This window comes from Nicotiana tabacum, chromosome 14 (genome assembly GCF_000715075.1).
Source record: "Nicotiana tabacum cultivar K326 chromosome 14, ASM71507v2, whole genome shotgun sequence".
NCBI lineage: Eukaryota > Viridiplantae > Streptophyta > Magnoliopsida > Solanales > Solanaceae > Nicotiana > Nicotiana tabacum.
The window spans coordinates 105,174,091-105,246,179 of record NC_134093.1 but is presented as its reverse complement, the minus strand read 5'-3'; the positions used below and the strand labels follow the sequence as shown (position 1 = coordinate 105,246,179).

General features: G+C 36.3%; 3 protein-coding genes and 1 non-coding gene across 5 annotated transcripts; all 4 read right to left on the bottom strand.

Annotated features, from left to right (window-relative positions):
• Positions 1-17,482: 17,482 nt before the first annotated feature.
• On the bottom strand, positions 17,483-22,787 carry LOC107797033 (peroxisomal membrane protein PMP22). The gene is made up of 7 exons (XM_016619868.2): positions 22,618-22,787; positions 21,555-21,653; positions 19,611-19,712; positions 19,251-19,326; positions 18,119-18,189; positions 17,943-18,028; positions 17,483-17,834 (listed from the first exon to the last, which is right to left on the bottom strand). The coding sequence occupies exons 1-7, from the start codon at positions 22,687-22,689 to the stop codon at positions 17,783-17,785; spliced, it is 558 nt and encodes a 185-aa protein (XP_016475354.1). The 5' UTR covers positions 22,690-22,787; the 3' UTR covers positions 17,483-17,782.
• Positions 22,788-51,380: 28,593 nt separating this feature from the next.
• LOC107811452 (5'-adenylylsulfate reductase 1, chloroplastic-like) lies at positions 51,381-55,309 on the bottom strand. The gene is made up of 5 exons (XM_016636379.2): positions 55,005-55,309; positions 54,836-54,889; positions 54,164-54,293; positions 52,238-52,631; positions 51,381-52,026 (listed from the first exon to the last, which is right to left on the bottom strand). The coding sequence occupies exons 1-5, from the start codon at positions 55,087-55,089 to the stop codon at positions 51,796-51,798; spliced, it is 894 nt and encodes a 297-aa protein (XP_016491865.1). The 5' UTR covers positions 55,090-55,309; the 3' UTR covers positions 51,381-51,795.
• A 3,570-nt stretch (positions 55,310-58,879) lies between these two features.
• On the bottom strand, positions 58,880-58,951 carry TRNAG-UCC (transfer RNA glycine (anticodon UCC)). Its single transcript has one exon. It is a non-coding gene; the product is annotated as a tRNA-Gly (tRNA).
• A 725-nt stretch (positions 58,952-59,676) lies between these two features.
• LOC107779211 (autophagy-related protein 8C-like) lies at positions 59,677-64,879 on the bottom strand. 2 transcript variants are annotated; one of them, XM_016599585.2, is made up of 6 exons: positions 64,728-64,879; positions 64,488-64,550; positions 62,633-62,688; positions 62,499-62,551; positions 60,057-60,175; positions 59,677-59,978 (listed from the first exon to the last, which is right to left on the bottom strand). In XM_016599585.2, exons 2-6 carry the CDS (start codon positions 64,522-64,524, stop codon positions 59,872-59,874), a joined length of 372 nt encoding a protein of 123 aa, XP_016455071.1. In that variant the 5' UTR covers positions 64,525-64,550; positions 64,728-64,879; the 3' UTR covers positions 59,677-59,871. The 2 variants fall into 2 exon arrangements, with proteins under 2 accessions (XP_016455071.1, XP_016455070.1); XM_016599584.1 differs by lacking the exon at positions 64,728-64,879 and having other exon boundaries at positions 64,488-64,593.
• Positions 64,880-72,089: the final 7,210 nt, after the last annotated feature.

Sequence of the window (72,089 nt, the reverse complement as noted above, 5' to 3'; positions counted from 1 at the left end):
ATATCTACATTATTGGCTAAAAACATAAGGGGCAAATGTAGAGTTTGTCCTCTCGGTTCATCTGCACCTGGTACTTTCGATGTGAAGCATAAATTTATGTGTAAATATTTATTAAAATTACAACAAATAATAGGTTTAAGCCCATTACTTTAAAAATACAATTGGCTCAATGCTAAAAACATTTAAAAGTTGAACCCATAAAATCTAAATCCATCTTGGACTCGCCTATGCGATAAGAGCAGGCCGACAGGTGTAAGCCTTTCAATATTATATACCAAACTCGATAATTATGCGTGCACATAGTTTATATTTTGATTACCAAAAAAAACAACAGACACACAGTATGAAAAAATATATATAGGGTAGGAGTTAATTAGCATAATAGGAAAGAAAACAATAGGTTTGACACAAAGGAAGTAAACTCAACATCATGACCACGCTTTAATCGCCCTTTTTCTTTTGGCCAAAATACAAAATTAGTCGGTCGGTCGAAACTAATTAGATTCATTAGCTAAAAAGTATATAACATATGTATATTATTATTTATCCGTAAAATGATACAGTTGAATTTATACGTGGTTTATAGACAAGTGAATCAACTTGATCCCAAAATGATAAATAAATTAGACAAGAATATAAGACTTAGCGTTGAAGTCAAGATAAGACAGTAACAATCTTGATTCCAGAAGCGGTAACAACAATATTAATAAGCAAGAAGATAAAATATTATTGAGCTTTTGAACAGAGTATAGTATTAGTTTGTTAGCAAATTCGTATCATTTACAATGACTATAGAGCTCACTATTTATAGTTTCACCTGGGGAACAAGATCCTAGGATCAAGCCCCTCTTAAATGATAATTATGAGGGCAATTGAAGAATGTATAACGGTGGGCAGTAAATGTCATATTCTCTGTAACGGGCCGTGCACTTAATGCTATAGAATATTCTCCATTAAATGCTACCGTGTGACATGTATTTAATTCGCCTTTATGAATACCATTCTCTTTGAGATCGTTGCTTTCGGGCCAGATTGTCTTCTGTCTTCGGCTCCACGTGTCGCTTCCTTATGCGATCATTAAATATGAACATATTTTACCCTATACAGATAGTCCTCCTGCTTTTCGGTGGCATAACCTTGTGTCACCGGGAAGTTGGTAGAGCTACCTTTTTTGGCGGGAAATCCTCTGACCCCCTCTGAAAAGTTTCTAACAGTTGATTAGACGTACGTCTCTCCGCATTTAATACCCCAAACACGCGTCATCCCATGATTAAGCCACACTTTTTCCGGTTATCGAGGTAATTAAGGCCACGATTTTAGCCACCTATTCCTTTACTTATACGCATCAAACTTCTTCATTTACACTTCATAACTTTCCAAACTCTCTCGAACTCTCTTTGCTCAACTCATACTTGTCTTCAACTTTCTCTAATCTTCTTCTTCAGAAAGAAACCCTTTTCTCCCTTCTGACAAACATGGCCTCTTCTTCCCAAAATCCCAGTTCCTCAAAGAACAAAGGTAAAAATAATGATGTTGCTCCACCTACGGCGAGCATTATTATTCTAAGGAATCCTATCACAACTAAGGACTTTGAAGAGAAGTATCCTTCTGCTAACCCTCGTACGTGGGTTGTTAGTGTGTATCCTTCTTTCATTCGTCTTTCCAGCATTCTTGTTGTGAAGGAAGACTGTCATTGCCATGATTTAAATATCATCGCTCCTGACCTGGCGGAGAGGTTAACCTTACCCAAGAAGGGTTTCACGTATTTTTATACGTATCCCTTCACTTTGGGACCGTTCTCTTTAAGCGGGGAGCTTGACTCCGTTATCATGGAGTTTTGCATCCATTACCAGGTATGCCGGCACAAATAAGTCCATATGTGTGGGGGACACTTGCTTGTCTTCGGCGTCTATGCCAGGAGACGGGAGAGAAGCCATCCCTGGCTCGATTAATGAACCTTTATTCCCCCAAGATTTTCTATGAGGGAATGATAAATTTCAGCAAACGTGGCCACCATGCTTTGCTAACCAGCATGGATGACGACAACGACAATGGGTGGATGGAACGGTTCATTGCAGTTGCCACCAGAGACATCATTCCGGCCACGACTTCATCCTTTCCGGAATTATGGAACTGTACTCGTAAGTTCATCATTTGTTCTTTCTTCTAGTTAAAGATCACCTCACGTTGTTACTGGCCCTTCTTCATTTACTTATTTCAGTAACTAGGTGAACACCGCCTAGGGTTGAAGGCTTGGACCATTGGGTCTAGAAAATTTGGACGCCACCATGCCCAAGACCCGCATGTGGAAAGAACATGCTCTTAAATATGGGTGGAAGGCTAAAAATCATAGTAAGTCTAACTCATCTTGTTTTTACCTTTCGTATAGGAAAATTGATTAACCTTTCTCTCCTGTTGAATTCAGGTCTCCCTCAAGGCTCAGTTGTCGTCCCCGACGAGGACATTTTGGTTGATCGTGCTGATGTGGCGAGGCTGTTGCAGGAGGCTTTCACCCGAACAGGTGTCTCCGAGCCTACTTTTGGTGCAAGTGCTTCTTCTCGGAGTCCCTCGCCGGAGAACAAGCAACCAAAAAGGAGATGTTCCTCCATGGCCGGGGACAAAAATAAAATGGCAAAGAATGCAATGCCCGAGTCGTCTTTGGATATTGTGGTGATGAGCTTCGCGCCCAAGCCAGCCATAGACACCATGGTGATCGATGATGATGGAGAAGCCAGTGATGAGGAGGCTTCTCTACATAGAAGATGACGGCATTCATCAGTTCAACAGAATGCTCAATCTGTTGAGTTAGTTACACTAACCGAGGATGATGCCTCGGTAATCTAGGGAGTATGATATGGCGGAAAATGCTAACTCTCGCTTCCGAGTCCCAATCGTCGTTCTCGGTACCATGAAACTGAGTATTGGGTCCCTTTCATGTTCGTTGATGAGCAACCAACAATCAGCACTGCGTTTGCCGTAGCTGCTTCTCAACCTACGACGCCATCAGCTTCATCTCCTTCTTCACCAACTTTGCCTTCGCCACCAGCAACTGCTACATCATCTCCACCGATCGTAGTTTCCCGAGAGGAAGATACCCCTCCTCCCCAATCCCAGTTCTTGGGAATTTGGGGCATAATTATTCTGCCCCCTCTAAAGATCCCCAAAGGAGGAGCAGCGTCCCTCAGTTTCTACTGGATGACATTTGTTATCCCGACCAGTGGAACTTGCTAATTATGAAGTTTTTGGCTTCAGAAAAAGATAGGAATAAAATACAAACTCTCTCGGGAGAGTGTTTGGTGAACATTAACATGCATAACACAACAATGGAATAGTCTTTGTTTCCTCTATTGTTTCTTCTATTATTGTTATGGCAGGGTTTTGAGTTTGCATTTTTGTTTTGCAGGCCAACTTCCTAGCTTCTGAGGGCCTTCAAAGGCTGATTCTTGATAAGGAGGAAATTACCTCCGATCGAGATCAACTTTTGGCAAAGTGAGACCAGATTGTTGCTCGCCTCTCAGAACAGGAAGTACGAGTTGCTAAGGCCGTTGAGTTGGAGTCCTGGTTACAGCAAAGCGATAAAAAAGTAGTGACCCTTATCCAGGAGGTCTCCCCGTTAAGGGTACAATTTGAAGAAGCTAAGGCCAAATGGGTTGAAGTCCATAATGTCGTTCTTGCTGAATCCAATCGTGAGGCTCCCTCTGCAGAAAGATTGAATAATTTGGAGACAGCCTTAAACTCCAAAACTGAAGAAGTTACTGCTGCCGAGGATAAGTATGCCCGGTTAGAGGAGAGGCATAAGAGGGTCATAGAGCACAATACGGTTTTAGCTCCACTGTCCGTGACCTTGATGCCAGTCTCCGAGCCACTAGATCCGAGTGGGACATCCTTTCTGTCGAGGTTGACCAACTTAAAGAAGAACTTCAGCGCCGAGCGGCTTCCCTCATTGTTGAAAAATATTATTCTATGTATAGCATGAGGAGAAAAAACTTGGAAGAGTCCAAAGCGGGTGTCATTGACTTTGATGTCAAAATCGCTAAGGCCCGTGAGCTGGAGCCAACTGGCCGAAGGGGTCTTCCAGTCCGGCCTGATGGTACCGACTCTTCTAGTTCTGGTTCTGAGTTCTCGGGAACTGAAGAAGAACCAGAAGGTGATGATGCTGAAGGCCAAAATGGTGAAGGCCAAGATATTGAGTCGGCGGCAGAACCACCCACTTCTCTTGGGGGAGCAGAATCTTCTCTTCCTCCGGGTTCCGGAGATGCAGTAGCTTAGTTTTTGCTTTCTTTTCCTTTTGTACTTTTATATTTGTGCTACTTGGCACATTTGCTGTGAATAGAAGTACTTTTTTGTTTAAGTATTGTGCAAGTTTTTCTCTTTGCGTACTTTTCATTTAAGTATTTGAGCAAGTTTTACTCTTTGCGCCCTTTTCGTTCAAGTATTTGCGCAAGTTTTACTTTTTGCGTCGAATTGTGCAAGGCTTCAGGTGTATTTGTCTCTGAGAGCACTTGGATTCCGGGCATAAGTTCTTCCGGAATAAACCCTTTACCGTAAAGGTTTCATAAGAGAAGGCCCTCTTATGTTTACGGTGCTCTTGAAGAGGACGTTTCTTGTTCATTACAGTATTAGCATTTGAAGTACTTGTTTAACTTTAAAATGATAAAATTAATTCATCTATAGGACAAGAAACAAGATAAAAATAAAAGGGCTTTACTTTATTCCTTCCATTTTCAAAAGTATATAAGCATTCGTTATGCTAAAAAGAAATTGCCATTACTTATGGCTAACTTGTACAACTTATTTCTACGGGGCTGGCCGCACAGTCCTCGGTCCCGATGATATAATTTTATTTTGGGGTTCTGGGTTGCCGGTCGATGCGGCAGTCATTGTTGTCGTACTCTTATATCATTCCCCACCCCCCCCAACCCACCCAGTGTTTGATGCGAAGGATGAGATTTGAACACTAAGTCTTGATCCTTTGGAAATTCACTTCCCCTTAGGAACTTTTTTATCGAGACAAAGACTATCTAACAACCCCTAGTGGCTTGCACTCGTGAATGGTCAGGTAACCCTTGGCCGATAGCAAATTTTACTTCCCGGCAGGAACTTTTGCTACCGAGCCAAAGATTATCTAACCACTCCGTAGTGTCCGTTTTTTGTGTGCCTTGTCATTTTAAGGTCTTATTTCTACTGATGAAGCTTTCTTCATAATATACTTTCATTGTTGTCTCATTAAAAACCTTGCCAGAAAAACTCAATTGGGAAAAAAATCGGACGAAGGAAAAAAAAATGTAGCACATACTTTCAGTGTAGACGAGGCTCATCAGCAATAGTATCTTTTGAGGTGTGCCACGTTCCAGTTGCTCGACAACTTTATTTATTCCGTCTTGATTTTCTCATTCGTATGACCCTTTCCCGGTGACAGTTGAAACCTAGTAGAGGCCTTCCCACGTTGGATAAGGTGACGATGTGATCCTTTTGATTTTCAAGTCTTCAAGGAATTTTGTGACCTTTGTGCCTATAAATTGTGGCCCGTTATTGTATGCTATCTCTTTTGGTATCCCGAATCTACAAATTATATTCTCCCATAAGAAATCTACCACTTCGTATTCCCCGATCTTTTGATATGGACCTGCTTCAACCCATTTAGAAAAATAGTCAGTTAAAATCAAAAATAATCTTACCTTACCGGGGGCTGGTGGCAACTGACCGACTATAGCCATCCCCTACTTCATAAAAGGCCATGGTGACACAACTGACTGTAGTGGCTCTGCTGGTTGATGTACCAATGGTGCGTAGCATTGACATTCATGAACTTGGTGTCTTGCTCCATCCGGGGCCAGTAGTATCCTGCCCAAAATAACTTTAGAACTAATAAATTCGCACCTGAGTGATTTCCGCAGATTCCTTCATGGACTTCCTGCATGACATAGTTAGCTTTGGAAGCCCCTAAACATCTGGCCAATGGGACTTGGAAAGATCTTTTATATAATTGACCTCCTTGAAAACTGTATCGAGTTGCTTTAGTACGCAACGCCCGAGATACCTTGGGATCTTCAAGTAATTTTACGTCCTCGAGGTAATCAATGATCTGATTTCTCCAGCCCCAGAACAAATTAGTCGTGTTTACCTCATAATAACAATCTGCGTCCAGTACCGAGTGCATAAGTTGTATGACCGTACTGGAGTCCAGTCCTTTCATTTCCGTGGACGAACCCATATTTGCTAGTGTGTTTGCTTCCGCATTCTCTTCCCTTGGGATGTGCGTAATTGACCATTCCCTTAACCGAGTGAGCAGATCCTAGACTTTCACTACATACTGTTGCATGTGTTCCTCTTTAGTTTCGAAGATCCCGTAGACCTGATTTACTACCAAATGGGAGTCACATTTGATTTCTATGACCTCGGAGTCCAGTCCCCAGGCTAGCTCGAGTCCTGTAATCAAAGCTTCATACTATGCTTCATTGTTAGTCAGAGGAACGATTCTTATGGCCTACCTTAGGGTTTCTCCTGAGGGTGTGGTTAGAACTATGCCGAGCCCGGACCCCTTCACATTGGAAGCTCCGTCCGTGAACAAGGTCCAAACTCCTAATATCGATTCTGACAACATCACTGCTTCTTTGGTAGCCAAAGGTAACAGTCCCGGACTGAAATCGGCCACAAAGTCGGCCAAAACTTATGACTTAATCACAGTCCTAAGTTTATATTCTATGTCAAATTCACTCATTTCGACGGCCTACTTGGCCAGTCTACCTGAAATTTCAGGCTTATGAAGAATATTCCGCAGAGGAAAAGTGGTCACCATGGTTGTCGAATGACATTGGAAATAAGACCTAACCTTACGAGCGGTGACTACGAGAGCTAAGGCTAATTTTTCCAGATGTGGGTACCGAGTTTCTGCTCCTGTTAAAATTTTACTAACGTAGTAAATAGGAGATTGTGTACCTTTGTCCTCACGGACTAAAATGTCACTTACCGCTACCTCCGAGACCGCTAAGTAGATCAACAGTTGTTTGCCTTCCTCCGGTTTTGACAGTAATGGAGGACTTGACAAATAACTTTTCAAATCCTTCAAAGCCTGCTGACATTCCGGAGTCAACTCGAAGTTGTTCTTCTTTTTGAGTAGTGAAAAGAAATGATGTCATTTTTTCAAAGATATGGAGATGAATCTGCTCAAAGTAGCCAGTCTCCCTGTCAACTTTGAACCTTTTTCACGCCTGATAGCTAGTCCGGGATGTCTTCGATGGCTTGAATTTTATCGAGGTTAACCTCAATCCCCCTTTCTGACACCAGGAATCCCAGGAACTTACCGGAGCTGACCCCAAACGCCCACTTCTCGGGGTTAAGCTTCATGTTATGCTTCCTTAAGATGTCAAAGGTTTCTTGCAAATGTTTAAGATGATCAACTGCGTTCAAAGACTTAACCAGCATATCATCTATGTAAACCTCCATAGTTTTCCCTAGTTGTTTCTCAAACATTTTGTTCACGAGCCTTTAATAAGTGCCTTCGACGTTCTTAAGCCCGAAGGGCATCACATTGTAGCAATATGTGCCAAAGTTTGTTATGAATGAAGTTTTTTCCTCATCCTTCGGGTTCATCTTGATTTGGCAGTACCCGGAGTAAGCATCGAGGAAACTCATTAACTCGTATCTGGCCGTCGCATCAATAATTTGATCGCTATTTGGCAGTGAGAACGAGTCTTTTGGGAACGCCTTATTTAAATCCCTATATTCTATGCACAAGCAAAATTTATTATTCTTCTTTGGAACTACTACTACGTTAGCTAACCAGTCAAGATACTTTACCTCTCAGATTGAACTGATATCAAGCAAACGAGTTACCTCTTCTTTGACGAATTTGTTTCTAACCTCAGTAATAGGACGTTGTTTTTGTCTTACCGGAGGGATGTTGGGATCCAGACTTAGTTTGTGCATGGTCACTTCTAATGGAATACTTGTCATATCCGCATGCGACCACGCAAAATAGTTAACATTAAGAAATTCGATAAATCCAGACCTGAGCTCGGGGTTTAGTTCTGTCCCCAAGTGGAACTTCCTCTCCAAGAACTTCTCGAACAATGCGACTTGTTCAAGTTCCTCCGTCGTGGATTTTGGTACCTGGAAGTATCTTGGCACCTGATAGGATTCCAACGACTCCTCCCACTAGTTTACTTCACTCGGCTCGGGAGGAGGCGCCAACTCCTGTAATTACTATGTTGCATGCTTCTTCCCTTTGCTATTGGAAACTGAGATCATTCATCTCCTTTGCAACCGGTTGGTCTACTTCAGCAATTGATGATATATTGAAGGTACGGCCTTCATCTTGTACAACCATGGTCTCCCTAAGATAATATTGTAACCTATATCGCCGTCCACTACCTCGGAAAGGGTCATCTTCATCACCCTCCCCCCCCCCCCGGCATTTGTGGGTAGAAGGATCTCTCCTCGGGTTATAACGTTTGCTAGATTGAATCTGACGAGGAGTTTTGTGGTTGAAATGATACCTCCGGTCAACTTGGCTTGTTCCAGCACTCTCCACTGGATAATATTGGTCGAACTTCCTGGGTCCACCAAAACATGTTTAATTTTAAAGTCTAAGACATTTAAAGAGATTACCAAGGCATCATTGTGCGGCAGCAGTAGTCCATCTGCGTCTTCCTCCATGAAAGTAATGTCATCCTCAGTGACTTCCCGGAGTCTCTTACTGTGGGTCACTGATATCTTCATCTTTTTTGCTGTTGATAATGTCACACCATTAATCTCGTTCCCCCTAAAAATCATGTTGATCATCAAACGTGGAAGATCTTCTCTTACTTTTGAAGGCTCCGCGTTATCCCGATTGTGGCCATAATTATTTTTGGCTCGATCGCTCAAGAATTCTCTGAGATGGCTATTTTTTAGTAATGTCGCCACTTCCTCTCATAAATATCGGCAATCCCCTGTCCGGTGGCCGTTAGTCCCGTGATATTTGCACACAGGTTAGGATTCCTCTGGCTGGGATCGGATCTCATCGTCTTCGGGAACCGTACTTCTGTAATGTTTCTCATAGTCGATACCAGCTCCACAACGCTGATGTTAAAGTTGTATTCGGAAAGCCTGGGGTAGGAGGAATCTCGGGAACCCGATATCTCCTTGTCCTGCAGTGACTTGTTATTCCGGCCATGATCAATTCTCCTTTCGGTTGCAATCTATCCGCCGACCGAAAACCTCTACTGCATCCTTCAGCCCTTTCATAGGGCAAAACTTGACCTCTTGAAGACCGTCGATCAGACTCAAAATCATCTTTCGACTTCTCTTTAATCTTCTCCCAGTCCCGACCCTTGGTTGATGTCGAGAAACCGAGCTGATCGTCCTCAATTCTTATCTTTGATTCATACCGGTTATGAACATCTGCCCATGTTGTTGCCTGGAACTCGAGAAGACATTTTTTCAATTTTAGGGAAGCGTCGGAACTTCTCGAATTTAGACCTTTAGTGAATGTTTCAGCTGCCCATTCATTCGATACGTCTGGTAACAACATCCTTTCCTTCTGGAATCTGGTCACGGACTCCCGTAGCAATTCGAACTCTTCCTGTGCAATCCTGAATATGTCGGCCTTTCGAGCATTCATCTTCCTGGCCCCGGCATGGGCCTTGATGAAAGAGTCTGCGAGCATCTCAAATGAGTCTATGGAGTGCTCGGGCAAAAGTGAATACTATGACAGGGCTCCCTTCGTAAGGATCTCCCTGAATTTCTTCAGTTAGACTGACTCAATCTTGTGGGGAACTAGATCGTTCCCCTTCACCACCGTTTTATAGGTGCCGATGTATTTCTGAGGATCTGAAGTCCCATCATACTTCGGCACATCTAGCATTTTGAACCGCTTTGGGATCAACTCTGGTGTCGCGCTTGGTTTGAACGGCAGCTGGGTATATTTATTTGAGTCTGGTCTTTTCAACACTGGTGGTGCGCCCGGAATTCGATCCATTCGGGCGTTTATTTCCCTCCTAAATCGCATGAGTTCGATTTTAAAGGGATTACTCGTTGTTGTTACCATATCCGCTATTGTTCCCCCCAGCCCCATCAAAGCCAACCTCGCCTCTCGGGGTGTTGTTGTCGATCCTCTGCGTTGTTTGATTTGCGGGAGCACTGGGAGGAACTGGACCTCGTCCATTCGCGTTGTTGGAAGCACCTGACAATGCCTGCTTCAACTCCGTCATGACCTGATCATGTCGTGTGAGATGGCCTATAATGGCCTTTTGTTGCTCTCCCATGATCCTTATTGTTTCAACGACGTGCTCGTCTTCGGCATCATCAGGAGTCGCCTCTCGAACATGTCGCGAATATTGCACGTCGTGGACCGGGGTGGCCTCGTCCCCCTCATTTTGAGTATCACTAATTGAATCTTCGTGATGAGGCTGATTTCCTTGAGCCTCAACTTTGTGAGCGATGTTGACACTGTTATCTGCCATTTTCTATGTTATTTCCTAAGAACAAATAATCAAATGAGTTAGTAATAGATACAATGATCAACTCAATTACACAAGTGTCTAAGTCCCACGGTGGGTGCCAAACTGTTTACCCGTAAAACGGTACAATTGAATTTATATGTGGTTTATAGACAAGTGAATCGATATGATCCCAAAATAATAAATAAATTAGATAAGAATATAAGACTTAGTGTTGAAATCAAGATAAGATAGTAACAATCTTGATTCTGGGAGCAGAGCTTCTGGAAGCAGTAACAACAGTATTAATAAGCAAGAAGATAAAATATTATTGAACTTTTGAACAGAGTATAGTATTCGTTTGTTAGAAAATTAGTGTCATTTATAATGACTGTAGAACTCACTATTTATAGTTGCACCTAGGGACAAAGTCCTAGGATCAAGCCCTTTTTAAATGACAATTATGAGGGCCATTGAAGAATGTGTAACGGTGGGCAGTGAATGACATATTCTCTGTAACGGACCATGCACTTAATGCTATAGAATATTCTCCATTAAATGCTACCGGATGGCAGGTATTTAATTCGCCTTTATGAATACCATTCTCTTTGAGATTGTTGCCTTCGGACCAAACTGTCTTCTGTCTCCGGCTCCACGTGTCGCTTCCTTATGCGATCATTAAATATGAATATATTTTACCCTATACAATTATATATATATATATATATATATATATAAAGTATACATTTTGTCCGCTATTATTTTTTAGAGCGGCTAAAAATATATTTTTTCTTCTTTTTTTTCTTTTTCTTTTTACTTGTTAGTGGATGCTTATAAAAAATTGCTTTTGGGGGAAAGGGATTTTGAAAGACTTCATATCTAACAATAGACTTGCTCTGATCTTCCTTAATTATTACTCATATTAGTATAGATGCTCGTTCCCCCAAAAAAAATAAATTAAGAATCACGTGGATATTCAATTGCCAACATTTTTGGAACTTTTAGGAATTTAAAATCTTAATATATTCATGTATTTCCAAAATAGTGTTATTCATGCAAACGAGTAGTATATGATTGACTCATTTTCAAAGCCACATGGTATGATTAACTGTGTGAAAATTGCAGCACAATCTCCAACTTAGGAGTCAGGCTGTTAAAAAAAAAAAAAAAGACTCAGATTAAATCATTAATTAATTATTACCGAAATACTATTAAAGCGAGGGGCGGCCCAAGGGTCAAGCCACTGAAGCAAAGGTTTTAGGCCCCCAAATTTTGAGGGCCCCAAATTTTTCTTTTATTTTTCTACTCGTATTTATATTGAGACCCCGACTAATCTAGATTCGTATCGCATAAGGCCTAGTAAAAGAGAGAACACGTTTTAACATAATTTTTTTTAACCGCAGGACTCGAACCCAATATATTTAATTAACGTAAATTGGATCAAATACATCTCACAACAATCTTTAGGGTAGGGTCTAAATATATTGGGTATGTTAAAATAAAAAATAAAATATTTTATAAAAAGTCAAGATAAGTTTTAATTTAGTAGTGATGTAACCGTTTGAGCAAAAAATGCAGAAAGAGAATCACTCCTCCTAAATCCTTGTCGTGAATATAAAATTTTTCGTTATTTAAATTTTACGAGTGACATCATTAGTGAGGTATCTATATGAATTTGGTTCTATTATCTAAGATCAACAACATCTTAGGAGAGACTAAATTATTTATAAAAGAAACTATTAACAACTGATATTATGCCAAAATTCTATACTTTTAGTACATTACTCGCCCTATATTTTGTTGGTTTAAGTGAGTTATTGTGCGACAATTGCGCTAAATTATGTTGTTCTATGTGTAGGAACATCGGAATGAATCATCGATGTTATGATAATTTTTTTTCCTTCTGAAAGGCCCCAAATTAAAAATTGACTTTAGGCCACCAATCTTCTTGGGCCGCCCCTGATTAAAGCTTTACCTAATGGAGTTTTACAAATGAAAAACTTTAGTTTATTATGTTATTCAAACTTAATCTGCTCTGGTTAACTTCTTAACATGGAAAAATAAATTTTATTTAACCAAAAAAGAAAAGAAAATTTAAGGTGTCTTTTTTTTGTTGCCACTCAAGTGTGCGGTATCTGCCTTAAAATACAAAATTAAGGTAAAATGTGTTGTATATGAAGAAGAATTAAAAAGAAATACACAATTAGAACAAATAAAACATTTTATATAACTATGTAGCCATCAAATGGTTAGAAAACATCCTACTTGAAAATTAAATTTTTCATATTTTTCTTCATTTTCACGCACCTAAAAGAATATATTCACGTTTTTTGTCTCGTCAACGATTTATTAGAGGGTCAACGCTATCAAACCGTGAAGTTCAGAGGTAATAGAACCAAAACTAATCCAGGTGTGCACAGAATAAATATTGGCAAATTTAGAGATCCGAGGTATTATACCACATAAATAAAGATAGTGGCAAGTGATTTGCGTTTTATTAATTCTTGGATCTGTTTAGTCATCCATGACTAATGCAAGTAAAGAAATCAAATTGAAAAAGCATTTCCCAAGAAATAAACCACCCTTTATATAAGCTTTGTAATTATAATATGCCCATCAACTAAAGGGTGGTTTATTTAATTAGCTAAAACATGTCCTAATACTCAAAAAAATAAAAACCCCGAAAAAGAAAAAAGAGAAGAGACAACTAGTGTAGCAACATTTCCAGAATCTTTGAACTATATAAGAACATGTTGCCATGTCCAAATCTGCAACTTTAAGATTTCCAAGCTTTTTCTTATAGCCCTTGATATTGCACTTTTTCTTATAGCCATTCTTATAGCCGAATTGGGCCACGCGTTTGCTCTATGCGATCGCGTATAGTTGGAACCTTGTGCATCGCGATCGCGTGGCATTGTTTGCGATCGCGTAGGGTTATTTTTTAGGCAGTAAAAATTTGTGTTGCGCGATCGCGTGAGGATGTTCGTGATCGCGTAGAAGAAATCACTGGGCAGAGAGTTTAAGTTCTGAAAATGAGATTTCGTCCGATTTTCTATTTTTATCGATTTGGAGCTCGGATTAAGGCGATTTTTGGGAAATATTTAGAGAAAATAACAGGGTAAGTGTTCTTAACTCAATATTGGTTAAATTACCCGAATCCAACACTGTTTTTATCATTTAATTGGTGAATTCAGTTGGAAAAGTTTGAAAATCCTCTTGGATAGATTTGAAAATTTGAGGGCCGAATTGTTATCGGAATTTAGTAATTTTGGTATGGGTAGACTCGTGGTTGAGTGAGCGTTCATATTTCGTAACTTTTGCCGGATTTCGAGATGTGGGCCCCACAAACAATTTTTAATTTAATTTTGGATTTTATTTAAAAATATAGTATTTTCTTATGACATTGATTCCTATAATATTTAGTGATTGTATCAAATTTACTTTGGCTAGATTTGAGCCATTCAGAGTTGGATAATTGAGGAAAGGGCCTACTATTGGATTAAATTGGAGCAAATTGAAGTAAGTCTCTTGTCTAATCTTGTGAGGGGGAAATTACCTCATAGGTGATTAAATTAATAAATGTTTCTAATTGTGGGGGCTACGTACGCACGAGGTGACGAGAGTCCGTGCGTAGCTACGGGTAGTTTAGGACTCAAATCATGAATTACTTGTGTAAATTGTATTCTTTACTTAATTAAATTATTTGATATATATTGTGAATTGTTAGGGAAGATATTAAAAGATGAAAATCTCATATGCTTAATTTTCTGTTTAAATTAATTAATTGTTAAAAGAAATTGTTCATTCCTCTCGAATTGATCTTATAATAAATATACTCTCCTTCCGGAGGTACATAAGAAAATGTCCTCCTTTCTTGTGAAGCGGGCCGAACGCCTCGGCAGGATAAATGCATCTATGGATCGCGCCGCACGTCCCTCGGCAGTGTACACGACACTCTGGATCAGGCCGTACGACCTCGGCAGAAATCGTGCCTAATAATGATAATAATTACACGATACCTTACTATTTTAATTGCAGCTTGTGGATTTAATTAACGGATTGAAAATTATTGCAATTGAAAGATTTTTATTATTTCTGCTAATTGAATAAAATTATTGTTAACTCTGTGAATTATGCTGATTTAAATAATTCTATTTTATTTCAATTATTATTATTGACCCTTAGTTAGTGTCAAAGTTGGTCATCTCGTCTCTATCACTTCGAGATTAGGCTTGATACTTTCTGGGTACACGTTGTTTACGTACTCATGCTACACTTGCTACACTTTTTGTGCAGGATCTGAGACAGGCACTAGTGGAGGATCAATCATCGCACATCCACGTTATCCAGAGGCGTAGTGGTAAGCTGCCTTTCTGAGCCATTCTGTAGCTATCGGTGCTTCTTCTTGTATTTGTATTATGTCTATTTTATTTCAGACAGTGTTTGAGATTGTTTTTGTATAATCCACTAGATGCTCATACACTTGTGACACCAGGTCTTGGCACACACACTAATAGAATTTTTGGACTTGATTATTTTTAATTTACTAGAATCTTTTCATATTATTTTAAATTCCTGAAATTAAGAAGAGTTTAATTACTCGGTTAATTTTAAAAGAATTGAATATAGGTTTAAATTATTAGTTGGCTTGCCTAGTTGTAGTGTAGGGCACCATCACGACCTATAGGTGAAATTGGGTCGTGACACCCAAAATACTCACGATCGGTAGAGAATACTTAGGCGAAATTATAGAAGACATAGTGGGAAGGATTCCGACAATTGAAAAAATTATAACTCTAGACCTTCTTAATCTATTCTCCAACCCGTAGTGTCTTTAGTTGTTAATCTACTACTTTAATTTGTTAGTTAATTAGATATAAGAATCTTAATATTTATAACTTAGGACTTGTTCGAGCTTGTCTTCATAGTGATAGTGAACAGTTGTAACTAAACCTTAGTTCTCTGTGAAATTCTACTTCGGACTCTTATACCGGATTATATTTGCAGCGATCGCATATTCTTATTATAACTAGAGTTGGGCGTGATCAATTTACCTATAATTATCTTATAAATGATTGATTATGCAACTTTTTATATCGTGTTACGGCATAGAACTTAAACTCAGAAAAATTACTTTTATAACTCGAGATGAATGATCTCTAGCCGAGCATCTAGGAAAAAACATATTCATCAACATGGCACTCCAAACAGAGAAAAATGACTAAACAAAAGGAAGAAATAGCAGAAGTTCAGCTCACTGCCTCGTTAAAAATATGATGAAAACGTTTGTGGGGTGCCAAGGGAAATTGGTCAAGGGCTCAAGGCCTCGATAACCTGGCTAAATAAATAAAGATTGTTTGTCAATGTGACAAATCAATCTTTTTATTCTCAAGAATCTCCCTTTTGAAGTCACAGTTGAAGGGTCAGGAGGAAAAGAAAAAGTAGCAGCAAACCTCCCGCTAAGGGTGACAAGTGAGCCGGTCCAGGTCCGGAACCGCGGGTCAAACAGGCTAAACAGGCCAGGACCGTTTGGCCCGGTTTTAGTGGGCCTGAGCCGGTCTTGTTGGCCGGTCCTATGATTTGGACCCGCCAGGCCCGGGACCATTTAGCCCGATAGGGACCGGCCCGGGACCGAACCGGTCCCTTAGCGGGCCAAACAGTCCCAACAGCTATATTTTTTTTTAAAATATATATTTATTTTTTTAAATATAGCCGTTGGCTATTTATAAAAAAGTCATTTAACCCCCCCCCCCCCAACTTTGTTTTAACCCCAAACTTTTTATACATTTAATATGTATATATAGCTTATCGAATATAGCTTTTATATATATATATCGATATAATATGTATGTATATATACATTTAATATATATACTATACTATATATACATCTTATATATAGTATATAAGATGTATATATAGCTTATCGAATATAGCTTATATATATATATACATCTTATATCGATATACTATATATACATCTTATATACTATATATATTCGATATTAAATATTGAATATTAAAATTTAGGATGTTAAATAAAATTTAGGTCACAATTCTATAATAAAATTTAGCTTATATATATATATACATCTTATATCGATATACTATATATACATCTTATATACTATATATATTCGATATTAAATATTGAATATTAAAATTTAGGATGTTAAATAAAATTTAGGTCACAATTCTATAGATATTTTTTTTAACATCCTTTTGTCTCTAATATCTATTTAATTTTTTTTAAAAAAATATGTTGGGCCCGGTCCCGGTCCAGGGCCGGTCCCTACAAAAAGCCCGTTTAATTTGGGTCCGGTCGGGGACCGGGCCCGAGACCGTTTTGACCGGCCCACTTGGCCAGTTTAGGCCCGGGACCGGCCCACTTGCCAGCCCTACCTCCCGCTATGCATGGGGTCCGAAAAAGGGCCGGATCACAAAGGTTTATTGTTTGCAGTCCTACCCTGTATTTCTGCAATAGCCTGTTTTCACGGATCGAACCCGTAACCTCCTGATCACATAACATCTTTATCGGTTATGCCAAGACTCTCCTTCAAAAGACTAATAAATAAATAAATAAATATAGGGAAAATGACATTGTATAACCGCTCTTAAAATAATAGCCGAATAAATATATATGTTTTGTATGTATATGCATTAATGTATGTTAAATATATAAAAAAAAATATACAAATTTTATACACTTTTGCGGCTACCGGATGTAAATAGTTTCGGCCGCGAACTAAAAATGAACTTTGCCCATAAATATAGCACATAGCTTTGGCATTCTTTGAATTCTTGCATTTGTTTAGTCATCCATGACTAATGCAAATAAAGAAATCAAATTGAAAAAGCATTTCGGAAGAAATAAATTATCCTTTTTTTTTTATTCCCCTCACCTTTGATTTCCCTTTGTTGCAGCAGCTATTGCTCCTTTAGTGACTCGAACCCACGACCCGGGGTTGTAGGTGGGGGTGCTGACCATCTGAACAACCCCTCTTGTCAAATTATTCCTAATATACGCTTTGTAGTTATAATAATAATATGGCCATCATCAATTAGAATGGTGCTCTATGATAACCAACCTTTTAATTCAAAAAGATGTCCTAATATTCAAGAAAATAAAAACCCCAAAAAAAAAAAGATAAAATACAACAAACTAAAAACTGACAGCATTCATTAAAGACAAGCCACTAGTAGGACGTCGGAACGCCAACCACTACATAAGCCACTAGTAGCAGAGACAAAGCGAGCGACGTCCTGTATAGGTTGGATGGAGCTTGAAGAAGCAAGCCCCTATAATCTTTGAACTATATATGAATATGTTACCATGTCCAAATTGCAACTTTGAGATTTTTTCAAGCTTTCTTTAAAGCCATTGATCTAGCACGTAGATTTAAAAATATTCCCCTACAAGTTGAATACAAGAAAGGATCAACTATTTTGTGAAAAAATTGAGGTGAAAATGAAATTGACCATATCATAAACAGTAGCGACGAGTAGGTAAATGTAGCATACCAGCCACACGCGATGATGCTGTGAAAGATTACACGGAATTGCAGTGGCACATACTGGTGATTAATCCAACCCACGACTGGCCAAAACTGCGTAGTTTTGAACGATTGATAGAGTTATAGTTCACTATACAATAGAATTAAAAAAATTGAATCTGAAAGAGGGGGAATTTGACAAACCGTCCAAGCTGTATACTGCACTTTTGGATATTCCCTCTTAATATTAGACTTCACCTGGATCCAGGGTCTACCTGTACGTATTATAAGATTCTATCAACTCAAAGCTTTGTTATGTGCATATATATTGCTATACTTCTAGCTAATGAAAATACTCAATATAAAAAGACTCGAGCAAAATACTTCTTTTGAACAAGAATTTAATTTCAGGGTATTTCCTAGAAGTTAAAATAGGAAATCTAGAAAATATAGATGAACAACTTTGGAACAAGAAAAATAGTTTCAGGCTTCTTTCACATGAGAGAACTTTGTCCTTTGATCAAAGCTTGTACACTGTAAAGAATTTATTCGGTGAGAAAGAGTTTGGACATGTAAAATAGCATAAAAGCAACAAAGATCAAAAAGTGTCTTCGCATGTATATACATACTTCCCCAATAACTGAATGATTATTTTTTAAAAGATACGTTACCGAAACTTTATTTAACTGGGATTCCGCTAAAGCTTTGAGCTTTTGTTTCCTGCTTTTATATTATGAATGTACAATCTCTTGCAGTCCTTTTTCTTTTTGCAGATTTTGTAAAGGTGTAGTGCTTCAGAGTGCATTTGACGTTCACAAATTTTGTAGATTACAGCAACAATAACAACAAACTCAATGCAATCCCACAAGTGGGATCTGAGAATGACAGTGTGTACACAGACCTTACCCCTACCCTAAGAAGGTAGAGAGGAGATTTCCAGTAGACCCCCAGCTCAGGAAAGATAATGAGGAATGAGCACAACACCAGCAACAACACCAGCAAACCAATCGGAAAACCGAAGCGAAAGAAACAACAAGTAATAACAAAAATCTAATAATAAGAAAATACAAGATTAACACTAAGTAATGCACTAAAGTCTAAAACTACTGGAACGAGCAAGGACAACGGTGGGATACCTAGCCTTCTACCTTAGTTCCCAACCTCCACACCTTCCTATCCAAAAATGATTCATGCATTCTAAGTCAACAGTTAAGGTTCCAATTCTCAGAACTTCAATATATCTACTCGCACATTTACTTGCAGAAGCATCATGGAATCCTTGAAATAGTTAGTGTTGCAAAAATGAAATATAGTTGTAGCTCAGAATAAAACTCACTTTCAATAACTAACCCATAGTAAATCATGAAAAGCAAGTTATTCCAAGGCGAAGATGTCACTTGTTCCAGCACCACCTGAAACAATTAAATTGCAAGTTTCATATTCTTGTGTATTAATCTGGTCATTACTCTTTTAGAGTTTTCCCCAACTGAAAATACTGTTTGACCAAAATGGTAATCTAGCTAAAGAGTTTCATTACGATTGATTAATGTTGAAAATAATCTATTACAACGAAAAGAGAAAAAAAAAAGGACTGACGGGTAATCGTGACACTAAAGGATGTGGATTCAATAGGAATCTGGAACTTCTTTTCCCGACACTTATTGTAAATTGTCCAAAAAAGAAGGGTTTCGATTACCTTTTTTGCAACTGTTGTTGTGTCTTTCTTCCCCTTGAAAAGTTTGTCCAGTAATAAGTGAAGAAAATGCCCAAATGGCCCGAGATAGGCAAAGCCAAAAAGCTGCACGCAGTTATGTTAGCAGCCAATGACAGTCCCAGATAGCAACTTATATATGGTAAGCAAAGGAAAAGATATAAAGGATACATCAGAAATGAACCTTGAGATGGAAGTAAACTTGACATAGCACTACAACTGGACTATGCCTCAGAGCTGAATAAGTCCTAATATATGCTTACTTGCTATTTGTTTGTTCTGTTTCCATTTTCTCCAAACAAAAAAAGACAGAACTTCACAGCAGCTAAAAGATATCAAAGTGTTTTCAAGCACCACTTTCATATCATTGTAAGTTTTCTCAAACTTTTACTTATCCTACTGATTTCTTCAATACAGTGATAAGTCATTAAGTTCCCGAAGCTAGTTATAAGATCCAAACTTCTTTCAACGTCTTGATAAATTTGGTTGTCAATTTTAGGCAGAAATAATCTCTCTTCTAAGCAAGGGTAAGCCTATAGAACAGACCTCGCTAGACTCCATGCAGAAGCCTTGCACACCAGATCAAGCATATGAATAGGGTGATTCACTCTGGGAAAAGAAGAGGGAAAAGATTCCCAACAAAGACAGGAGCTGTTACATCCTTTGCAGCTCATACTCAAACCAACGTAACCAAAATTGATTTGCAAAAGTTTTGAAATTCTAACTTAAGAAAAAAAAAATGTTAACATCAATTTACTCAAATATAAGGGAAGATCAGAACTCTCTAGAACCAAAATGATTCATCAGACTATCAACATTAAGCTGACTGGTGACGAGGATCACATAGTTTGAGAGCTGGATCGAGGTTTAAAGCATGGTTATGGCGGAATGTGCCCTATCCCTCGAAGGAGAGGAACTTTAAATGTAAGGAGCTTACTTCCTCTTTTCTAGGTTTTTTTTCCGAGTGTTAAAACGATAGATTTTTCTTTAGCCAATGAATTGGATCCATCCCAATTCGATCAATAATGGGATTCTTGGCTAGAGAAAGGTTATGTGACATGAACGCCCAACACTTTAGAAAAATCGTTGTATTTACTATGACTTTGCTTTATTATTACTTTATTTTCTTGATTTTAATCTATTACTTTTCAAATTGGATTTCAAGTTAGTAATTTCTATTTTATCCTTTCTTCGTTTAGGAAATCATCAAGCTTTTACATCCATTTTTTTCTGAAATATAATAGAAGTTCTCTTTAGTGAATTAATTTAAGAACGGTCATATAGAAAATTTGACTAAATTATGTGATAACATTGATGACAACAACAAACAACAAACCCAATGAACATAGATGACAGTCCTATTAGTATAGATTGAGTTGTTGTCTTTTGTAGAGAATCATATGATGCAGGTTTTTTACATTCCGGTATACTACTTGTAGTCTTGTAGACAGGGTTTCCCCCCACAACATCAATAAAATTGAACTTCATCAAATTGAAACAGGACGAGAGTACTGTGGGTTACTATAGCATTTATAAGCATAAAGTCGGACAGTATGTTAAGAAGGTATTGTCTGCTTCGTCAGTCTTTACTTCATGATGTTTTCACAAAAGTGTACAAAGAGGCTAAAAGTGATCTATAGTTGACGATACAGTATGAGTGACTAGGATAGTGCGCTACAGAATCAGGTTAATCTTAATCAAAAAAAGCAGAATACCAAGAACTCATGAATAAGATCAGGGCAGAGTTGGAAAAGTATTCTACTGGTAGCCTTTTACCTTGCTTCGAGCAAGATGCAGAATATAAAATTAATAAAGTTGAACACATTTGACAAAATCATTAGCACTTCAGATTTCCACAGCACACACAAAAAGAAAAGGGAAAAAGAGAAGCAAACGGGTGTATTTAAAAGGAAACCATGAAAACAGTACCACTTTCAGAAGAAGACGTCTGACTTGAAGTCTCTTAATGCCAGTGATCTTTTGAGCCACTATATCACTGATCGCTGACAAAACAGCCGCTGTTATTGCCTGCAATTATAAATTGCAAACACTAGAAACCTATAACAACAAAATCGCAGTACCAATTGAACTAAAAAAAAAACTTAAAAATAACCCACACCATTCCACTTGATAACCTACATCTTAATCCCAAACTAGTTAAAGTCAACTACAAGAATCTTTTATATTCATTCTATTCAATTCAGGTCCATTCATACACCACACACACAGGCAACGATTTGATGAACCTCTTACTTGCTACACCCAGATTCCAATATAATGCATTTGAATTCATCATAATTATACTATTTCTTTTATCGTAATGGTGGTGTTCGGCCAACTTAAGTGCACCTTAACTAATCAACTCCATATTTGCTACCTCCCACCGGTGCAAATAGCAAGTAACTCTATCTATCAAAATTTAGACAAATAGAAATAAATCACCGAACTTTTTGCCATTGTAATTTACCGTGATCCATTCTTACTTCATTAACGACTAGTCCACACCATTGGGTGCCATGATGCCATTGCATTAAGAATTTAAGTTATATACACTAACAGTGTCATAACTTTTTTTACATTATCAGTATAATTTTAACATGTTATAAGAAGTTACTTACCATTTACGTATTAAAGTTTAACAATCAATGATCAAATAGAGTTACCTGCAACCAACCTTTAACTGACCTGATTGTGTAAATACTTAAACTTTACATTAAAATTATTTTTAAGTTAGTCTCTATTTTAAAACCCATATTCACTAATATAAAAATTAAAACAAATAAAACAAAAAATATAAAGAAACTAGGAGAGAGGGGAAAAGCTGAGATCTTTGTTCTTAAATGGAAACTTTTCGAGATATAAAAAAACACCCAGATCAAGAATTGAACTAACAGCTCGAAATAACCCAAACCCACTTAACAAATTAGAGAAAATGAAGCAAAGAAAGAGAGATTAGTCAAAGAATTGTTAGAAAGCGAGAAAAAGGTGAGACCTTTGTTCTTAAAGGGTGTTGCTGAAGTTGTAACAAGTATTTTTGCAACCCAATTTTGGCAATTGACCCCATTCTTTTTGCTCTTCTTCAGTTCATCAACTGTAACAAGAAGAAAGTTTTGATCTTTGTTTGACTATTTTCAGTCTTCCGCAGTTTGGTTTCAGCTAAATATCTGGAGTGAAGAATAGTAGTACTATGTTATAGTATGCGGGACCCATTTGGACCATGTAATTAGATTTGGATTCAAATAATACTCACTCTCTCCAAATTTATGTCACACTCTTTGTCATATAATTTTATATTTATAAATAATTTAATTTTAAATTTTTTATAAATATAATAGTTATAATCATATAAATTTGTATATATCTTGTTTTAGATAATAAATATTAAATAACTTTAATTATTTCTTAAATTCTGTATCTAGTCAAACCCTCGTATAAATTGAGACACATGGAGCATATTTTTAGTAAAGATTTTTCTATATTATTAATGAATTTTTAGATATGATAGTAGGTTAATTAACATTTTAATCAGACTACCAGTTAATACTTATCGAAAAATTTATCTGTAATTACTTAATAAATAATCTGATTATTTAAATATATTTTGCACTGCAATGCATCTAACTTAAACTCAATAAATTGAGTAGTGTAAGGCAACCATTTGGGGTATGGGTGCTTATCGGGCGAATCGGGCGGATAATTACGCTTAACGGTTCGGCTTAACGGTTATCGGATTATACATTTAGTAATTCGCTAGCCATCTAATAAGACAACTGGCGGATTGGTATCGGATTAACAATTATCGGGCGGCTTATCGTCTAAACCAAATAGAAATTTTTTGAACAATCATTCAATCAATACCAAACAGTTTCAAATTAATACTAAATTTTTAATACCATCTAAGATCTAACCAAACAGTATTTTTTAATTGAAGAGTCTTCAAGACTACTCATATTACCATACACGTATTAACCAAATTTTTAATACCATCAAGACTACTCATACAGGCATACACGTATTAATTATTGAGATTTCGATTTTTCGACTTCTTAGTTCTCAGTTCAAAAGAGAGACAAGACTGACGACTTCTCTGTCGCTAGTGGCTGTAGACAATTGAGAATTAGAAAATACAAATTAGGGATTTAGCCATTTAGGGTTTTAATAGTACTTTATATACATAGGGGTAAAAGTATAAATATAAAAAAATTTAACGAATTAATGATTTACCCAATAAGAAAATTGAGTAATCAGCCCCCAAATAAGCCGTTAATTATAAAATTGCAATCTGTTTATCATCCATTACCCCGATAATTCGATACCAATAAGCCATCGGTTCGGTTCGGTTAACGATTTCGGTTCGATTTTGAACACTCCTAATTTGGAGCATGTGATTAAATTTTGATTAGCGGAGAAACCCATAATTTGTAAAAGAGAATGTGCGATTTTTATGTTAATTTATTGGGTATTTCATCTTTGGGGAGGTTAAGAATATGCTTTTCCCTTGTTGTCCCTTGTGGTTTGTAATGGAATGATTCAACTGTATAATTGCTGCAGACTTTGTGATTGGAGTTGAATGATTCAGTTTGGGATTAGATTTAATATATTTCTAGTTTATTATATTTAGCTATGATCTTGGTTTTGTATCACACAGAGCATAGGATATGAAAATCTTATTTAAATATTGAATGTAAGCATGGATTGGATTTCCATTGCAATATATGCAGGTTTCGTTTGGAAATTCACCTATTGACTATGTTGCACGAATTTAAAAAGAAAAAAGAAAAAAAAGAAACCGAGTGTGTGTCAAATTCTCTAAAAATAATATGTATTAGATCCTCCAAAAAACTATGCATATTTGGAGAATGTGACTCAAGTACGCCAATATTTTAGAGCGTTCGAACAATATTATCTATTGATGAGTTATATTTAGAATTCACCTCTTTACTGCATACTCTTATTGGATTAACACAAACGCAGTGTAACTTGAAATCTTAAACCTAACAATCTCTTTAAAAGGAAATTAATGTCGCATAGAAATCGTGGTTGTAGCAAGAGATGGCATGTTAAAATGTTAAAGAGTAGGGTTTTCAAACCAAACCGAAAAATCGCACCAAATCGAAAAGTCAAACCAAACCGATTAAAAAATCCGAAAAGGTTTGGTATTGAGTGACATAACCTGAACCAAACCGACATATAAATATATAATTTTTATATATACTTTTAAGGCTCCATATAGAAATTTTTTTTTAAAATGTCTAGATATATTTGGAATTTTCTCATAGGATGTAATATTTAATAGAATTATGAAGTGCATCCATTCTTGTTTACTTTAGATAATGGGTTGTATCATCACTTGCTTATCAAGTGTTATTAAAATGCGTAAATCTTCTTGCTCTTCCATATTCATATGTCAAGATATATTAAATTCTTATATCTTTTTGAATTTGAAATGGTTTTTTGATAATTTAAAATTAAATAGAATATATCATTATGTAGGTATCATATTGATTTTTATGTTGAATTATTAAATTCAATTAACCTTGAAAATGTACATTAACGAAAAATTATTGTTAGACTACTAAGAAAATTACTATCATGTATTACTAAAATAAATTCTCCCATAAGAATATTTTAATAGATCATATATTTGTTAGTATTTTTAATTTTTGCTAAACATATATTCTTTTATCAAAACTTTATCTATAACTTTAACAAAGTAAGATTGAATAATACTTATGTAACGAAAAAATCGAAAACTTCCGAAAAACCCGAAAAATTCGACAACCCTGAACCAATCCAAATCGATATAGCTGGTTTGGTTTGATTTTGATGAAAGTCAAACCAACCTGGTCCATGTACCAGGTGCGGCTCTAAAGGTTTGAGCAGTGAGGTCGTCACCTTAGGCCCCCAAAATTTAAAGGCCCAAAATTTATTTTAAATTCTTAGGCCCCCAAAATTTGAAGGCCCCAAATTTATTTTAAATTCTTATTATTATTATTATTACTATATATTTATATAAATAATTTAGTATACAGAAAAGTGTTACAGTATATTCCTTTTGTTATTTGGTTGAGGTTAATTTATATCAATAAATTTATAAATTATGATAATTTTCTTTACTGATTAATTAGTATATTTGTTTCAGTCTTCAATTTTAAGTTTATCCTTTTTATATAGGAATTTAGTTATATATCTTGACAACATAATGACTTTTTTTTACAATGTTCTCTCAAACTGTATGAACACAAAAGCATTCATGCACCGTGTAGGCATACAAATTTTATTGAAATTAAATCCATAAAATAATTTGGACTATATTTTAAATGCAATATATATTAGTCCAAACAAATATTATGGGCTAATATAAAGGGATTAATTATATAAGCTTGATCCAATATATATGGATTAAATAAATAATTTCAAAGTGTTGGGCTAGCCTATTTAGTTGAGCTACGAATAATGAGCTCACTTCATTAAGCCCAAAATATCATTTTCCTAGAGGCCCAGTTTGTGCCACGTGTCAAATGACGTTGCACGCCAAGTCAAATGGAAGAGCCAATAAGATCATGCCATGTGTCAAAATGATAAGGCATGCCAAGTCACATTAAAAGGCCAATAAAATCGTGCCACATGTGCAAGCGACATGCTCTGACCAATCAAATGCGGCCTTGTCACTCTTTAATCTGATTGGTCGGAAAGAGTTTGTTCTTATCATAACTCTTCCCTCCCACAACTATAAATAGGAGTTTTCATAACTTAGAAAGACACCAGAAGTTATCACAAGAAGCAAGAAAGAGCTCGTGGATCAAACGCTGTAAATTCCTCCACAAGTTTCAAGCTTCAAGTAATCAAGTTCAAGTTCAACAATCAAGTTCAAGCTCAAGGACGAAAAACAAATCAAGTTCAAGCTCAAGAACGAAGAACAAACCAAGTTCAAGCTCAAATCAAGCTCAAGCTCAAGAACGAATAACAAACCAAGTTTAAGCTCAAATCAATCTCAAGCTCAAAAAACGAAGAATAAATCAAGATTCAAGGAGTACGAGTTCAAATCAAAGTTCGTGCTAGTTGAATCCAAGATCATCGTCCGTGGAAACAAATATAAGTTCAAGATCAAGCCCAAAGGCCCTTGAATTTATATTGAAAAAGTAGAATCAGGAGATTCATAGAGATTGTACACTCAAATTACTTAAAATTGAATACTACGATTGTTGCAATATTTTTCGGTCTCGATTTTATTTTCTCGACGCAAATTTATTCTCTATAAATTTTGGCACGCCCAGTGGGACAATATCTACCTCCCATCTCAACTTTTCAATCGCCAAAGTTTAAGAACATCAAAATGGTTTTAAAGAAAATCAACCCCGGATCAACTTCCACCAAGGCTGCTAACTCCAGGTTCTATGCTGATGTGGAGAGCATCCTCGATGTTACCTTTGGAAGCTTTGGACCAGTTACGAGGAGCAAAGCAAGCTCTTTAGGACAACAAGCACTCCAAGTGTCGTCCGCATCAACCCCTATTTTCGAATCTTCATCCTCAAGAGGAGCAAGATCTTCCACAAACGCACCCGAAGGAGGAAGCGATGTTGCTGAAAATATCAAGAAAACTCTTGCTTTGCTTGACCCCTCCGGATCCAAGAACTCTGATGTGAAGGAAGATGATGATGCTTCAAGTGATGGATCCTCCCCACTTACACCACATAGCGTGAGCCATTCGAGAATCAATCTGTATGATAATTCATGCTACTCCCCATCATCTATAACAAACATGCAAGCCATGGCTTGACCAAGTGCATGCAAAATCAAGATACTAGAATTGGCAAGCTAACAAACAGGGTGGGAATCTTGATGGAAGAAAAATCCACCCATGCACCTGGCAAGCTCCCAGAAGTTCCAGAGATTGATTCTCCCCCAAGACAAGTAGCATTCGCTAAGGCTATCCCTGTCTCATCTGAAGGGATGATTCCAATCGATCAACTGAAGGAGTTCATTGAAGGAACCATTAAGAAAAAGTATGAAGTTGCTGCCAAGTCCTCCCTTACATATGCAAAGCCATACACTGCAAGGGTCGATATGTTGAAGATGCCTGCCGGCTATCAATCTCCAAAGTTTCAACAGTTTGATGGTAAAGGTAATCCAAAGCAATATGTGGCGCACTTCATTGAGACGTGAAACAATGCTGAGACTTATGGAGATTACCTCGTCAAGCAGTTTGTCCGCTCGCTAAAAGAAAATGCTTTTGACTGGTACACAGACCTCGAGGCTGGATCTATCGCTGGCTGGGATCAACTAGAGCAAGAGTTCCTCAATCACTTTTATAGCACGAGACATATTGTGAGTATGATATAACTTACAAATACTCGTCAACTAAAAAGTGAACCAGTTATCGACTTTATCAATCATTGGAGGAATACAAGCCTCAACTGCAAAGAGAGGGTTAGTGAAGCTTCTGGAATAAAGACGTGCATCCAAGGCATGCATCGGGGACTCCGCTACATCCTGCAAGGTATCAATCCTAGCACATTTGAAGAACTTGCAAATCGTGCCCATGACATGGAGTTAAGCATGACCTCCGCTGGAAACGAAAGGTTGCCTATCTATGAGCCTAGCAAAAGGAACGACAAGCAAGAAGTCAGGAAATGGAGCAAGTTTGTATCTAGGTCTGAAAACAAAGAAACTATGAATGTCAACACATTACCTGTGAAGTTCACAATGGAGGTGAGCAAAAAGCAGAGTACGAAATCCACTTCTTTTCAAGATAAACCAAGTAGGAAGTTGACTCTAAAAGAAATGCAAGAGAAGGAGTACCCATTTCTGGATTCTGATGTGCCAACAATTTTTGAAAGAACTCCTCGATCTAAATCTCATTGAGCTTCCGGAAATGAAGCGGCCAAATGAAGCTGGTCAAACGAATGACCCAAATTACTGCAAATACTATCGACTTGTGAGCCACCCTCTAGAGAAGTGCCTTGTCTTCAAGGATAAAGTTATGGACTTGGCTCGTGAAAAGAAGATCGTGCTTGAAGATGATAAAGCAAGTGCAAACCAAGTCTCTATCACCTTTGGTTCATTCAGTCTGGATGACTTATGTGGTTTTAAAGAAAGTAAAGATGAAGAATTACTGGAGAACAACAAAGTTGAAGTCGATCAACATGATGACGATGAAGGTTGGACGTTGATGACTCGTCGTAAGCGCCACAAAAGGATCCTATGAAAAGAATCAATAGAATAAACAACAAGGAAGATGATGGTAAAAAGACCAATGAAACATAATCCAGTTAGGCGTTTGAAGAAAGGAAAAGTGGAGGCGCGCCACCCTCAAAACCTACGACATCCAGTGACCTTGGAGGATTTTTTGCCATGTTGGTTCCGCATGAAGATTTCCCGTGACGGTATTGAGGCCTCTTGTTGCAACGCTGATAAAGGGGAAGAAAAGAGTGATGACCTACCATTGGCACCATTTTTAAAAGAGCTCATCGAGTCTATTCCTCAAGAAGTTAACGCATGCGAGGAAAAATTCACGTTCACAAATGATGATCTTCTGCTAGGTGACACTCTTCATAACCGCCCATTGTACTCGATTGGCTATATGCGTGATGAAAGGGTAAATCGAATTTTGGTTGATGGAGCATCCTCAGTGAACATCTTGTCAATTTGCACTGTGAAAGAACTTGGTATTCCCATGTACGAACTCTCAGAAAGTCATGTGATGATCCAAGGATTCAACAAAGAGGGGCAAAGAGCCATAGGCTTGATCAGGCTGGGAATCACCATTGAAGATATGCAATCAAGTACATGGTTGCATGTGATCGATGAAAAGACTTCATACAACGTCTTGCTTGGAAGGCCTTGGATACATAAGAATAAAGTAGTTCCATCTACCTACCATCAATGTTTAAAATACTATAAGAGTGAAGTCGAGAAGAAGATAGTTGTTGATGATGAGCCATTCACCGAGGTTGAGTCACACTTCGCCGATGCAAAGTTCTACTTGAAGAACCGCATTGTGAAGGAGCTAAAAGCTGATGATGGCTAAAAAGCAAGAATGATGAGACCACAACTAAAAGAGCTGAGGTGACTGCTGGTAGAGCCAAAGCTGTTACTGAGGAAGTACAACCTAACTCAAATAAATCTTATAGAGGGGATATTGCGTCTTATGGCAAGAAAGTAACTCGTGCGCTCCAATATTCCCCTAGAAGGAAGAAAGATGAAGGTGACTTATCTAATCTCGAAACTAACATGCTAAAGGAGTTAACTCTTCTGGTAAAATGAATTGAGGTAGTAAAGTTGTCCTCAAAGCCACTTGCAGGGTTTGTGGCCCAAAATCGTTTGCAGAATGTGGCACTCCCTACAAAGCGAACAAATAAAGGTTTTGATCCTAACGCTTACAGGCTATTTGAAAAAGATGGATACAATCCCAATGAACCGTCAAAGTTAGGGAAGCTCCCATCAGAATCTGCTACGAGGCAACCACGTGAAGGTTTGGGATATAAACAACCCTCACTAGTGCGTATCTCCATAAGAAGGGCAAGCAATAATTATATTACTGTAGAAGATGAATCTACCGCTTCTTACAGGCCTTCTGTATTTGATCGACTTGGAAAATCAACTGTGAGGACTTCCGGATTTGATAGATTGTGTCTATTAAAGAACGGGAACAAGTTCCAGAGAAATTATCAAAGCATAAAAACACCCGCTTCACCCAGAATCCAGAAGATCTCTAAGGATTTCCAAAGTTTGGTTCCTTCCAGAATGAGGCGACTAACAAAACTTGTGGTTTCATGTAATGAAATACTGAAGGTAAAGCCATATACTGTGGTCTACACTAAGGAACGTGATGAAGATGAAGAAAGTATGGGTTCTTATCACGTTAGTGCACTAGGCGGGAATGGTGTTTCGTCTATAATGGAGGATGATGAGAAATTAGAGGATGTTTCACCGTGTTATCACATATCCTTCAATGATGGAGACCCTCAAGAAGATAAAGATGCAAAAGATGCTCCCCCAGAACTTGAAGAAGGGGTGAAGGCAACGATTGATGCCTTAAAAGAAGTTAACCTTGGAACAGATGAAGAACCAAGGCCCACATACATAAGTGCTTTACTAGCAATCGATGAAGAAAGCACTTATATCGAGTTACTCAAGGAGTTCAAGGATGTATTTGCTTGGATTTACAAAGAGATGCCTGGCTTGGACCCGAAAGTAGCAGTCCATCACCTTGCAATCAAGAATGGTGCTCGTCCTGTTAAACAAGCTCAAAGGTGCTTTAGACCGGACTTGGTTCCCTTGATTAAAACTGAAGTTAACAAACTCATCGAAGCTGGATTTATTCACGAAGTTAAATACCCAACTTGTGTTTCAAGTATTGTCCCTGTAAGGAAGAAAAATGTCCAGATTCGAGTGTGCGTTGACTTGAGGGATCTCAACAATACATGTTCGAAAGATGAATTCCCGCTTACTATTCCAGAGCTGATGATTGATGCTACTACTGGGTACGAGGAAATGTTATTTATGGACGGTTCATCGTGCTATAACCAAATTTGCATGGCGCTAAAAGATGAAGAGCTTACTGCATTTCGTACCCCCAAGGGTATTTATTGCTACAAGGTAATGCCTTTTGGCTTGAAGAACTCTGGTGCTACTTACCAAAGGTCTATGCAGAATATTTTTGACGCTCTTCTCCACAAGACTTTTGAATATTATGTTGACGACTTGGTGGTAAAATCAAGAGAGAAGAGCGACCACTTGAAAGACTTGAGAATGGTGTTTGAGTTGCTCCGGAGGTACCAACTTAGGATGAACCCATTGAAATGTGACTTTGGAGTTACTTCTGGAAAGTTCCTTGGTTTCATTATCCGACATCGAGGGATCGAAATTGATCAAGCCAAAGTGGATGCCATTTTGAAAATGCCTAAGCCTCGGGATATTCATGAATTGAAAAGTCTGCAAGGAAAGTTAGCATACCTGAGAAGATTCATCTCAAACCTAGCTAGGAGGTGCCAACCATTCAGTCGCCTCATGAAGAAAGGTGTTCCTTTCAAGTGGGACCAAGCTTGTAGCAATGCCTTTGAAAGTATTAAAACTTACTTGATAAAGCCTCCAGTTTTGGCAGCCCCTATACTTGGAAAGTCGTTGATACTATATATTTCAGCACAAGAAAGGTCTGTTGGAGCGCTGTTGGCCCAAGAAAATAGTGAGGGGAAAGAAAACTCTCTTTACTACTTGAGCAGGATGATGACACCAAACGAGCTGAACTATTCGCCAATTGAAAAGTTGTGTTTGGCGCTAGTCTTCTCAATTCAAAGGTTGAAGCACTACTTTAAAGCTCATGTTGTTCGTCTTGTTTCTAAAGCAAATCCCATCAAGTTCGTGATGTCAAAATCTGTTCCTAGTGATCGACTAGCGAGATGGTATCTCCAATTTCAAAAATTCGAGATTTTGTACATCTCTCAAAAGGCTATAAAAGGACAAGCATTGGCACACTTCTTGGCAGATCATCCGATACCTGATGACTGGGAACTAACTGACAAACTACCTGATGAGGACGCAATGGTTGTTGAAGTTCAACCTCCATGGAAGATGTACTTTGATGATGTTGCGCATCGCGGAGGAGCTGATGCTGGCGTAGTATTTGTCACTCCCCAAGGTGTAGTATTGCCCTACTCCTTCACCTTGACACAACTTTGTTCCAACAATGTTGTTGAGTATCAAGCATTAATACTTGGGCTTGAAATGGTTGTTGATATGAATGTTACACCCCATATTATTTTGTACGAGAAAGTACGCCATAAATAAATTGAAGAAAGCTCGGACATAAGATGTTACATCCCGCATTTTTGTATGTTAAAGTTTCGTCGTAAATTAATCGACGTAAGCTCGGGAATGAGATTGTTTTGGGATTATAAGTATTATGCTATTTCAAATAAGGGATAAGTAAATTCGTGAAGGTGAGAGGGTAAGCAAATCGAAGAAAATAAATTTCGTCGAAGTTTTGCATTTTGGATAAAATACGGCTCGAGCTAAAATACCCGGTATTTATGGACTAGTACCATATAAGATACCATATGGCCATGATAGTAAGGTGTATAAAACGTATTAAAAGTGAGTAGTATTTAAGTAAATTGAGATAATTCTTGATTATGTGGATAATCGAATAATTAATAAATTTTAGTGGGAGAGAATTAAAAATCTTTGGATAAAGTTAGATAATCTCACGTGGCAGCTTTTACCTTATAAACATTGTGACTCTTACATTCATTTAATATGTGGCATTAATCAAAATGAGTCTTGGAGAAGGGATAGTGGCGGTGGCAGTATGTAAAGCAAGGAAATATAAGAGTTATTTCCTTTCCTTCCATTCACGTTTTGGAAGATATACTTATAACATGTAGGTCAAGCAACGTTGCTAGCAAGAGAAATACATTTGTTGCTTCTTCTCAACAAGATTAGAAATGGCCCTTGAGAAATTTGAGCTACAAAGGTAGATATATCTCTTTACACTAAGGCAAAACGTGACAGAAAACTTCAGCAAAGATGTTGATTGGCAATGGCAGCGTAATTGCTTCAAATGTTCTATACAAAGACTACTTAATACTATAGCAACATGGGGTTTGCGATTCTAAGGGAGTACGGTGCAATCATTCTCAAGAATATCACACGGATTGTTAACTATTTCGATCTCGCCGTTACATGTTTCGTCGCAAAAGATGTGTGTTAGAGAAATTATCAAGAGAATCGGTCCAGGTATATTAAGGCTAAGTCCTTCCTTCATTTTGGCATGATCTCGTAATTATATGTGTTTGATAACGAGGCATAAAGAGAAGTGCATACTCCCGAATTTATATACATTATCCTAGTCTCATAAATTACAGTAGTCTCCTTATCGAGACTTCATATTTAATTGAGTATTATCTTCTTCTAGTCAAGAGAGCAGAGAGCCTATATATACAGTATTACAGTATTTTCATTACCATCGAGCTATAATCGATGGGCAGGCCCCTATAGGGCAACTTCTGATCAGATGGTAAGTTATATACCGAGCCTACTGTGGCCAAGCGCCTATGAGCGAGCCCAGTTGGCCGAGATACAGAGCCTAGTATGGCCGACCGCCTATGAGCGAGCCTACTACGGCAGAGCAGTTATATATATACCGAGCCTTATAGGGCCGGACATCTATTTTACTTACTATATTGAGAGAGTTGAGTCAGTGTCAGTAGGTAAGCATATCTTCATATTATCTTTGACTCCCAGTTACTTTCAGTTATTATATTATCAGTTCAGTTTCAGCTTTCAGTATATTGCCTTACATACTCAGTACATTATTTGTACTGAGGCCCCTTTTGCCTGGGGGATGCTGCGTTTCATGCCCGCAGGTCTCGATAGACAGGTCGAGAGTCCTCCAAGTAGGCGATCAGCTCAGCGGAAGATATTGTTGCACTCCATTTGCTCCGGAGTTGTTTGTTTGGTCAGTATGATTTAGATGTGTATTGTTTGGTATGGCGGGGCTTTGTCACTACCTTTATGATAATTATGTATTCTTAGAGGCTTGTAGATAAATGTCATGTACGTAAATGATTGTATGGCCTTGTTGGCCTATATTCAGTGTACGAGTGGTTATTTTGGTTTTATAGGCCCATATGTCTTATGTATAAGTTGGTGTTACATGTTGTATTCTACCTATCTCACGTCAGTCTTTTCGGCTCAGTTATCTATGATAGTATGATACGAAAAGATACGTGATGTTGGTACTCGGTTGAGTAAGGTACCGGGTGCTCGTTGCGGCCCATCGGTTTGGGTTATGACAAAAGTGGTATCATAGCAGTTATGTCCTAGGGAGTCTACAAGTCGTGTCTAGTAGAGTCTTGTTTATGGGTGTGTTGTGCACCACACTTATAAGCAGGAGGCTACATGGCATTTAGGACTGTCACTCTTTCTTCTTACTCTAGATCGTATGGTAGAGCCCAGTTGTAGGAACTCAATTTCCTAAACTCTATCTTATCCATAATACGACTATGCCTACATCTAGAAAGACGGTTGGTAAGAGATTGCATGTGGCTGTGAAAGAGTTGAGTCAGAGGAACTCGATTCTGCATGATGCTTATGATGGATAAATGTAAGTTCTTCAGCAGATCATGGGTGTACTAAGACGTGTAAGCCTTTTGATAAGGAGCCTTAAGGCAGGAATATCTATCCACTCCTATGGTGAAAGGCAATGAAAGATTCAGAAGATAGATACAAGTTTCAACAAGTAAAAAAAGCAAGATGAAGGAGGGTACGAGGTACCCAGCTAGTGAAGATTATCATTATTTACCGTTCATGAAGAGAAATATAAGCCTTTTGAGTTACCTTCAACAATAACAGAGGTATGTATAATTGGCCATACCCATCTCAGTTATACCCTATTAGGGGCTAATAGGTGTATTTTTAGAAAAGGAAAGGATATCAGGATCCGGCTGGGTTAGAGTAACCCAAAATGGTGAATGAATTGTTGGTGTTAGTTGACATTTTTCGAAGGATATTACAAAGGTGCTGATAGATCTCCTTGTGAGGCACCCAGATGGTGCACTATAGAATATTACAATTAGATGTGAATACTAGCATGATCAAAAATAAATTCAGAAGATAGGCACTGAAAGCCTGGAAGGGATAAATATTAGCTTAGTGTGGCTCGCATCCCTAGTAGAACGAGAATGTTAAGCAACCAGAAGAGCCACTGGATGGAGCAAAGGGGAGCTAAGAACAAAAGAATGTCTTGTTCGAGTTTTCAGAATAAAGTGATAGACATAAATATTAGCGGGAAATAAGAAAAGAGTTAATGAAGCATTATGAGTAAGATATGATACATGGATGACAACGGTAGATCAAAAGATGACAGTATTATAGAGTCTATAGTCAAGTTAAGGAAAAGATGAGAGATGACAGGCCTTGAGACAACAAAAAAGTATAGGCCATAAAGTCATATCCTCATTTCGAGAAATAAGTTTGTGACTCCAACGCGACTACCAGAAGAAAACGTTAGACCCCAGAGTAATAGAAATCAGTATGGACTGATGAACAAGGTAAACTAAACATGAACTAGGGACTAAGTAATAGTCGGCATCATGAGAATTTCAGAGATTGTGTCCCGGCAATAATAGAATGGAGGACAGAAGAATACCCTTTAAAGGTCATTCGGGAAGACGCTTCCCTAAAGCAAGCAAGGTGAGCAAAGTTAAGCTTAAGGGATTGTATGTGCCGGTTACACTAAGTGTCACCCTCGCGAGTGAGGAATTCTGTTATCCTTGGTACAGAAAGATTACCGCGAGGCGAGTAAGGATCATCGATGAGGTGAAAAGATGCCAAAGATGAAAAGGTAAAACATCTATACGTAGATCATCGTAGCACTAAATCTTAGTGCTCCCCTAAAGGTGGGGGAATATGGTGTGATATGGCATTAAGTCAGAATTAAGTGGTTCTAGTAACTATGGAATGGTAAAGGATGAATGCGATAAAAAAATGAGAAAGGGGTGAGGTTGCACTCATTCAAATCCAACAGATATGCTATGATTCTAGAACATTATGCAAGCACGATGTCAAGGAGAGGAAGTAAGGGTTCCTACCCGAGATGTTATTGATAGATAAGGAACCAATGCGAAACGTAAGTTAAGACAAAGGAAATAACCTAAGAAAGATTACGTGGAATATTGATATGAGAATGGGCCAACGAGTAGTTAGTAGTTGATTCAGGAAGAGCCTCGTTATGGCTAAACAAGAGGACACAGACAAATCAACAGATTGTGCAAGACGAACATAGTGAACCCCAACATGGGGAATTCAGTCTCGCAGATACGACATCGTGACCCTTGGGAAATATTCAGACAAGAGTTGAGGTAATTAAAGGTACCGTATGAATGTTATCGAAATAAAAGATAGTCTTACTGGGAAGACAGTCAAAACTTCAGTTCAGGAGCAACCCTACAAGCACAAGTGCGTGGAAATAAGTAACTACGGATAATTATAGGGGAGGAAGAACATCAAAAATTTCGTCAAGTATACGATGTAATAAGCTCGCAATTTTACAAGAGTCAGAGGATCCTCCCTAAGTACGACAATGAAAGACTAGCTGAGGAAATAAGGAATAAGCCTTCAACCTAAGCATAGTAACTTGAAAAAGAAATGGTCTTGTAATAGCAGTCTCACTACAACATTGTATGCACTCCATAAGAAAGTGGCACTTATCGGATCTAATGAGCGGGAAATGAAACCAAAAGTAATATTCGAGATCATGTGAGTTGCACAAAAATTTCGGCATGCATGGGAACGAAGATAATCTAAGTATACAAGCAACATATGGGCAGAAAGTCCAGGAAAAGTAATAGTTTATGTTTAAAGGAAGCTCAGAAGGAACAAAAGGGATTATGCACTTAAGACTTCATAGTGATATCCATGCAGCATATTTGTTGACATTCATACAGCCGTAGAAGACTCCGGTATAAGTTAAAAGAAGGAATTGAGCCTAGGGCATAGACAAAGGATTGAATTGTCAGAAGATTGTATCATGGATATTCCATAGCGCCCATGAAAGGCTAAAGTAATAACTAATACCAGGAGCCGTAAATCGGAAGATAGCTTAAGCCTACACAAAGGGTGATAAGAAGGAAGAGGAAACTAAAGAGTTACATCAACCAAGTAAATCATGAGTCTAATTATTAGACCCAGAAAATTATAGAAATCGTGATTAAAAACATTGCAGAATCACCCTTAATATCATAGGTGCAAGAGAGATAGTACAACAACCGTATTCCATAATGGCTCCATGAGAAAGCCAGTTAGAAGAGTACCAACCTCATAAGAAGTCAGTATGAAGCTCCCACCGGATTATGTATGCACTAGAGGTGCAAGTATTATAATAGAGCTTCAAGTCATGGATGTGAATTATACCTATGTGGAAGGGAGGTCATAAAAGAGATAGAAGATGTGAGACGAGATTTTAAGGTAAGTAAGGTAAAGGTGAACAACGTACGAGATACTCAAATGCGGAAGGTTGTGAACAATCCATACTTCAGATAAAGGACTAGAAGCGTTGGGATTCAATATCCAGGAATAATAGCGGTGTCATTGATGGCATATCTTCCAGCCTAGGGTCTCTATGTACCTAGAGACCTAGTCAAGAGAGTAAAGAAGAGTTAGAGATGATGTGATGTCTCGCTTGATGTTCCAGAATAACATAAGGAAATCTATGGTGCAAACAAGTTGAAGGAAGGTTGCGAGTTGTATAAATGAATATGTGTAGATCGCAAGCTAAAGTATGATAGATCGACAAGATTTTAGGAAGACAGGAGTAAGGACAAGAAAGGGAGAGTGAGAAGGTAACGAGAAATGGATGAGTCCTCGGGATTAAGCCCATGAAAATAAGAGAGTTGATGGTTTCTCCAAGTTATAGAAAGATTAGTATAGCCTGAATGAACTCAAAGGAATCTAAGACTAGTAGCATTTAGAAGAGATGAAATGTTGGCATGGTAGTAGAATGAAAGTGTAATTGTGTTATATGAAGGATAACGTTTAGGCCTTCAATTGAGTAATGATTTGAAGAGGATTTCATGGATTGTACAGAATTAAAATACCCACGTAAGGTGAATCACATTGGGATGCTATAAAATACAATTATTGAAGTACAGTATCACCCCTAAGTGGATCAGGAAAATCACTTCAAATATTCCTCGATGCAACATAAGCCCTAGTGGCAATGTATTACGCAAGAAGTTTCAAGTTATCAGTGGTATATTGTAGATCAATATTGAGGCGAATCATAATGGATGGACAAAAGTCACAAAGTATGAGCTGAGATTAGGTCGTCATTCTTAAGATGAACAGTAATGGGGAAGCATTAAAAGACTTAGCTTTATGCATATAAGATAAGCAACGAGAGTAACCTGGAGTTTGGTTGCATACCTCAGTAACAATAAATCGAAGTAAGAGTTATGGTATAGTATGGCCTACTTAGATGTAGTAAAGTTAATGACGCCCAGAGGGACAACTTGACATAATTTTGTATATGTTCACAAAGTGAGGCCTAAAGATTGGCTAAGAGCTAGAGGAAAGTCGTGGTATGAGAAAGAGGAATAAAGGGGGGAATGCCCTGGCCTTTGGATTTATTCAAAGAACAGTTGCCTAAATGGCAAGAAGAATATTAAAGTATTCGCAAGAGCTATGGGTTATGAGAATGTTAAGTGCATCAGTCAACATTCGAGAACGAATGTTCCAAAGGGAGGAATAATGTTACACCCCATATTTTTTTGTACAAGAAAGTACGCCATAAATAAATTGAAGAAAGCTCGGACATGAGATGTTACATCCCGCATTTTTGTACGTTAAAGTTTCGTCGTAAGTTAATCGACGTAAGCTCGGGAATGAGATTATTTTGGAATTATAAGTATTATGCTATTTCAAACAAGGGATAAGTAAATTCGTAAAGGTGAGAGGTTAAGAAAATAGAAGAAAATAAATTTCGTAGAAGTTTGGCATTTTGGATAAAATACGACCCGAGCTAAAATACCCGGTATTTATGGACTAGTACCATACAAGGTACCACATGGCCATGATATTAAGGTGTATAAAGTATTTTAAAAGTGAGTAGTATTTAAGTAAATTGAGATAATTCTTGATTATGTGGATAATCGGGTAATTAATAAATTTTAGTGGGAGAGAATTAAAAATCTTTGGATAAAGTTAGATAATCTTACGTGGCAGCTTTTGCCTTAAAAATATTGTGACTCTTACATTCATTTAATATGTGGCATGAATCAAAATGAGTCTTGGAGAAGGGATAGTGGCGGTGGCAGTACGTAAAGCAAGGAAATATAAGAGTTATTTCCTTTCCTTCCATTCACTTTTTGGAAGATATACTTATAACATGTAGGTCAAGCAATGTTTCTAGCAAGAGAAATACATTTGTTGCTTCTTCTCAATAAGATTAGAAATGGCCCTTGAGAAATTTGAGCTACAAAGGTAGATATTTCTCTTTACACTAAAGCAAAACGTGACAGAAAACTTCAGCAAAGATGTTGATTAACAATGGCAGCGTAATTGCTTCAAATGTTCCATACAAAGACTACTTAATACTATAGCAACGTGGGGTTTGCGATTCTAAGGGAGTACGGTGTAATCTTTCTCAAGAATATCACAAGGATTGTTCCATATTTCGATCTCGCCGTTACGTGTTTCGTCGCAAAAGATGTGTGTTAGAGAAATTATCAAGAGAATCGGTCCAAGTATGTTAAAGCTAAGCCCTTCCTTCATTTTGGCATGATCTCGTAATTATATGTGTTTGATAACGAGGCATAAAGAGAAGTTCATACTCCAGAATTTATAAACATTACCCTAGTCTCATAAATTACAGTAGTCTCCTTATCAGGACTTCATATTTAATTGAGTATTATCTTCTTCCAGTCAAGAGAGCAGAGAGCCTATATATACGGTATTACAGTATTTTCATTACCATCGAGCTATAATCGATGGGCAGGCCCCTATAGGGCAACTTCTGATCAGATGGTAAGTTATATACCGAGCCTACTGTGGTCGAGCACCTATGAGCGAGCCCAGTTGGCCGAGATACAGAGCCTAGTATGGCCGAGCACCTATGAGCGAGCCTACTACGGCAGAGCAGTTATATATATATCGAGCCTTATAGGGCCGGACAACTATTTTACTTACTATATTGAGAGAGTTGAGTTAGTATCAGTAGGTAAGCATATCTTCATATTATCTTTGACTCCCAGTTATTACATTATCAGCTCAGTTTCAGCTTTCAGTATATTGCCTTACATACTCAGTACATTATTTGTACTGACACCCCTTTTGCATGGGGGACGATGCATTTCATGCCCGAAGGTCTCGATAGACAGGTCGAGAGTCCTCCAAGTAGGCGATCAGCTCAGCGAAAGATGTTGGTGCACTCCATTTGCTCCGGAGTTGTTTGTTTGGTCAGTATGATTTAGATATATATTGTTTGGTATGGCGGGGCTCTGTCCCTACCTTTATGATAATTATATATTCTTAGAGGCTTGTAGACAGATGTCATGTACGTAAAGGATTGTATGGCCTTGTCGGCCTGTTTTCAGTGTACAAGTGATTATTTTGGTCTTATAGGCCCATATGTCTTATGTATAAATTGGTATTACATGTTGTATTCTACCTATCTCACGGCAGCCTCTCCGGCTCAGTTATCTATGATAGTATGATATGAAAAGATACTTTATGTTGGTACTCGGTTGAGTAAGGTACCAGGTGCCCGTCGCGGCCCATCGGTTTACTATGAAGTGGTTGCAGTTGCAAGTCTTTTGTCCAGTTGGTGATCAACCAGCTTTTAGGTAGTTACGAGGTCAAGAAACCTGAACTACACCCATATCATGATTATGCTAAAAAATTAACGGGGTGGGTCGGTGACGTGACTATTCAACATGTGCCAAGGAAAAAAAACAAGAAAGTTGATGTATTAGCTGCTCTAGCTTCATCGTTAACCCTGCCTGATCAAGTGCAAGTTACTGTCTGCCGAAAATAGGTAGTACCGCCGCCAAATGAGGCTGAAGGTAAAGAAAATGATCTCAAGTATCTTGTCGCTATTTTTGAAGCTGAGAAATAATAATGGCTACAACCCATTATCGACTACTTAAGCTATGGGATACTTCTAGAAAATCCGAGAAGAAGGACTGAAATCCGTTGTCGTGCACCTCACTTCCTTTACTACAAAGATACTCTATACAGAAGGTCGTTCGACGGAGTGCTCTTGTGATGCTTAGGGGAAGAAGAAGCACGCCAAGCTTTGCAAGAGGCACATTCTGGGGTATGTGGGTCACACCAGTCTGGACCAAAGATCCACTTCCATATAAAAAAGATGGGATATTATTGGCCAACGATGGTGAAATATTGCTTGGACTACGCTCAAAGATGCAATGCTTGCCAATTTCATGCAAATTTTATTCATCAGCCTCCTGAAGTGTTACATCCGACTGGTGCGTCCTGTCCATTTGACGCTTGGGGATTAGATATTGTTGGACCACTGCCAAAGTCCTCTGGTGGGCACCTATACATCTTGGCTGCAACATATTACTTCTCGAAATGGGCTGAAGTTGTTGCTCTTAAGGAAGTAAAGAAGGAGAATGTTGCAAGTTTCATCCGAGTAAACATAATCTATCGCTTTGGCATTCCTCGTTACATAATAACGGATAATGGCAAGCCATTCGACAATAGGTTGATGGACAAGATTTGTGATCTCTTTGGCTTCAAGCAACACAACTCTTCTATGTACAATGCTACCGCCAATGGTCTAGCCGAGGCATTTAACAAGACTCTATGCAACTTGTTAAAGAAAGTCGTATCTAAATCCAAACGAGACTGGCATGACCGTATGGAAGAAGCTCTGTGGGCATATAGGACAACTCACTGCACGCCAACATAAGTGACCCCTTATGCACTCGTTTATGGAGTCGAAGTCGTCTTACCACTCGAGCGTCAAATACCTTTATTACGATTAGCTATCCAAGAAGGGATCGCCGATGAAGAAAATGCTCGACTTCGATTAGCAGAGTTGGAGGCTCTTGATGAGAAGAGATTGGAATCTCAATAGAGTCTTGAATGTTATCAAGCTCGATTGTCTCGTGCCTTCAATAAAAGAGTTTGCCCGAGATCCTTTCAAGCAGGAGATTAAGTCTTTACCGTACGAAGACCTATAATTACTTCCTATAAACCTGAAGGGAAGTTCACTTCAAAATGGGATGGGCCATATATCGTACAAGAAGCTTACTCAAGTGGGGCTTACAAGCTGGTTGATGCAGATGGCATGAGAATTGGCCCTATCAATGGCAAGTTTTTGAAGAAGTATTATCCTTGAAGTTGCAACGCTCCTTGGCGCATGAGCCTAAACTGCATGTTCCTACACTCTTGGCCCGCATGAGTCTAAATTGTGTACGGCCCACCAAAAAATAAGAGTCTGCTAGGTTAAAAACCTCGAAAAAGGCAGCCTAGGGAAAAGTTAGGACATAAAAAAAAGAGTCCGCTAGGTTGAAAACCTCGTAAGAGGCGGCCTAGGCAAAAGTTAGGACATAAAAAATAAAAAAAATCACTCATTCTGAACTACTATATGACTTGATCCTCTTCACCAAGGTACGTAGGCAGCTTAGAGTTTCATTATGAGTTCAGTCGCATAAGTTCAAAAGATGCATATCGCTCAATCGTTGTTCGAATGGAGTATGATGGAATGTAATCCATTCAATCAGCACTTGAAAATCGAGCTGAGATACCATTCTTCTATTGAACTTTAGATCCCATTTGATTTAAAGGGGGCAAGCCTCTATGGTAAATTGGTATCTTCAATGGAATAATTATAGTCTTTTAGGAGGCTACTAAGTATTTGCATTGAAGCCCAGAGATTCACTATGTCTTCATATTCGCCAAATCTTTAAGTCCGCCGGTCTTCAAGTTCGCCGCTCTTCAAGTTGAAATATTTAAGTCCTCCAAGTCTTCAAGTTGAAGTCTGTTAGTCTTGAAGTTGAAGTCTGTCAGTCTTCAAGTTGAAGTCCCCAAATCTGCTGGTCTTCAAGTTGAAATATTCAAGTCCTCCAAGTCTCCAAGTTGAAGTCATCAAGTCTGTTGGTCTTCAAGTTGAAATCCTCAAATTCACCGGTCTTCTAGCTGAATTATTTAAGCCCTCCAAATTTTCAAGTTAAAGTCTTCAAGTCGGCTAAATTTTCAAGTTGAAGTTTAAAAGTCTACCACTCTTCAAGTTGAAGTCTGCAAAGTCCGCCAAATCTTCAAAGTTTGCCAAGTGTTCAAGTCGATTTCATCAAGTCCAGCAAGTCTTCGAGTTAAAGCTTTCTAATTTTCCAATCTTAAGGTGGACATTTGAGTCCCTTTGTACCTTAAGTTGGCCTCTTCGCGGGTTTGTCCTTAAAAGGAACTATAATTTTTCAATCCTAAGGTGGACGTTGAAGTCCCTTTGCACTTTAAGTTGACCACTTCATAGGTTTTTCCTTAAAAGGAACTTTAATTTTTCAACCTTAAGGTGGACGTTTAAGTCCCTTTGCACCTTAAGTTGTCCTCTTCATAGATTTGATCCTTCTATATGATGTCATGGATTGATGCTTCTATATGTTGTCATGAATTTGATACTTCTATATGTTGTCATGGATTTGATACATCTATATGTTGTCATGAATTTGATGTTTCTATATGTTGTCATGGATTTGCCCTTCTATATATACTGTCATGGATTTGTCCTTCCATATGCGTCATGGATTTGTCCTCCCATATGATGTTGAAGATTTGTCCTTCTATTTTTTGCCATGAATTTCTCCTTCTGCGTGCATCTAACCTTGTTGATGAAGATGTCTCCATAGCCTACAACAATAAAAAATAAGGCAACAAAAGAATACAAGTACAAGAAAGATAGTTACCTGCTAAGGCATGTCAGATTCAAAAATTGAGTTCAAAGTATTGCCTAAAGTAATCTGGCATGATGCGGGCCATGGTTTTTGGTGAGCACAAAGCTCTTTGAGTCTAGTTTCTATCAATTAAAATAGTTTTTAATTCTGACATTCCAAAATCGAGATACAAAGGTTTTGGTAAAGCATCGATAATCTAAAATTGTTGGCGCGTTAGAATGTAGAGCTGAATTCAAAAAATTATCTAGAATGATCCTGAAAGTGTTTAATATTGAATTTCAGATATATTGTAGATCGTGACCTCTAACTTCTGATAAATTAAACGGTTTGTAATTCCAAGGTACCTACATCAAGATATAAAACTGTTGGTGAAGCCACGATAATCTGAAATTGTTAGCGCGTTAGAATGTAGAGCTGAATTCAAAATATCATCTAAAATGATCCTGAAAGTGTTTAATTCTAAATTTTAGATATGTTGTAGATCTTGAACTCTAGTTCTGATAAATCAAACATTTTGCGATTTCAAGGTCCCTACATCAAGATATAAAACTTTTGGTGAAGTCGTACAAATCTAAAAATATCAGTATAACAAAAATTAAGGCTAATTTCGAAAACTCACCTAGGGTGATCCGCGAAGATTCTAATTCTAAATTTTGGATATGTTCTAGAACTAAAAGTCTAGCTTCTATAAAATCAAACAGACCATGATTTGGACTTTTCTACAGCAAGATATCAATTTTATACCATAAAATGTGCTGGCTGTAAAAAAAGTGACGAAAATTGATAAAAGAAGAAGAAGTTACATGTCAAATATGCACTCGAGAAATTGGCAAACACTGTGAATTGATTCTCGACAAATACAAGCCCAGGGGTTTATATAGATCTCCATAGGCCGCTTACAATAGTATACTGCCGATGTGGGATTGAAATTTTAAATCGAACTCCTAAAAGGACTCGATTTATTGATGGTGGTGGAATGGACAACTCCTAAAAGGACTCGATTATGCCCACTGAAGCTTTTATCCCATCAGAGAACAAAGTCTCATATTGTATAAGACAAAGCGTGGATCCAATCGTTCAACAAAATTTGAAACAATGCAATGTTAATGACTATTGTAATGATTATTGATATTGCTTTTCTTGTCACTAGCAATGTTTGGCACTTTTGTGAATTCCAACTTGAACAAGCGAAGTTAATAACAAACATGATATTGATTTGGGTCTTCCACGTTTTCATTTGATGTGTTGCAAGACATTGATTTATTATCTCTTTTTGGTATACATAAAAGGTATCGCGCACTCAAGTTAATACTTCAGGCCTAGTCTTTAAAGGTTTGATATATCCGACAAGACTTGAAGTAGGGGCATTTATAGGCATACAAATTTTATTGGAATTAAATTCGTAAAATAATTTGGACTATATTTTAAATTTAATATATATTAGTCTAAACAAATATTATGAGCTAATATAAAGGGATTAATTATATAAGTCTGATCCAATATATATGGATTAAATAAATAAATCCAAAGTGTTGGGCTAGCCTATTTAGTTTGGCTACGAATAATGAGCCCACTTCATTAAGCCCAAAATGTCATTTTCCTAGAGGCTCAGTTTGGTGTCACGTGTCAAATGACGTGGCACGCCAAGTCAAACGGAAGAGCCAATTGGATCATGCCACGTGTCAAAATGATAAGGCATACCAAGTCACATTAAAAGGCCATGCCATATCTGCAAGCGACATGCTCTAGCCAATCAAATAGGGCCTTGTCACTCTTCAATCTGATTGGTCGGAAAGAGTTTATTCTTATCATAACTCTTCCCTCCCACAACTATAAATAGGGGTCTTCATAACCCAGAAAAGACACCAGAAGTTATCACACGAAGCAAGAAAGAGCTCGTGGATCAAATGCTGTAAATTCCTCCACAAGTTTCAAGCTTCAAGCAATCAAGTTCAAGTTCAAAAATCAAGTTCAAGCTCAAGAACGAAGAACAAACCAAGTTCAAGCTCAAATCAAGCTCAAGCTCAAGAACGAGAACAAGCCAAGTTCAAGCTCAAATCAAGCTCAAGCTCAAAAACGAAGAACAAATCAAGATTCAAGGAGTACGAGTTCAAATCAAAATTCGTGCTAGTTGAATCCAAGATCATCGTCCGTGGAAACAAATATAGGTTCAAGATCAAGCTCAAAGGCCCTTGAATTTATTTTGAAAAAGTAGAATCAGAGGATTCATAGAGATTGTACACTCAAATTACTTGAAATCGAATACTACGATTGTTGCAATATTTTTCGGTCTTAATTTTATTTTCTTGACGTCAATTTATTGTCTACACACCGATTTTCTTTTAGTGTAATTCGACATATTATATTAGGTTATTTATAATTTATTTTAGATGTTCACCAATAAGTGTTACTTAATAGAATGAATTACGATTATCATTTAAATTGATCATAAGAAGTAAATATTTGACACCGTTAATGCTCAAATTTAAGCTATTACGTTATGTACGTTTATTTCTTTTTCTTGTTTGTGATGATACCCAAATCAAAATTTTGTGGACCTTAACATCTAATAGTCAACCATTTTATTTTTTGTGCTCTTCTTTTTTTTTTTTATGTGGAATTCGCTTATTTTTGTCTTAAATGATTAATTTATTGATTAGAAAGTAAATTTTATTATTAGTGTAAATATTTTATAAAATAAATTTAAGGATTTCTCAATATAATTTTGCTTTAGGCCACGGGATTCATTGAGCCGTCCCTGTCATGTACACCCTTGTTCAACAGAAATCGTGGTTTAATAACCAACCGTACATAATTACTTTCTTATACGTGACTGTGAAAACGTTGTAGGCAATTGTTCTAATTTCTCATTTTTGACTGATGTTGTCCAATAGCTAAGTAGAATGACAATTGTAAAGGAATGGCGTAGGAATGCGCGCATCATCACATCGTAAGATGTCATAAAGACCCAAAGAAGAACGCTAATTTACAATCCATGATTTTTTATTTATTTTTTTGGTTTCTTCCCTAATGTTTCATATCCTATCTGGATTAATTCAGATTTTCATATAAACCTACATATATTCATATAAATAATGGTCTTGAAATCAAAATTATCAATGAGGTCCCAAATTGAAAAGGCTGGCTACATTTTCGGTCAAGCTCCAATATGATGTGGCGAGTAATTAAGAGACTAGGAAAACATTGAAAATATTAGGGGCAATTGACTATGTATAAATACTAAATACCAATTAACCAAAGTTTCATTTCAAGTAACAAAGTTCTCATCGATTCTACATTTCTTTATATGGCCCAGTTACGGGTTCGGCAGAACCCAGTAACTTTTGCTCAAATAATATATTTGTATTAAAATTTTCATCAAATATTAAATTTAAGATCCAGTTATTAGCATTTGAAATCGTCATTCTAATATTTAGAACAATAAAATTGAAATCTTCGCTCCGCCTCTAGGGAAGTCACCAAAACCTCCATTGCCATTTAAACTTGTATGACCATGTGGACCATGACCTTCAACAATCGGCTTGCTACCCCGAAATCCACCAAAATCAGGCGGTAAAGGAGGCGGAAAATATGACTTCTGGTTATAAACTGCTCCTATCATTGTTCCAAGGCTCCTAGCGTCTATGGATAAAGCAAGTGCACTAACAATAAGGACGAGGAGAAGACTATTTGTTGCCATTTTTAGGAGTATTTTTGGAGTACTTTGAGATTTTTGGCTTGGGAAGGTGAAATTTATATGCTTTTATTCACGCATTGCCTGCATAAAACCCCAACTAAGTCCTTACCAAAAGATACTCTCATCCTCGCCCTCTCAACTTCATGATCAACCTAATTCTATCTTGAATAATATTAAGTTGATTAATCGGAAGATGCCACCTAGGAGCGGGGAGGAACCAGAGTATTAGGTACGAGTTTAGATAAACCCAATAATTTTTATTTTGATCTTGTTTTTGTATTATAAAGTTCATTAAATATGTAAAATTATTTAATTGCGAACCTAGTAGCTAAGACCAATTATGAGTTTGATGGCAAGTTTAGAACCCATAAACTTTAAATTTTGACTCAGCATGAGTTCAATGTCATAGCCTTCCTGGCATTCGTATGAACCTTATAATAACTTGCAGATAATGCAAATTCTAACAAGGCTTTTACGTCAGGCAAGGAATGGCCAAAATGGCTGAGGAAACCAGAAAATGGATGAAATAATGGAAATGGTGGTTTCGGATTAGGATTGGGAAAGGGGCCAAAAGGAAGGAATATTCTCCGAAAGAGGAAAAAAGGAACTAAGGACGGACGTATGTAGTAATATTATACTATAACTTGCAAAAATTCTTGAGTAATTGAGGTAAAAATGAAGAAGAAAGACCAGAACTCAGAGAAAAAAGAGAATTTGATTATATATCGGAAAAAATATATAGAATTTGAATATCTATTTATATTTTACATTTTACAATTACAAAATGGAATGAAGCCCCAAATGAATAAAATGAAAGGATATTTACACTCTTATTGACATACCACTCGATCGTCTACTAATATTAGCATATTCAACTAAGGTAGTAAAATTATATAAGACATGGCAGAATGATAATTCCCTACTATATGGACAAATAATGATTCTAGCACACTCTTGTCAACATGAAGATTCCAGTACCATCTTCTTCAATATTTTTCCAACACATTCGAGCGTAGTTGAATAAGGTCTAAATCTTTTTGAAAATATTACCTTGTGATGTCCATTGTAAGAATTGCAAAAATTAACAATTAAAAAACAAAAAAGTTAGTTGTCAACAATAAAGTAACACCTTTGTCCTTCAAAGAAATTGAATGACTTCTCCCCAAATATGAAAGTCTTCATTGCCATTTAGAAGCAAATGAGTATAGTTACCAAAAAAATCATTAGTATATGATATTAATCATAATTGGACAAAAGTTATTTAATCAAACTTCAACAAAACAGAAAAAGAAAGTCAAAGAGTAAATATACAAACGTTTATCTCCCTCGCTCCCCCTCGTCATTTTTCCTCACTGGCCTGAAGAATTGTATTACCCATATAATTTAAGATGGACGAAGTATATACTGATCCATTAAAGTTATGTTTTTTTAAGAGCTTAATGCATACCCGACAGAAAATAAAGTATTTGTCAAACTAAAAAGTACATTTGAAAAGTCCCCGTACAAAAAAACAAAAAAAGAAAAAAGAAAAATGATAGAATGCTTACACAACAAAATTATAGCATAGGACTTCAACCATCAAAAAGATGATGAGAGCAACACTGTATCCTCCACAAGCTAATCCACATAATTCATGTCTTTTTCACTTCCTTTCTTTCCTAACTTCCACACCTTCGTTCCCCATTATATTTATGTTAGTATTAGATTTTAATAGGTTGAATGTTGTCTTAAATTGAGTTCAATGCAAATAACTCGTCATATTCTCCAGATTTTTTATGGCAAGGAAGAGATTGTTGGTTAAATAAAGAGGATAATTTGGTCATTTAATTTTTGAAGAATATTTTAGTAAAATAACTTTACCAAAAGTTTTCATGCTTATAATGCGCATTGCGCGTGTACCCCATAATATTGGTGAGCATAAACATTTAAGGATCACATAAATATTAACGTTTTGAGTTATAAAATAAGTTAAATTATATTAGAACACAAATATGCAGGAAATTCAAAAGGTATAGTGAGATATCATAGTAAGGTTTCACTATGCACATGTGCTCGCTTAAGCAAATACATGTTTATAATGCTGCCATAGTGAAACCTTACTATGAAGATAATACTTTGCAGTGGAAAAAAAGAAGAAGAAGAAAATTGAAGAATGTAAATTAAAAGGTAAAAGATGAGGCATGATACCATTTTGTGACATGTTGCGTTGTTTATATGATTACTCCTCTTCATTCTATACATATTTCGTTAGAGAGTCATGACAAAGCATTGGTAATCTATGCTTTTGTAGTGTGGAGGAATAGGAAAAAGAAAGACCAAGAGTCCAGAAACTTAATCAAGAGTAGTGGAAGAGGTTTGCAATGTTAATACAATATTTAATCATTATAATATTATTATTGTGATATTTAGTTTTGCAACATTATTCATTTGAAGACGAAGAGAGTAAGGCGTAATAAAAAAAACTTGAAAAGTCATGAGTTTTGGTTGTTTTAAGGTAGCCCATAAATGGAAAAATAGGGGAAAGGCAAAAAATTTCAGAAAAAGAAAAATATTCATTCAAGTCTAAGATAATTATAGATTTCTATTTCACTTAGCTTACATATCTTGCTTTCAATTAAATTTCTTGCTCATCCTACCATGTACTTTGTTAATCATGAATTACCATATACTTCGTAAATGAAAATTATTTATGTATTAGAAATGAGTATTGCATATATTATGCATCAAATACAAGAAAAAAAAGATTATTTATGTATTAGAAATGAGTATTGCATATATTATGCATCAAATACAAGAAGAAAAAAAAGATGAACAAACACTCCAAATAGGTGTAATGGTTCGCCAAATAAACTTATATCAATGAGTACATCACAATTTGAATTCAATAAGGTGTAAATTTCCTATATACTTTTTGAAAGAATAATTTATTTTAATTTTATTGATATTTATCATTTATTGGAATGTAAATTTACTTTTTGGTACAAAATTATTATAAGAATTGTAGTGTTTAAAGGAAAGGTTAGATGGTCTTTCAAATTCTGATGGACATTTTGGTAATTCAATTTCAACTTTGAAACTTTCCACTTATAATATAGTATGATGATATGATGATGATGATTAACCACTTTCGTTGCGGTTTTTTTCATCACGGATGCTTAGCCATTCTTCCATCATCTTCTTAGTAGGCAAAGACTTACCATCAAAACTATCAATGATTTTTTCATAAACTTTCAGAGTGATTGTATTTGTTGTTGATGCAACATTAGGAAGCAGAAAAGATTTTGAGGATAAAAAATTGAAGAAGAAAATTAAGTAGAAGAAGAAACTAAACTAGAAAGTGAACGAGAGAGTTGAATGAGAAAGAAGTTTTAGGATTCACATTTTGTTTAGTATTCTTACAAGATATACAGTCTACGATTAACTTCACAGCGAACAATGAACAAATATTTGTTCAAATATTAGCGAGCAATGAACAAATATTAGCCATGTGTGACAATACACATCTTTGATTTATGTTGTCAAAAACCTTATTAAGAAATATGAAAATTTATTTAATAGTTTAATTAACGTCCTAAAATAATAGAGAACGTTCTACTGGTAAAAACTTGTCAACTTGAAACAAAACTTATAAACTTGGAAAAGAGAATACCTTCCAAAAAGGAATTGAATTATTTTCAATTCAAAAATTCCTAGCGCAAATAAAAGAGAAAACTACATTTTCAAGAATGAATCAAATTGTCTTCCAATCTAAAACCATACTTACTTAACTATAAATTAACAAGGGCAATAGCTTTACAACAAGGAATTAAACTGTCCTCAAAGTATTAACATACTGTAACCGCACTACACTGTTTCCATCCCTGGCTGGAGCGAGAAATTTGTGTTTACATTGATTCACAAAACTGAGCCCCGAGAAATCAAAACTGTTACCAGAAATGGCTGTCGAAAGAAAAGATAAAAAGAAAAAACAAGGCAGAGAACGGTATACTTTGCTACCTATACAAGTCCCTTTTCTATTGCTGATTTGCTTCACCTCAAGACATGTAAAGAAACTATCTACCTTTCACCTAAGGGCATTTACAAAAGCCAGCAACGAGTCTACATCCCTCTTCTCCGATGGGTACTTAATCGGCTGTGAAGAATGCCTAGGAAAGAAAAGTATTGTAGGGAAGCTGCCAAGCTGCAATTCTTGTTGTGCAAAAGCTTTCTGTTCACCATCTGCCCTGAACTTCCCTACCTTCACACCAGAATTCGCCAACTTCTCCGCCAATTCAACATAGGATCCTTCCATTGCCTGTACAAAAATCAGAAGAAAGATCATTTATCAAAGCCATCTTAGCAGAAGACGAAACTATAGTTGCTAAAAAAAGGTAGCCCCTAAGCACTAAGCGCAGGGTCTAGGGAAGGGTCGAACAGTTGGTCTATTGTATACAACCTTACATTGTATTTCTACAGGAGGCTGTATCTGTATCCACGAAACTACTGTTGATGAAAAGATTGATTACCTGACAGAAGCAGCACCAAGGAGCATAAAGAACAACAAGCCAAGGTTCTCTTCTGTTTTCCAACTTCAATAGGTTCTCAACTCCAGGCCTGCTCAAGCTTACGATGTCCTTGGTGTTGAAAATATCAGCAACAGTGGTAGTACCATTTGCATGGACAGCGCCATTTCCATTACCGTTCACAATTTCATCCTTGATGTTTCCCTTATGTAAGCCACATTCCTTGGCCTTAGCATCCTCCCACCACCACCCAGGCCTCTGCAGTATCACCATTAAAACGGCCAAACTCCACTGGTGCTGGTTTATCGCGTAAAGTAGGATAGGACACCCCGTGTGATGATTGGTGTAGCGATGGTTCAGGACTATGATGGTATGAAGGTTCAAGTCCGGTTGAACGCTGTTGCAAAGAGAAAGCAGCCATTTGAGACAAGATATCTTGCATGACTTTTTGATTTTGCGCCATAGCTGTTCGAAAATCAGCAAGGTCGCGTGAAAATCCAGATTGTGTTTCGCATATCTCCATCAACGGCTCATCAGAACCTTTGTTTTTCAAGTCCGGCATCGCGGATAAATCAATGAAAGCACCAAAATGTTATAACCCAATTTAATATTTAATATAACAATGTAATAACAGGAAGGTCTAGATTTAATTTACAAACTGACAAACAACTATTACAATAATAGTACTAGAACTGAGAAAGATTCAGAAAGAGAAAAGAGGAGAGGAAGTTAAGAAGAATTACAGAGAGGATAGAAGAGAACAGGGAAATTACTTCAAACTTTTTCTACCCAATTCCAATATCCACTACTCACTAAATAACTAGTTCCCCACGTTGCTTTTCCAGATAAAGTCAGTTAGTTTCTGAGCCCCACGTTGCTTTTCCAGATAAAGTCAGTTAGTTTCTGAGAGGGCCTTTTGACCCGACCACTTCGTCTAACAGAGTTTATTGGCGGCCCAACACTGTCCAAACCTTGCTGATTTATTTCATTTGGGTTAGCCCACTCACAGGTATGACAATAACCAATATGGAAAGTCATTTTAAAGAGGAATCTTTACCCAGATTTCAGATAAACAAGTAGAATAGCAAGGATATTCAGTATGCTAACAACAACAACAACCCAATATAATCTCATTAGTGGGGTCTGGAGAGAATAGTGTGTACGCAGACATTACCCCTACCCTAGGGTAGAGAGGTTGTTTCCGATAGACCCTCGGCTCCCTCCCTCCAAGAACTCCCCACCTTGCTCTTGGAGTGACTCGAACTCATAACCTCTTGGTTGGAAGTAGAAGGTTGCTCACCACTAGAGCAACTCACTCTTGTCATATTCAGTATGCTAAGTGACCAACAAAATGATGAATGTCAAAATGGCATCTCGAATTATCTTCCCATTTGCGGCAAATAGAACTTTGACTAGTGATTGATTTGATAATAATATTAGCAAATAACAAAGCAACAAAAGTTTTGTATATTAAGAAACAAGTTTATGAAACTATTTGGATAGGTTCCTAACAATCCACCGTCTAGGAAATACGACATGCTGCATGGAATAACTCCTACGCAAGAAAAAACATAAATTTTTAAGTCTCAGATGCTTAAACTCATTCACCTCAAGCATGCTTCACAGTAAAAACAATATTCCTGAAGCAAATGTGTTTCTCCAAAAAAAACTGTTCAGAACTTACAAAAGCTGTAGCAATCAAATTGATATTTTTCATTTTGGTCCCAACCTTCTTGTGCTCACTAATATTTCATCGTTTATTATACAATAATTTAGCCAAATAATAATCAACCAGAAACTGATACAATAATTTGGAAAACAAAATAATACAATCATATTAAGCATAAATAAATCAACATGGTACACTCATATTATTAGTACAGGTGAAATTTACAACTACACAACTATAGATTCTAGACCTAAAAGTACCTGAAAGCAATGGCAATATCATTTCCAAATTTCTCAAGGGCCTTATCCATAATCTCAAGTGGAGAAGCATTTGTTAGCTCTTCGGCCAGTTTCTCATAATTCTCTGCCTCCTCTACTTTGTCTTCCACTTCTACATACCCACCAAACAAGGCCAGTCAATTCCATTACAAAATAAGTTGCAATAGTGGTGAAGCCAACATTTTTACTAAGAGAATTAAAATATAAAGAAGTAAATACACATGGAATTCAAGGAGATTCAATAGCTACTATCAGTGGCGGAGCCAAGATTTTCACTAAGGGGTGTCAAAATATAAGAAATTAAATACACCAAAAAATCAAAGGGAGTCAACTTGTTGTAAATATACATAAAACGAACAATACAGTGTAATTTTCTAGCTAAAGGAGTTTCATTTGACGCCCCTTGGTTGAATGTGGCTCCACCACCGGCTATTAAATACATAAAAAATAATTTTGACCTTATATATACAGTATAATTTTCTTGTTGAAGGGGGTTCGGATTGCGCTCCCAGGGGCGAAGCCACAGTGTTAGATGTGGGTTCGGCCGACCCAGTAACTTTCGTTCGTGCTTTGTATTTATCTTAAAAAATCAATTGAATAAGTATAAATATATAATTTAGAATACAGTAACTTAAAATAATTGCAATACCGAACTCATAAGTTTCAAATCCTGGTTCCGTCTCTTGCGCCGCCTAGCTCCGCCCATGGCTGTAACCCGTAAAGCACACACGTAAAGACATTAATACTCATCTACTTTCTTTTTTAGTTTTTAAAAAACTAATGATATTCAAATAACATCCAAATAAAACGAGAGATAACGCACCAGGAGCGACGATGGTCGCTGCAAATGGAACTATTGACTCATTCCGTTTCGGCTCTGCATTCAATGGCTTCACAGCCAAACGCATAAATTCACCGCTGCCGACTGAATTTGGGACCGATCCATTGGCTGAGCCTGAGTTGTACCCATTATTTGTGATACTACAGAGGAACAATAGTACAGAAAGTGAGACAAGCAAACCAATAAAATTGCCTAATATTTATCGCATTTACAATTTGAGAGTAAAAATTGAAACTTTAAAAAGAAAAAAATTATGGTTCTTATTCGAAGTGTATTCTTCTAGCGTTTAATAATTTTCATACAATCAATAACTCCTAATAAGTCTTTTATAGCTAATCCATTTAACCCGTTTTGATACATACCCGTTTTGATACATTGTTGATATTAGGTAATATTTTATCAATTTTAATTTTGAAATTTTTTTTCCGCTGAAACAACGGTAATAAGAGTTATTAACATTATTCCATAAGTAATATAGACATCGGAAAAGAATCAAATCTTTTTATTTGACAAAGTGTATCAATCAAACTTTTGTCTTCTAATTATATTATTTTCCTAAATACTTTTAATTCCGAAAACCATCAATATCGAATTGATTATTATCTTTTAAGGAACATTCAATATTAAGACAATATTTTTTCAAATTTCCGTCATCTAATGATCTTAATTTTACCGCTAAATAGAAAACCAAAAATATTTTCATATGCTTCGAATTGTTCAAAACTATTTTGAAGTGAAAAAAATAGTCTTATCTACTATATATAAAGTAATCAACTCCAAAGGAATCTTCGAAAGATTTTGAGATTTTATTATTAACATTTTTATCAAATTGTTACTTCCTATATATCATACGTTTCTTATGAAATTCGGGTTCAATATTCATTTCAAGTGTAATTTACTTGACATAAATCATATCAGTTGCAAATCTTTCTTCTCTATACTTGTTAGAGGAAGAAATAAAACTTTCTTTTTTTGCAGTGTGTTCTGATTTTATAAGAGAGAAAGGGGCGGATTTCTAGGTTCATTGAACCTGGACGTGTTTTGGAATTATAAATGGGAGGCTGACGTGGCATAATTTTATTGGAATGTTGTTAATTTGTTAAATCACGGCTTACAACTGAAAGGGCAAGAGCAACTCCAAACTTGTCCCCAAAATGAGAATAAAAATTAGAAAATTTCGCTCCAACCCTCCCCATATTTATCCCCAAAATAGGGAGTGAATAGTGTCTCCCCAAATTTGGGACACACTATTCATCTCCTCATTTACTATTTTCCATTAAAATATTATTATTTTTATTATTTAATCTTTTAATTTATCTTTTTATATGTACTTAATTATGTTTATATAATATATTTACCTAATTAATTTTTCATCTTAACTTTGACGTATAATTTTGAAAAAATAATTATCTTGCATCTATTTTTTTTATGTAAAATTGGTAGTTAATTTTATTATGAGTTATAATTGTATGAAAAGGAAGAACTAAGGACAAAGATTTCAAGAATTTTTAGCTCGACATAGAAGAATTAAGGACAAAGATGCTCATTTTGCACTTCGTAATGCATTAATAGATCATTTATAGGAGAATACTAGAGGTTGAAGTTGAATATTTATGTAGTATTTCGAATGAATTTTATCGTTATGTAATATGTATTTAATTAATCTTGTATCGCAATGATTTCACTTTTATTTAAATTATTAGTTAATCTATAATAATTGCTTACAAATTATATTATTTAAAATTTTATGAAATTATTTTAATGGAAATTACAAATTAATGAAAATAAAAGATGGAATTTATTTAATGGAAATTAAAAAATAAAATTGAAATGAAAGATAATAATATAATATAGAAGAAATAGAAGAATATAAAAAAGAATATTCTCTTTTGGGGAGAAATGGGGGAATGGTTGAAGTAAGTTGTCGCCAAAATGAGGAAATTTCCATTTTGGGGACCAAAATGGGGGTAAAGGTTGGAGATGCCCTAAGAAAGAAAATTACTGTAGAAAATACCGATTTTCTTTTCCTTTCTTCAATTTTATTCGGTCAACTTACGAGTTTTGTGGCGAATTACAAACTTTTTTTTGTTTTATGACCCAATCTCTTTTTTTACGCATGAAATTTGCTTTTACACATGAAAGATCTAAAAAAGATATTTTCTTAATGTCAACATGGAGGTCTAAAACCCCTAAATTGATAAGGACATCCTTACTTCCTTAGTACACTTCGATTGAAATTAAAAGCTTAAATATCATCAGCCAAACATTATATTGTGATATAAATATGATTTCTTATATCTCCAACAAAGTATTTTACTTATATAAACTTATAATACGTTTATATATGTTGGAATTATTTTGCTTGCGGTCAAATGCACAATATTATACTGGACAAAGCTTGTTACTTACCGGAATTGGTAGAGTTACTACAAAAAATAATGAATTTTTACCTTCCTATATTACATATGAAACTTTATTATCCTCCCTAATCAAGTTTTAGCTTAATTACATGGGCATATACAATTTACCAATTATATACAAATTAGTATTAATAAGTATCCCTTTATATTATGAATTGATTAGGTAATCAGTTATTTCTCATACCTTCTCTCTCTCTCTCTCTCTCTCTCTCCTTCTCTATTCTTTCCCCAATTTTTCTTACTTCCCTTTTCTCTCCTTTTAGTTCTCTCTTTTTTTAGGGAATTCATCAATGAATTTCAATTTAATATAGAGTTTTAACTTAGTTATTTCCTTTCATGTTGTACAATTGGTGTTCGAATTGAAATTATCAATCAATAAATTTTGAAGGTGTTTGACTCTCCACCATTGACAACCATTAAAAAGATTCAAAAGTTTGAATTCGAATTTGGGTTTTCAAAAACTATTATTTGTTTGGATTGAGTTTTGTTGCAAACAATTGGGAATATTCTTTAGAGTTTATATCTCAATTTTGAGGGTCTTTTCCAAAAAGAAGAAAAAGAACACATGACATACAATAATTACGAAATTGTATTATAGTTGTATTTAAATTGTATTATATTTGTTATTATATTTTTTAATTTGAATGTTATATGAAAGTTGAAAAATAGTTGTATAATATATGAATCGTTGTATGAAATTTGTATTTAAGTTATAAATACTATCTTTTTACATAAAGTTGTTGATATATATCAAAATTATATTTTAAGAGAGTAAGAAGAACACGCCGCATATAAAATATATATAAATTGTATACAAAATACATATTATATAAAATTTGTATTTAAGTTGTATGATATTGTAGATGTATTTAATTGGGTAAAAATAATGGATGAAAATTGTAGATAAGTTGTATATTATATAATTAGTTGTATTAAATTTATTTTTAGTATTATATTACTGTAGATATATCAAATTTGTATTAAATTTGTACGAAATTAATTTTTAGTTTATATGTTGGAGTTGTTAGAATTTACGTACGGTAAGTTATACCCAAAACAGGAACATAAGATTCATCTTTTCAGCCCTATACCTATTTATGCAAAATGGAAAAGAAAAGAAGATAGAAAGAATCAATATGTCTCTTTCGCTGAAACAAAAACACAGGAAGGCATCGGTAACATTTGTGAAACAGTTTCGCTGAAACATTAGTTTGTTCGGTTTTTCTGTTTATACAAAATTAAAATAATTTTGATAAATAAGCTTCAAATATTATATAGGAACGAAAAAATCCCAAAAAGTGAAGATAAAAATAGGAAAATAAAGAGCCCAACATACTTCGAGTTTGAATTATCCTACAAACGAGTAATTACTTGCAACCAAATGACCAATATTGTTACTCTATAATATGCCTAGTTAATTTTTAAAAAAATGCAAATTGCGTCTGCCGGGAGTCGAACCCGGGTCTATTGCTTGGAAGGCAATTATCCTAACCGTTGGACTACAAACGCTTTGATGCTACTTCCTCTGCCCCAATATATTTGTCAGTCCCATACTTTTTTATTTAGAAACAATTTATTTTAAACTTTTCACTTTACCCTTAATGACATGAGTTATAGTCACACAAATATCTATGTCTTGTTTTAAACCATAAATTTAAAAAATCTTCTTTTCTTTCTTAAATTTTGGGCATAGTGCAAACAAGGCCACATAAATTGAGTCTGAAAGAGTACTTATTACTTAAATCCATGATTGTTATATTGAGATAACTAATCTCTTCGCCTCATTCCTCAACTTAGATAAAAGTTTTTTTTAACCCCAAATGGATGCATCAAGATGCTAGCTCTATTCTAAAATCATATAGGTGTAAGGAATAATTGGATTAGTGACTAGTAAGCAATGAAGGGGATGTGTTAAAAAGGAAATAAAGTTGTAGGAATTTCATACGAATAAAGACACCTATGGTGCCATATAAGATAAGCATTTCTTGATTGAGTAAAAATTTCTAGATAAGAGCTGAGTGAGGGCAGCGGTTCCTCCATAATAGCTATTAAAAAGGGAAGTGGAGACGCATTAGACACCGTATGTTAATGACAAAAATATGCTTTTTGTTAGAAATTCTTTCATTAACAAACTTAGAAAATTTTAAGTTATATCATTAGGATCTATATAACATGGAGCAATTATAAACAGAATTCCCTAACAAAACTGGAGTTCTAGAATTCACACACATTGATAAAGGAACATCAATAGTCACACAACAACCCCACAGAAGATGAAAGAGGAATTGGTTAAGAGTGCAAGACTTGTCAACTATACATTTTATGGATAATAGTTCATTAACAAAAACAAAAGTCAGCTGCCAGTTAAACCATCCATAATCAAATCAAAGAAATAGCAGATTTACAGTTTAGATGGTAAACTTAAAATATTAACTGCTGAGCTCAAGAAACCCAAATGTATTTTCGCCGCTGTATGTCATGTAAAGGAATCCATCTTCATCCTTGTTTTCCTCATAAATTGCAGACATCAGAGCAGCTGCAGTAGAAGAAGATATATCAAGACACAAGTTGTCTAGGGTAAGTTTAAGACCTTATGTTAACATAATCCACTTACCAGTTGGAGGGAGAATGTTTTTGACGAAGACAAATATGGCCTTCTCGGCACTGAGATTGATCCTCTTTCGAACCACATAAACAAACTGGCCAACAGTCAAATCAGCTGGGACGAGGTACCTACCATCACAAAACAAGACAAAAATTAGTTTACACTAAAGCAGCTATAGTTCTGTCGGATCTACTTATATATTAGGAATAATAATCGGCAACTATCATGTGTTAGGAGACTAATTCTGTAAACATGTTGAAGTTTATAGCCCAAATATCTTGATGTTGAAGCATCAACCTGTGTTTAATTACCAAAAGAAGAAACACCCGAATGCCCTAGACAGTTCTCCGCAGATAAATATACCAATTAAACTACTAACTATACATTTCAGGAACAGCGCCAAATTTCCATGCAACGAAGCCAAAACACATCTAATCAACCAAAAGTGGCATCCATTGCTATATAGCGGCAGGAACATGTAGTATTTAGGATACGAAAAAACTCAAATTGGGACCATGAACACCAGGAATTACTGTACAGACCATACTTGAAATTGAATCTAACAGAAAAGCATATGACTAATGAATTATATCATCAACCTTCGTGGCGACAAACTCCGTCAAATTGCTACTCCTGCGAAAATGCATACTAATAAATGTAAAATTCTGCAGCATTCAGGATTTAAACCCCAAACTTGCACAACCACAAATTCACCCCCATCGGGGGGCATAAGAGGAAAAGAAATGGAAACTCAAAAACTCATATCAACCATGACAAACCACATTAAAATATCGTGTACTTCCAGGCAACAAATTCTCTGATTTTGTAATCAATTCCTGAACAAAAATTTTGCAGACCTTTTACTACTACAACCAGGCAGCATTCACAAGATATATCGCCCTAACTTGCCATATTAATATCCACATCCACTGCTAATCTTGAACGAACTATGACAAAGCGGATGATCGAACAAGTTGAGATCATGCAAATATTATACAAAATAAAAATAATAATAAATAAATAAAAATAAAAAGCGCCAGAAGTTAAATAAAAATAAGGCAGAATAGCTTAATAGACCCCTTTACTTGTTCCGGTTTGATATCCCGGTCCCTTTACTTCACTTGTTTTTATCCAGACATTATTAATTGATCAAAACATATATTTTAAACCCCTCTGACCATGTGTGTATCTCACTTGCTTGACGTGGAAGACACATTATTTTCCACGTAATTAATTATATTCTATCTACTAAAAACACTTATTATACTCTCTTTCCTTTTTTTAAAAAAAAAGAAATAAATTGAAAAAGCGGAGAGAAATAGGATACTGCACAAGCTTGCCAAGCTTAGACCAGCACCTTCCATGGCTACTCCCACAATGAGCAATCATACTGTCTCTTTTTTTCTTCCTATAATTCCTATAATACCCATTACAAAATGCACAAAATCAAATCATGATTTTTGTACCATAAAATCTTTTTAACTTCCTATTGTCCCAAGCATAAAACTCTTCTTGGGAGCTCATAGAACACAGATAAACTCAACCCCACCCCCTCTTTATTTGGTGCTTATTTCACCTTAGAGAGAATTGAACAAAAGTCTTAGGTATTTTTGTTAATTAAATTTCAGGTATGTTTGTTAAATCTCATCTATATTCTCCCGATTCCTCTTTGCTGTTGCGGCACGATTCGCTGCAACGATAATCTCAGTTTTCGATTCTAGAGTCCTTGGAAGCAACACGTTAGTCATCATGTGTGACTCAATTGTGTGGCTGTTTAATGGTGGTGGGAAAGCAATAAAAGTAGACTATAAGGGAAAGGAGGCAGGGGGTCACAACGAAGAAGATAGGAGAGAAAGTGGGTGTCGAAGTAGGGATTAAAAAAGGGGAGGGGGGTCACGACCAGAACGGGGAGGGAAAGAAAAAGCTGGGCAGAGAAGAAGATGCAAAGGGATTGGGGAATATTTTTTGAAAAAAATCTTTTTCTTTTCTTTGTTATTGTTTCTTTTGATTTTAGTATTTTTAAATCAAACCTAGTGCATTCACCCGCTTTTAAAAGTGTGTAACCACGCACTTTATCTGACTCAGCAAAATAAACGCCACATAAGCTTGGTCAACGGTCAGAGTGGTTTAAAATATAGGTTTTGATCAAGTAAAAATGTCTGGATGAAAACAAATGAAGTAGAAGGACCGGGATGTCAAACCGAAATAAGTACAAGGGTTTACTAGGCTATTCTGCCTAAAAATAAAAATACTAGAAGTAAAACCGATATCATGTAAATATAACCACAAAAGAGAACACAAACTATAAGAGCAAATTGCACGCAAACCAATATATAGTTGGATTAAATTTGATCACGCATTCGGTGTTTTAAATGTATTAACTATAGAGCTTAAAATTGAGCGCTTTATTCTTAACAACCACCATAATGGAAAGTCGCAGAAACAACTTACTTCTTCTTATCAATGTCAGAGATATCAGCCTTTTCTGCTTTCTCGACAATCACCTGAATGGGAATACATAGCATTGAGGGATAAGAGTACTGAAGCATCAATGAACGCAAGAGCTTTAACAGCAGATATCATACCGGTATTCTGTCTGGATACTTCTCCCTGATGCGAGAAGATTCTGCCTGCCTCCTCTCTATTAAAAGAGAAAAAAAAATTCGAAAACATCAGCAAAATTTATCGCATTAAAATCATCCTCTAATTCCGGGGGGGTGAAGGGAGGCAATGGGAAGTTATCAACTCGAGCAAATAGGGATATACTCGGAAGAAAAAGAAAAAAACATAATAAGAACAGGTAACAGATCTGGCCGAGAGAAGCTATAGAGAAATAATTGCAAACCATCAGTTCATATACTAGTCACAATTCAAAATCAATCAATCAACTATGCATCAATCCCAAATTAGTTGGGGTCAGCTATATTGAATCCTATACCTTTTTCACTCTATTCAGGTTGATTCCATTCCTACGCTAAATATTACCTTTTAAGGAAAAATACAGATTCTCCAAATGTCACTCTTATCTCTACTTGGATATGGATTAACCTCAACAAGTTGGTATCTTCTATGAGAATCATTTACTTTTATTTTGTTAGGTTTAGTTAAATGTCCATTAGAGCCATGAGATTTTAGTAATTTAAAAAAATGAGAAGAAATTTAGTGACATGAAGTATGAGGTTAAGTACTACAACGAAACAAATATGAGACAATCCCAAACTAGTTGGCGTTGGCTAAAAGAATTACCTATATTTGTTTCACCCTATATGGACCTATTTAGTTTCAATAATCAATAGTTTGTTTTTAAGACAAATTAGATGTTCTTTAAATCCCATACTTATTCTAACATACAAATCCCTAACCAAACTAAAAGGACTTGAGCTAACACCACATCTGATGTAGTACCAACGATGACTAAATAAGCCTTAATGCCAATTACTAGTTGTGTATTATCAATATGAAGCACAACTACGTTTTTATTCCTCGCTGTAGATATGCACATATGCAAAACAAAGAAGCACTCAGGCACACTCTTAATGCACTATTAACATAATAAAGTTGAGATATTCAATAAACGTATATGATCGCAAGTATGGGTTAAGAAAACATCTCAAGACGAAATTCCGTAAGCATCTCAAGGTCCATAATGCAAAGGCAGAGAAGAACATTATAATTTCATGCATGTTCAGCTGCTTTAGATTTCATGCACCAGAATCCAGATATATTCCTAGATTCGGGAAGAGTAAGAACAGAACATATACCAACAGACCATGACAGGTACACAGCTCATATCTTCATTGAAATCTGGTTGTTGCCTTTCGAAATATTAAGCTTTAGTCAATTAATCACCCTAAAAGAACAACTACAATATTTAAATGAATAGGATGTAACAAGGAGGCCACAAAATATAAATATCACTAGACTGCCCATATCCTAGAACCAATCAACTTCGTGGATCTAGTATTTGGATAGCGGGTATAAATGTGCCTGCAGTGTGTGCAGGCACACTATAAAACACGTAGATGCATACAATGACGGACCTAAACAGTCTGTGTTTAAGCACCCATTGTTCTTGAGCCAACCACTATTCTTTTTTTTTCCTTTCGTGTTGGTGGTGTGCAGACCAACTTGTGCTACCTCCTACCAGCCCAAGTACCAACCGCTACTTTTATATATGAAACTAGTATTAACATACAAATTGATTGACTAAGCACCCTTCTGTGATTAGTAGCAACACTAGATTGAAAGCAGATGAGCATCCATGACTAAAAATTCCTGGCTCCGTGTATGTATACACATATATAAACACACACTAAGTCCGCATCCATTGACTCTACACCTACTTAAAATCCCGGATCCATCTCTACCTATCAATAATTAATTTCCCGCATAATTATAATTTCTCTCATTATAATTAAAAAAGAAAAAAGAAAAACATACCTAAAGGGTGTTCAAGTTTGAAAGAACTCTTGGCCATTGCAATACTCGAACTCTGATCTCTTCCTGCAAATTTCATACATCTAAAGAACATCAGATAGAATTCACCTAAAAAAGCCTTTTTTTCACTCACCAAAAAAATAAACACACAATATTTACAAACTTAATAAACGCAAGTAAAAGCTGTATTTGCGTGTAGAAATCACCAAGAAAAAAAAAACAGCAATTCACGCAAGAGGATACCTTTCAAATTTACCCAAAAAAGTAACAAAGCAAATAAATTCAATCAAGAACTGATGGTTATGAGAGTATTCAACAGAGAACAAAATTAGGGTTTTTTTATACGAACACGAAACGGAACTACTCAAAGTTGTTTAGATTCACAAGGGAACTTATTTTCCAACTACAAATTTCTCTAATTTTATATGTTACGGATTGGGTTCGGTGAGACGTTGTTATTGAAGTAAACGACGTCGTGGGAGTATGTTAAAGGAAGAAACGACGACGTTTGGTTTGCGTGCGGTGGCGATTTGCGCATCTAATGAACCTAACCTATTTGATTTAGTATTGCCTTATACAAAGTCCAAGGAAAGAATCAATTTTTTCTATATTTAAGAATTCGTTAGTCAATTAAAAGAAGAGAAAGAAAATTACTTTTTAACACAAATACAATCAAACCTCTCTATAACATCCTTGTTTGTTTCGAATATTTTTGGATGTTATAGCAAAGTGATGTTATAGAGAACATATATTATAACATCACATAAAAATTGGTTCCGAAAAAACTTGGCTTTTATAAAGAAATAAAGTTATATAGGTATGTTGTTATAGAGAGGTATGAACGTAATGCCGAGAAAAAAAAAAAGAATTACTCCTACTTTCTAAATGATTGTACTTTTATGTATTTGGGCAATCAAAAAAATTACTCATCGAAAAAGATTCGCGTTCTTCTATACTGTTGACAAGGGGTGTTCAAAATCGAATCGAAACCGAAAAGCGAACCGAAACTGAAGCTTAATGGCTTATTAGTATCGGGTTAAGGGTTTAACGGACGGGGAACAGATTGAAATTATTTTATTAACAACTTATCGGTTTGGGGACGGATTATTCAATTTTCTTAACGGATAATTCGTTAACCCGTTAAGAATATATATATATATATATATATATATATATATATATATATATATATATATATATATATATATGTGTGTGTGTGTGTGTGTGTGTGTATGTGTGTGTGTGTGTGTGTGAGAGAGAGAGAGAGAGAGAGAGAATTTATGGGGTGCTTCACCAAAACTAGAGCCAACGACGCTCAGAGCAGTAATATGGATAAAAATAAATTTTATATATATATATATATATATATATATATATATATATATATATATATATATAAAGAGCACGAAAAGCCCTTAGTGAAATGTCGTTCGCTTTTTTTACCCTTTAAAAATAAATTTCAAATTATTCAGGATAGTCATTTTATTATTTTTCTAAAGTTTAGGAGTTTGAAGTCAATTCAAATTATGGCCATTAAGTCATTCCTTATTTGATCAATGTAAAAGTGTCACGACCCGAAATTTCCACCTTCAGGATCGTGATGGCGCCTAACATTTCACTTTCTAGGCAAGCTAGCGTTAAAATAATCTTAACTATTTTTAAGCAAATTTAATTAAATAGAAGTCAAATTACTGAAATAAAATGTGAAAGACCATAAATACCGAATTATCAAAATACATCTCTGAATCTGGTGTCACAAGTGCACGAGCTACTAGGATAATACAAATAAAGGTCTAAATAAAATTCAAGTTGTGTGAAAGATAAGACATAGCTAAGATAAGATAGAAGAGGACTTCAGAACTGTGAACGCTGTGCAGTTATACCTCAGGTCTCCTCTGGGTAGTTGAATCCGAGCAAGTCTATGGTACGCCGCTAGGACCAACTCCAAAATCTGCACAATAAGTGTATGGTGTAGTATCGGTACAACCGACCCCATGTACTGGTAAATGCCGAGCCTAACCTCGACGAAGTAGTTACGAGGCTATGACAAGACACGTACGTAAATCACATGTACAAGTATAAACAAATGCAAAGTAATAATAATACAATAAAAAACAATTTATAAATTGGGAGGGAACATGCGAAGGGGAATAATATAATAATTTCAGCAAGAGAAGAATCACTTAGCAGCCATTTAATTTATCAACAATAAAATAAGCAATTGATAATATGAAAAGGGCACGACACCACCCTTCGTGCTTTTACTCTCATTTGGCACGGTATCACCCTTCGTGCTTTTACTCTTTCTGAAAATGACACGGCATCACCCTTCGTGCTTTTACACTCACAAATGGTACGGCAACACCCTTCGTGCTTTTACACTTACAAATGGCACGGCAACACCATTCGTGCTTTTACACTATTTCTTACCATGATAATGATATTATAAATAATAAAAATGGCACGGCATAACCCTTCGTGCTTTTACACTCTTTCTTACCATGAAAATAATAATATAAATTTGAAAGAGTATTTAAATACGGGGATATGCACTTATCAATCAATTCAATACCAGAATACCGACTTCACCTTCCGAAATTGTAAGGCCCCGTAAAAATTTCCTAACGATTTAAGATTTAAAAATTTCACCAGTGGTATTTGGGAATAACGTATTCGAGTATTAAAGGAGACTTATGGAATATAACCACGTCATTTTTAAATGAGAATATATGTTTAAGGTGTGTTGGAATATATTAAGGAGTTTTATGAATGGGAAAAATTTGTGTGTAAAATGTTGGATACATTAAATGGAAAGAATGTTATTATGTGAATATGGTTTCATACTTATATGAAGGTTTGGAAGTCAATTCGGGTCTATATCGTAGCAAGGTATCAATTGAGGGTGAGTGGAGAAGCAAGAAATCGAAAAGAAAATAACTGGGAGCGTGCTAGGGACAGTGCAACGGGCAGATTGTGGTACGCCAGTGCTCTCAGCAACTTTGAAAACCAGTGAAGTATAGGCATTTGGCACTGGCACGGGCACGCTACCCCTACCTGAAGATTTTCCCTTAAGTACTCACCTTGGGGGTTCATTTCCCCCATTTCACTTGGACGGATTTGGGAGCTCTTATCCACTCTCTCAAGACCACCAACTCCCCTCTTCTTCAAGGTAAGCAATCTCCATTATCTTGGTGTTAAATTCCATCATTTATATACTAGTATTGATGAAATCTACACATAAAATACATAGATCTTCAAGAAATTTCTTCAAGAACTCAAAGGAGGGTTTTGCAAGATTTCTTCCAAAAGATAATCCTACACCAAAAGACTTACATGTATGGATATATTATGGAAATATAAGTATGAATTAAGTATTAGAACATATAGTATGGTGATTGGAAGCCATAAGTTCCCAATTTAAATATATAACCATTGTAGAGATTGAAAGGTGATTATTTGATGGAAATTTGTTGGTTAGGTGTGGATGGATGGTCATGTATGTGATGTTGGAAGTTATGAATTGTTTAAGAATGATGGTGGGATAAATTATTGATAAATGGTAGTAGTTGGATGAACCAATTCTATGGTTAAGATGTGTAGAGATTCATGCCTACAAGGTGTTTGATAAAATACCTAAATGGCCTAAATTATAGAATTTGTTACTAATATTAGTCCCATTGGATGTTGTTATTATAGATTGAAGTTACTTAGTGTAGTGGATTATTGTAGTATCATTAAGGGGTAAATTCCAGGTATGCTGGCTAAACTTTCTCTCTTAGAATCGAATTCCATAATGTTTCCGTGAGTTTCAAAGTATGGATTGCATATTAAAATATTGTGGCTTTGAATCGTATTTCAAATGAAAGCTAGTACGCCAAATTATGTGAGAAAATTTCAATATTCTTAAGACTCTTAATTGCTTATATGTGTATCTAAAGTCTTGATTTAGAAATGTCTTATTATTGATAATCCATAAAGATGGTTGGAAGTGAATTGGGGATATAAAGTATGGCCAATGTGCCAAGAATGAAAGTTATACTTGTGGCCAATGATGCCAATGAAATGAAATGACGTGAGAAAGGTTAATAAATGAGTCTTGATTCAACTGTTCCAAATTGACTTCGAAAATAGATTTGCCTAAAGGCTTATGTACTCAAGTCGTGCCTAAATGTGGTTGTTTCAATTAATGCTATGCTTTGTAAGTATTTCCAACGTACTATGAACTCCTAGATATTCATGAGTTGAAATTGTGTATTGCCCTTTTTGGAAAAAAGTATTTCAAGAATAAATGGTGTGTTACTTGTTGATGATTTTAACTTACGCATCAATTCCCAATTGTTTTACTCCATTTCTCAGAAAGAAATCTATTATGCTTAAATTGTTCATTTATAATAAACTTAAAGTTGTGATTTCCAGAATATTATATATGTTGATATTTATGATGGTGATATATGAGAGGGAAGAAATGAAAGTGTGGAATATCAAATACGGTCGTCGTGCCTTGAATAAAGAATATTGTGAATGGCCAAAAGAGACAAGGGAATATTGTTGTTGTTACTGGTTGAAAATACTATGTGGAGATTCATACAATGTGAAAGATGATGAGGTAAATACATTTGTACCTATGTTATTTTTGTGAATTATTTCCCTTATTTGGTATGAGATTTATGTGATAAAATTATTTCCCTTAATTGGGATGAGTTTGATTGATAGAAAAGGATGATGTCAATCCACACGGCATTGTGGTGAGACGACCTAACCAATCGGGTCGTGATCGGATGCCATGCCGCACACATGGTGGTGATTGTGCTGAAAATTATAATTGAAATTGTGATTTTGGTTGATGTCTTCAAATAAGATGGCCTAGCCGATCGGGTCGTGATCGGACTCCGTGCTAAAAGTATGGTGGTATTGGTATTGAGAGTGATTGTAGTTGATGTCTCTAATGAGATGGCCTAGCCGATCGGGTCGTGATCGAACTCCGTGCTAAAAATACGGTGGTATTGGTATTGTGAATATTAGTATTGTAAAAGGTGATATTATGAACAGTGGTATATCGGTGCTAATGATCTCCCAACCAAAAATTGTATATGAAGTTCGTATTTTGTAAATTATTATGTTTTAACTGGACGTTTGGATATTGTTGATTGTGACTTGCTGTTTCTATGTGTTACCTTTTCTTATATGGGCATTCTATTTTGAAATAGTACTTTTAACTTTACATACTAGTGCTATTCGGCAGTACTAACGTCCCTTTTGTCGGGGGCGCTGTGTCACAACCCAATTTCACCTATAGGTCGTGATGGCGCCAAACACTACAGCTAGGCAAGCCAACTAATAAATTAAGCATATATTGATTAAACTTTTAATCCAAGAAAATAATAAAATACCAAATTCTACCAATGTTTGTGTGCCAAGACCTGGTGTCACAAGTGCATGAGCATCTAGTAGATTATACAAAACTCCAAATACTGTCTGAAATGAAATAGACAGAATGTAAATATAAGAAGAGACACTGGTAGCTGCAGAACGGCTCAGAAAGGCAGCTCACCACTATACCTCGGGATGACGTGGATATGTGATTATAGGTCCTCCACTAGTACCTGTCTCAGATCCTGCACAAAAAGTGCAACAAGTGTAGTATGAGTACGTAAACAACGTGTACCCAGTATGTCACGACCCAATTTCACCTATAGGTCGTGATGGCGCCCAACACTACAGCTAGGCAAGCCAACTAATAAGTCAATCGTACATTGGTTAAACTTTTATTCCAAGAAAATAATAAAATACCAATTTCTACCAATGTGTGTGCCAAGACCCGGTGTCACAAGTGCATGAGCATCTAGTAGATTATACAAAACTCCAAATACTGTTTGAAATGAAATAGACAGAATATAAATATAAGAAGAGACACTGGTAGCTGCAGAACGGCTCAGAAAGGCAGCTCACCACTATGCCTCGGAATGACGTGGGTATGTGATGATAGGTCCTCCACTAGTACCTGTCTCAGATCCTGCACAAAAAGTGCAGCAAGTGTAGTATGAGTACTTAAACAACGTGTACCCAGTAAGTATCAAGCCTAATCTCGAAGTGGTAGAGACGAGATGGACGACTTTGACACTCACTATAGGTCAATAATAATTGAATAAAACTAGGATATTTAAATCAGCATGATTTACAGAATTTACAATAATTTATTTAATCAGCGGAAATAATCAAATTCCCTCAAATGTAACAATTCTCAATATATTAATTAAATTCCTTCAATTCAAATAAATTCTAATTTATCAATTAAATCTCATTTACAGGAGTAACAATTAATTCCTAAACAAGCAAGAATAATAATTCATTAAATTTCAAGGATTTTTCAATTTATTAATTAGCTTCACAAGCTGAAATAAATTATTAAAGTATCGTGTAATTATTATTATTAAGCATGATTTTTGCCGAGGACGTACGGCCCGATCCAGAGTGTCGTGTACACTGTCGAGGGACGTGCGGCGTGATCCATAGATGCATCTATCCTACCTAGGCATTCGGCCCGCTCCACAAGAAAGGAGGACATTTTCTTATGTGCCTCCGGAAGGAGAGTATATTCATTATAAGATGAATTTGGGAGGAGAACAATTTATTTTAACAATTAATTGATTTAAACAGACAATCAAGCCTATGAGATTTCCATCTTTTAATATCTTTATCTAACAATTCACAATATACTCATATAGATATCAATTAATATAAATAAATCAAAGAATACAATTTACACAAGTAAGGCATGCTTTGAGTCCTAAACTACCCGGACTTTAGCATAAATAGTAGCTACGCACGGACTCTCATCACCACATGCGTACGTAGCCCCCCACAATTAGCAACAATTATTTAATTTTAATCACCTATGAGGTAATTTCTCCCTCACAAGATTAGACAAGAGACTTACCTCGTCTTGCTCCAATTTAATCCACAATTTTGCCTTTTTCACGATTATCCAACTCTGTCTCGCTCGAATCTAGCCAAAATAATTCGATACAATCACTAAAAATTATAAAAAAATAAATTCTATAAGGAAATACTATATTTTAAATAAAAATCCCGAAATTAATTTAAAATTTGCCCGCGGGGCCCACATCTCGGAATCCGGCGAAAGTTATGAAATCCGACAACCCATTCAATTACGAGTCCAACCATACTAGTTTCACTCAAATCCGACTCCGAATCGATACCGAAATCTCAAAATTTCGTTTCTATGAGATTTCTAAACTTTTTTTCCAAATTTCAATCTCAAGACACTAATTTATGGTGAAAACAATGATATACTTGTATATGTAGACCAAATCCGAGTTAGAATCACTTACCCCAATGTTTTTCCCTTGAAAATCTGCCAAAAGTTGTCTCTGCTCAAGCTCAAGTTCGTCAAAAATGGCAAATGGGACGAATGCCATCTTTTTATAAAACTGCCCAGCAGCCTTCGGAACTGGTCCTCGATCGGGGCTTCGATCACAGGCTCGAGCCTAGACCTCGGTCATGGCCTCGATCAGGGCATCGAGGTTTGGCCTTCGATCATAGCCTCAATCATGGCATCGAGCTTGAGCCTTCGATTGTGACCCT

Bases quoted from the DNA above. Each gene is read 5' to 3' on its own strand.
- LOC107797033 (XM_016619868.2), bottom strand. From the start codon at position 22,689: ATGGGGTCAATTGCCAAAATTGGGTTGCAAAAATACTTGTTACAACTT. The intron at 19,327-19,610 runs GTAATCGAAACC...TAATTGTTTCAG, and splicing joins CAACAACAGTTGCAAAAAAG to GTGGTGCTGGAACAAGTGAC. The intron at 18,190-19,250 runs GTGAGTTTTATT...TAATACGTACAG, and splicing joins CTATGGGTTAGTTATTGAAA to GTAGACCCTGGATCCAGGTG.
- LOC107811452 (XM_016636379.2), bottom strand. From the start codon at position 55,089: ATGCGTTTGGCTGTGAAGCCATTGAATGCAGAGCCGAAACGGAATGAG. The intron at 54,890-55,004 runs GTGCGTTATCTC...TACGGGTTACAG, and splicing joins AGCGACCATCGTCGCTCCTG to CCATGGGCGGAGCTAGGCGG. The intron at 52,027-52,237 runs GTAATCAATCTT...ATTTTTGTACAG, and splicing joins CTTGGTGCTGCTTCTGTCAG to GCAATGGAAGGATCCTATGT.
- LOC107779211 (XM_016599584.1), bottom strand. From the start codon at position 64,578: ATGTTCTTTAGATGTATGAAATTTGCAGGAAGAGATCAGAGTTCGAGT. The intron at 62,552-62,632 runs GTATGATATCTG...ATTCCCATTCAG, and splicing joins AGTATCCAGACAGAATACCG to GTGATTGTCGAGAAAGCAGA. The intron at 59,979-60,056 runs GTAAGTGGATTA...CTTCTACTGCAG, and splicing joins AAACATTCTCCCTCCAACTG to CTGCTCTGATGTCTGCAATT.